The following is a 72089-nucleotide window of genomic DNA, read 5'->3' as shown; positions in this document are numbered from 1 at the left end:
AAAAAATGCCTAGAAACAAATGACAATGAAAACACGATGATGCAAAACCTATGGGATACAGAAAAAGCAGTTCTAAGAAGGAAGTTTATAGCAATACAATCCTACCTCAAGAAACAGGAAACATCTCAAATAAACAACCTAACCTTACACCTAAAGCAATTAGAGAAAGAACAAGAAACCCCAAAGTTAGCAGAAGGAAAGAAATCAAAAAGATCAGATCAGAAATAAATGAAAAGGAAATGAAGGAAATGATAGCAAAGATCAATAAAACTAAAAGCTGGTTCTTTGAGAAGATAAACAAAATTGATAAACCACTAGCCAGACTCATCAAGAAAAAAAAGGGAGAGGACTCAAATCAATAGAATTAGAAATGAAAAAGGAGAAGTAATAACTGACTCTGCAGAAATACAAAGAATCATAGGGATTACTACAAGCAACTCTATGCCAATAAAATGGACAATCTGGAAGAAATGGACAAATTCCTAGAAAAGCACAACCTTCTGAGACTGAACGAGGAAGAAATAGGAAATATAAACAGACCAATCACAAGTGCTGAAATTGAAACTGTGATTAAAAATCTTCCAACAAACAAAAGCTCAGGACCAAATGGCTTCACAGGCGAATTCTATCAAACATTTAGAGAAGAGCTAACACCTATCCTTCTCAAACTCTTCCAAAATATAGCAGAGGCAGGAACACTCCCAAACTCATTCTACAAGGCCACAATCACCCTCATACCAAAACCAGACAAGCATGTCACGAAAAAACAAAACTACAGACCAATATCACTGATGAACATAGATGCAAATATCCTCAACAAAATACTAGCAAACAGAATCCAACAACACATTAAAAGGATCGTACACCATGATCAAATGGGGTTTACCCCAGGAATGCAAGGATACTTCAAAATATGCAAATCAATCAATGTGATACGCCATATTAACAAACTGAAGAAGAAAAACCATATGGTCATCTCAATAGATGCAGAAAAATCTTTTGACAAAATTCAACACCCATTTACGATAAAAACTCTCCAGAAAGTGGGCATAGAGGGAACTTATCTCGACATAATAAAGGCCATATATGAAAAACCTACAGCAGACATCATTCTCAATGGTGAAGAAGTGAAAGCATTTCCTCTAAGATCAGGAAGAAGACAAGGATGTCCACTCTCACCACTATTATTCAACATAGTTTTGGAAGTCCGAACCACGTCAATCAGAGAAGAAAAAGAAATAAAAGAAATACAAATTGGAAAAGAAGAAGTAAAACTGTCACTGTTTGCAGATGACATGATACTATACATAGAGAATCCTAAAGATGCCACCAGAAAACTACTAGAGCTAATCAATGATTTTGGTAAAGTTGCAGGATACAAAATTAATGCACAGAAATCTCCACATTCCTATATATTAATGATGAAAAATCTGAAAGAGAAATAAAGGAAACATTCCAACTTACCATTGCAACAAAAAGAATAGAATACCTAGGAATAAACCTACCTAGGGAGACAAAAGACCTGTGTGTAGAAAACTATAAGACCCTGATGAAAGCAATTAAAGATGATACAAACAGATGGAGAGATATACCATGTTCTTGGATTGAAAGAATCAACATTGTGAAAGTGACTATACTAGCCAAAGCAATCTACAGACTCAATGCAATCCCTATCAAACTACCTATGGCATTTTTCACAGAACTAGAACAAAAAATTTCACAATTTGTATGGAAACAAAAAAGACCCTGAATAGCCAAAGCAATCTTGAGAAAGAAAAACAGAGCTGGAGGAATCAGTCTCCCTGACTTCAGACTATATACTACAAAGCTACAGTAATCAAGACAGTATGGTATTGGCACAAAAACAGAAATACAGATCAATGGAACAGGATAGAAAGCCCAGAGATAAACCCATGCACATATAGTCACCTTATCTTTGATAAAGGAGGCAAGAATATACAATGGAGGAAAGAGAGCCTCTTCAATAAGTGGTGCTGGGAAAACAGGACAGCTACATGTAAAAGAATGAAATTAGAACACTTCTTAACACCATACACAAAAATAAAGTCAAAATAAATTAAAGACCTAAAAGTAAGGCCAGACACTATAAAACTCGTAGAGGGAAATGTAGGAAGAACACTCTTTGACATAAATCACAGCAAGATCCTTTTTGATCCACCTCCTAGAGAAATGGAAATAAAAGCAAAAATAAACAAATTGGACCTAATGAAACTTAAAAGCTTTTGCACAGCAAAGGAAAATATAAACAAGATGAAAAGCAACCCTCAATGGAAGAAAATATTTGCAAATGAAGCAACTGACAAAGGATTAATCTCCAAAATATACAAGCAGCTCATACAGCTCAATATCAAAAAAAGAAACAACCCAATCCAAAAGTGGGCAGAAGATCTAAATAGACATTTCTCCAAAGAAGATATACAGATTGCCAACAAACACATGAAAGGATGCTCAACATCACTAATCATTAGAGAAATGCAAATCGAAACTACAATGAGGTATCACCTCACACTAGTCAGAATGGCCATCATAAAAAAATCTACAAACAGTAATTGCTGGAGAGGGTGTGGAGAAAAGGGAACCCTCTTGCACTGTTGATGGGAATGTAAATTGATACAGCCACTATGGAGAACAGTATGGAGGTTCCTTAAAAAAATAAAAATAGGACTACCATACGACCCAGCAATCCCACTACTGGGCATATACCCTGAGAAAAACATAATTCAAAAAGAGTCATGTACCAAAATGTTCATTGCAGCTCTACTTACAATAACCAGGACATGGAAGCAAGCTAAGTGTCCATCAACAGATGAATGGATAAAGAAGATGTGGCACACATACAATGGAATATTACTCAGTCATAAAAAGAAATGAAATTGAGTTATTTGTAGTGAGGTGTATGGACCTAGAGTCTGTCATACAGAGTGAAGTAAGTCAGAAAGAGAAAAACAAATACCATATACTAACACATATATATGGAATCTAAAAAAAAAAAAAAAGGTTTGAAGAACCTGGGGCAGGACAGGAATAAAGATGCAGACATAGAGAATGGACTTGAGGACACGGGGAGGGGGAAGGGTACGCTGGGAAGAAGTGAGAGAGTGGCATGGACATATATACACTACCAAATGTAAAATAGATAGCTAGTGGGAAGCAGCCACATAGCCCAGGGAGATCAGCTTGGTGCTTTGTGACCACCTAGAGAGGTGGGATAGGGAGGGTGGGAGGGAGACACAAGAGGGAGGGGATATGGGGATATATGTATACATATAGCCGATTCACTTTGTTATACAGCAGAAAATAACACAAGAATGTAAAGCAAGTATACTCCAATAAAGATGTTTAAAAAAATAAAATAAAGTAAAATAGGTTTTGTGATGATTAAATGAATACACATATGCAGAATGTTTGGAACAGTGTCTGACTCATAGTAAGCAATATGTAAATATTGGCTATTATTTTTAGGATTTTATGTTGTGAAGATGTCAGTCTCCTATGGGACACGTGTTTTTTTTTTTAATTTCATTTCCCTTTCCTTTCATATTCCACTAAATCTCAAAGGACAGGTCACTATGGCAACTCAGGTCCATGTCAAGTCCTTTTCCATGTTTTAATGAAGATATTTTAGGGATATCATTGTGTCCCAGGGTGTTATCACTCCTAGAGTGTCACCAATTCAATAAACTCATACTGTCCATTCCTGGTACATTCTCCATGTATCTGAGGACTGTATCTATCATGGTAGGTAGGACAGAGTCCAGCTGTGGGGACAAGGCAAAGATGCAAGTGATTCAACCATCGAACTCAAGAGAGGTACAAACCATGGGTAACAGGGAGTCAGAGAGGGTAAGGATCCCACCCGGTGGCAGGGCCATGTGAAGGTGGTGATGTTCAAGGTAGCCCTTTGAAGGATGATGGATAAGATTTCATCAGGCAGGGCTAGAGACATGGGGAAAAAAGCTTTCTAGAACTTTTAGGTAGAGGGAATAACGTGAGCAGAAAAATGAAAATGGAAATGTACCAGGAGTGATCTAATTTGATTGATGTGTAAGGTACAGTAGGGAAGAGTTGGGGGTTAAGGTAGATCAGGGCTTTGCCATAAAAGACTTTAGAAGCAAGGGTGAGCAATCTGTACTTAGTCTGTAAGTGGGGAGCCATTGAGGGTTTGGTAAAAGGACATCTAATCACGGCTGTGCTTGAGGAAGAGTAATTATTCTCATAAGATGACTCAGAAAGGAGAGAGATGGGTAGGGAGACTGGAGAGGAAGTTGCCAGACTATTCTAGATGAGGATTAATGTGGGTTTAAACAAGGGTGGATATGGGGGGACAGGGTAATGGCAGAATCTAGGGAACATGATAATTGATTGATTGTTGTGGGAAAAGGAGCAAAGATGAAGCCGAGGTCACCAGCCTGGGGAACTAGAAGACTGATGGAGCAATTAACCAAAATAGTAAACCAAGTGCAGGAAGAGTTTGGGGAGGCTGAATCAGGGTTGAGGTGCTAGATAGAGATGCAGGTAATATGGAGCTGGAGGACAGGAAATTAAGACTATTTCACTAGTCCTATAGCTGTGTTATTTTCTTCTGTATCTGTAATATCTAACTCTATACTTAACACACAGGAGGTTCTCAATAAATGAATGATCTCAATTGGAGAGTGATCTCCATGATTGTGATAGCTGAAACCTAAGGGGAGGCTTCTCACAAAAAGAACAGAGCTTGCGGGCAGAACTACAAGGAACCTGAATGCACATTTAGGGATGAGACATCTAGGGACATGAGCCAGCGAGAAGAAAAGAACAGAGCAATAGAGAAGGAAGGCAATGCTGGGTGAACAAGGTCAAGACGAAGGAGAGTTTTGAGATAGAGGAGTGGTAAATAGAACAGGTTGAAGATGCAAGAGGAGGATTGTAGCAGCTGCCATAGCAAAGTACCACGAGCTGGGTGGCCTAAAAAAGAAATTTACTCTCTCACAGTTCTGAAATTAGAAGTCTGAGATCAAAATGTGGGCAGAGCCATGCTCCCTCTGAAGCCTCTAGGAGAGGATCGATCCTTCCTTGTCTCTTCCAGCTCCTGGTGGCCCAGGTATTCCTTGGATATCTCTGTCTCTGCCCCCATCATCACACGAGAGATGGGAGTCTTCTCCCTGTATGTCTCTGTGTCTTCATGTTGTTCTCTTATAAGGACACCAGTCATATTGGATTAAGGGCCACCCTACTCCAGTATGACCTCATCTTAACTAATTATATCTGCAGATTAGGTCACATGCTGAGGTATTAGAGATTAGGGCTTCAACGTATATTTTGGGTGGACATAATTCAACCCCAAACAAGGATCAAACACAGACTGTTGGGTTTAGCAGTTAGGAGGTGGCTGGTAAGGTTTGAGAGAAGGTTATTTGGCTCAAAAAGTGAGGATGGAGTCCTCCAGATGTCAGGAGGATAATGAGTGAAGGGTAGAGAGAAAACAAAACGTGTGGCAATGAGTAGAAAGTGAGGGGGAGTTGTGAGGGGCATCTGTTCAGATGTCTCTTCTATGTGTGACTTTTTCCTTTTCTGCAGGTACAGGGGATGGCCGTGTGTTCTGAGAAAGGTTTTGGTTTCACGCCACCAACTTTCATTCCGTGACTCAGTGGTCCTTCCCCAGCAATGTGTGCTGCCTGGCAGGGCTGCAAGTCTTGACATCAGAGCCTCTTTACTCAGGATCTTAGTGGCCAAAAATTGGTTCCCATTTTGCTTCAAACAACTTTTCTTGTCAAACCAGATCACCTGGGTGTTTACACAAGTATTTGTAGTTGGGATTCCTTTATCTCTGGAGCCAGCCCCTGAAATGGGGACAAGACCACCTGTCTGACTTGGTCCCACTTTCAGGTGGAAAAAGAACTGGGTGATAAGAAGGCATTGGAGAAGAACATACTGATAACCAGAATGCACTACTGCATGAGTTAAACCAAATGATTAACAAATATGAGACTGAAGATTTCTTAATTAATTCAAGATCAGCACTGGAAAATTATGACCCACTCAAGACGACAATGAGGCCATACTGATAACTCAGACTTCCCCCAAATTTCAGGAACCCAGCTCCCCGCTTATCCACAGGCACAGTCTGAGTTTTGTCCATGTTCCTGAGTGTGTGTGGCAGCAGCCAGACTCCTGGTGGTCTCCGGGACTAAAGTCCTCAGGAAACTCCATAAATTGCTCATTTTAGTTCAAAAATATCCACCTTTGACTTTTGGACAATTTTTAATTGCATTCATGGTATGTTATTAAGAATTAGCTCATATTCATATACAAAAATGCACCTGGTATAGTGACTGACACATAACTTGGTCATCAAATGGTTCCTAACCATATTATCAGACTGATGTGAGTTCAAGAGGGCTGGTTGGGAAATAAAATCATGCAGTCAGCTCTAAGATGAAGCCAGAGCCTCAGCCACTAAGGTTTTCCTACAGGATTAAGCTAGTTGTTCCTGTCTCTTGTGTTCCCTAGAATGGATGATCTCCTAGGACACTTCTTAATAGACTTAATAAGCCTACTCCATGAGTTAGACATGACTTAACCTCAGGCTTTGGACCCAGCTGAGTCTTCCCACCCCAGCTATGCTTTTAATGGATTGGGGAACCTTCTGAACAATGGAGATAGGGATAGGGCAGGGGGATGTGGGGAAAGGAGAGCACAGGAGTCTCTTGCCTCAGTGAATGCCATTCAATGGACCAGCATCTGAGAATTTCTCCCCTGCTTTATTAAAGTGGCTTCCCCAAGAGCAGCTACACATGGAGTCATCTAGATTAGTTGAGTGTTGCCTAGTGAGACAGCTATTTTTTTAGATAGACATTTAGTAAAGCAAAGGGAAGGCTACCCTTTGAAAACATTCCCCAGTGGATCTTTTGGAAGTTGCAGAGATGGCTGAACTCTCAGCCTAAAGAAAACCAGAACTGCTACCTGTAAGACCACTCCATTTTTCTTCCTTTCCTCTCCATATCTCCTGGGTCCTTTAATGCCTTGTGGAGCCAAATTTGTTCAGATTAAAAAGGCAGCAAACAGCAAGATTTATTCTGGGACTTGGAGGGAGGACTCCTTTGTAATCTATGACCCAGCTGCGGTAGCCCCAGACTGCAGGTGAATCTGCTCCAACCCTCTTTTTCTTCTCCTGCAAACTGGACTCGTTCTGCAAGGAGGGGGGGCAAAGAAATTCACCAGGGTTGCACAGTGCACCCAGGATCTGTGGAAGATATCTGAGAAGCTTGGATTCTGAAGTTATCTCAATAGCTCTCTGTTCTCACTAGCCAGCTATCCAGTCCTGATATGGGTTTGTGAGTGTGAGTGTGTGTGTGTGTGTGTGTTTGTAGAGTTACTGTTTACCTAAAATCCTAATGTGTGGTAGCAAAAGTCAAATTCTGGATGAAATCTGAGGGGGAATACCAGCTCAAGTCACACTACCATATCCAAAACAAGTAATCAAATCATGAGCACATAAAATAAAAATTGGAGGCAGAGAGAGAACCAGATGGAGACTGAAAACTCAGAGAGGACAAAGAGGGTCAGAACACATAAGATAAATGTAGGTTTGGAGTTGTCCTAGAACCATAGCAATGCAACCAGCTCATGTTTTGTGTGCTTGTAGGATGTGATTTTGTAGACAGCTCAGATTTGTGGAAGTGGCCCAGCTGTCAGACTCTGTTGAACAAGCTGAAATTAAAAATACTCAAACCCACTGCATCTCTATCCCCTGTAAGCTATATCAACCTCTGGCCTTGCCCTTCTCCGTGTCAACTTGGACCAGCTTTTCTGAAGTTGGTTTTTTTGGGGGTTTTTTGGTAATAATTTTACCTGACTATATCAGTATCGGATATCACCATGGATGATGAGAGTACATTATTTCCTAGATCTATTCTTCTCTGGTTACCTGCAGAAGCATATGGACGACCACCCAAAATTTGGTCAGATGTGGAGACTGACAATGGCCTCACATACCAAGAGGAATGAGAAGGTTTGGATTACACAACTGAGGTCTCTGAGGGGAGCAGGGCAGGCCACCCAGGAAGGTCTGAAATAGCTGACAGCAAGGAAAGGAGATGGCTCAGGGTTTTTGCTGTGGTCGGGAGGTAGGGCTAGGATGAGTGTTCCCGGGCAGGCACAGCTGGCTGGGCTTGAATCTCCACCCTCGCCAAAGGAGGGAGTACCCAGGTTTTCTTATCAGCTGCTGTGGGCATGAGGGGAAGAGGGATGGGTAAGGCTTAAAAGCTATCAGCAGCCAAACATCAAAAATTGGGGTCAGACTCCTCATTACACATTCCTTTGCCATGACAATGGCCTCTCCACTGGTATGAGATGGCAGTCCAGCTTTCTGCCTTTAAAGTGTTGACTCATGTTTCTTGACTTCCCACCCTAGTGCCCCACTGCTCCCCAGCAAGTCATTCCCCCATGTGTGGTCTTCTCCCCAAGTTCAGCTCCACCCTTATGCTTCCCTTCCTCCCAGCCTGGATCCTGCCCCATCCCTCCTCCTAATGCACGACCAGCATGGTGCCCATCCTGACTCCACTTTAGAGACAATAGTTAACTTGGGGAGAGCCCTTCCCACTGATCACAAAGGGTCCATGATTAGGAGGAAGTAAAAGGATTTTATTTTTTGAGGATTAAAAAAAAAAGGAAACAGAAAATTAGAAAAGGAGTGAGGAGTGCCCAGGGGAAAGTAGATGCCTCTATGAATGGAGACAGAACTAGACTGTGTCCTCTGTTCTCACTGCCCTGAATGATCAAAGGTCTCTGCTGCCCCAGGAGAGTTCTGCTTCCCGTGGGCCATTCTACCCGACGCCCCCATGATGAAGCCTGGAGGAACAGGGTGGAGGACAAGCCAGGGCTGTTAAATTCCAACCCCTGACTCTTCAGGTCTCTTATGCCTAGCACTCTGATTTGGTTCTTTGTCTAAAGGAAGCTGGTCGATGGCCAGGTTTTGTTTTTTTTTTTTCTCCCTGACAGAAACAAGCTTAGAAAACTCTCCCCCTACTGAGAGCTTTAATTGGCATTCTGTTTTGTGTACATGTGTGAAGACATTCTTCTGCCTTCTTTGTAAATACTTTCCTTTTCTCTAGAGTAGAGAGATGGCCTCAAGCTTTAGAATAGATTTTACATGCAGAGAAGGGAATGAAAATGATTTTGCCAGACTCTTCTCTGTTGGATTGCAACACAAAGACATGGTCTCCTCAGCCTGAGCATCTCACCAGCTAATATTGGCTGCTTCATCAAATGAGGTGAAAGAAGTAGGGGGAGACGCTAAAGTCATCAAGTCCCTAGCTGATTTTCTCATTTTAAGACTTTCTCTTTTCTTTGTACTTGTCCTTTTCCTGTCACCATTTATACTTCTGTGGGGTTTAACTTTTTCCTTCATGTCTTTTTCAGTTTCCCTATTTTTATGTCCAGAATAGCTGAGCTGAGTTCACCTGTTTTCAGATCTTATGTTCCCCAGTGGATTCTGATAAACTGGTGAGGAAGGTTTAGGAAATAAGCCCTCTGTTGGCATAATTACAACATGTCATGGTGCTCTTAAAAGACATACCACACACACACACACACACACACACACACAATTATCTAAAACTTGACTCTGGCTAAAAATATCTCTCTGGCATCAGGTGATAGTCACAAGGACAGCAGGCATGAGTGAGATAGGTAATCTTAGAGGTCAGAGAGAGGTTTGGTATTAAAGTGGTGCTGAAGATGGAGTTTTGGCCAGAGGACCCAGGAATACTTGAAGCCTGCCCACGTTAATTACTCCTCCCTGCGGGTGAGGTCTGCAAGGGAAATATACGAACAGGACAATGGCTGGCCAAGCAGATACTTCATGACAGCTCGGGCTGTTATTCTAGGACCGCAGACTGAACTTAAGGGAGCTGGATTAGGTCCTGGGGTACCTCCTTTGTCCCAGGTTAGAGAATTAAATGACCTCATTATCCTCCAAACCATACCCAACAGCAACAGAGAATATGAAACCAGAGAAAGAGCAAGAAACAGCCAAATCAATGCCCTGGACTCTGGCCAACTAGACCCATGTGCTTCTCGGCAGGGAGTAAAGAGGAGGAGTTGAAAGTGGTCCTATATACCTTCCAGCCGAAGACCATAAGAAGCGTCTTGAAAGCTTAGTGTCCCTTTCTTTTTTTAATTTTTAAAATTTATTTTTGGCTGTGTTGGGTCTTCATTGCCGCATGCGGGCTTTTCTCTAGTTGCGGCCAGCGGGGGCTGCTCTTCGTTGTAGTGCGGTGGCTTCTCTTGTTGCAGAGCATGGGCTTTAGGCACACGGGTTTCAGTAGTTGTGGCACGCGGGCTCAACAGTTGTGGCTCTCGGGCTCTAGAGCACAGGCTCAGTAGTTGTGGCACACGGGCTTAGTTGCTCTGCGGCATGTGCGATCTTCCTGGACCAATGCTTGAACCCTGCATTGGCAGGCGGACTCTCAACCACTGCGCCACAAGAGAAGTCCCAAGGCTTGGTGCCCCTTAAGGGAAAAAACTTGTCACTCTTTTCATCAGAGCCCTCAGCCACTTCTTGTCCCCCTCTGTCCCATCTCTCAATCTAACTCTAAATTTGGGCTTCAAATCTAACATTTAACCCAAGCCCTCTCACTATAATAATTGCTTCTGGACCTACCGCTATGCTCCCCTGTCCTGCTATGTCTTCCCTTCATTTCAGAGAGAGTGTTTTCTCTAAGAAACCTCCCCAGATCTACCAGGAGGTATCTGTCCTCTCCTTGTCCTGACAATTATATATCCCATCAGGATCTACATATGTTGAGCCACATTCACTCCTGGGCACACTCACATTCTGTTTTGTACTATAACCCCCCACCCCCCATGTGGGGAAGAGTGGCATCTTTTCTGTGTTCTGCAGCCCTCTCTCCATTGCTCATATATTAGTCAGTTGTCACCAGGTTATGCTGTGGTAACAAATATCCCCAATATCTCAATGTCATATAACAACCAATGCTTATTTTTCACTCTTGTACATGCAAGCTGCAAGTTTATGTTTTTCTGCATTCTGGGAGCCAGGATGAAGGAGCATCCCCTAATAGAGTCTTATGGCAGATGGAAAGGAACTATGTGATGGTTCTTGAAACTTCTGCTTGGAAGTGGCGTGTGGCACGTTGCAAATGCTCACACTCTATTGGCCAAAAACTCATTTGGCCAATCATTATGTCAGTGGAGTGAGAAACTATATCCTTGTATAGGGAGAGGAGAGTGAATAATTGGGAACAATCATAGTCTATATCAGTTCACAACTAGGGTTGAGCAGTCAGGTGCCTTTTGAGTGACAACCCACTGGTAAGCCCAGTAATTGACATCAATAAGACATTCGTTATTTCTCATTGGAAGATTTGTCTAAAGTTCACCTCTAACAATTGAAGACATATTTTTCTTCCCAGGTTCTCCAAAATACATGAATCATTTCCTGGTCCTCCTAAAGGAATGCTCCTATACACAATGTAACTTTTTCTCAGAGATTTGGGGTCATAGTTATGACCATCAATTTGGGCTTTGTTACAATGTAATAATACTCCTAGGAACTACTAGTAAATATAAGTATAGGGACTACTAATAAGTAATATAATAATACTCATAGGGACTACTAATAGGTTGTGTGCCTCTGTTTTAAGCAGTCCCAGGCCACTCTGCATTTGGAGCCCAAGACTCTGTCTTGTCTTTTCCCATCAAATTAGGCTCTCAGCTTGATAATGAGAGCAAATCTTCTAGCCCTTGTTACTCAGTAGCATCAGCATCACCTGGGAACTACTAGTGATTCAGAATCAGGCCCCACCCCAGGCCTTCTCCATTGGGTTCTGCATTTTAGTAAGTTCCCCAGGTGCTAAACCTGCACATTAACATTGGAGAAGCAGCCCAGCGATTCTTAACTTTAGCTTGCACGTTGGTGTTATCTGGGGAGCATTAAAATATTGATGCTGGGCCCCCAGCCCCAGCTCTTTGACGTGATTGGTCTGGGGTGTGGTGAGGCCACTGGGGATTTAAGAACTCCCCAGGTGATTCTCATATGCAGCCAGGGCTGAGAATGTTGCCATCTGGCTACTTTTCCTAGTTGCTTGAACGTGCTGGTTGGGTGGTCAGGGATGCAAACTTATTCACAGTTGTGCAGCTGTGTTACTGACCATTAGAATGAACAAGGGCTGGAGGAGGCCAACCTTACTGAAATAGTAATAGTCCTGGTTATAAGGAGCTTCAATGGGTTGGGAACATTATCTCTAATCCTTACCACATCCTTTTACCAAGATTTAAATTTAAGAAATTGAGCCTCAAAGAAGGTGAGCAACTTTTCCAAGATCACACAGCTACCTGGTAGAAATCGGATTTAAATTCACCTCTGCCTTCAAAGCAGGGACTTTTTCTTCCAAACGCTGGGAACTTTTGCTCCCAACCTGTGTGAGCTGTGATGATTGGACCTTGGAACACTACTAGAGCTGCTAATAGGCCCTTGTCACTGTCTTCTAGAGCAGCTGGGTTTGGGGTCTTGTTGGGCAAGGTTATCAGGTAAGAAATCACACCCCCACATAAGTGATTGTATATGATGCCTGACAGCTCCTCAAAGTGTGCCATTTCACAGAGGGGTCAATTGGATCAGCAGGAGGACAGTTACATGGTGCAAACAAATAACATGGTAGAAACCGATCAGTACAGAGAAACTGCATGACTCCCCAGGAGAGGAAAGGACCATGCCTGGACCAAAGAATGCTTCCCCCGTGTCAACTTCTTAATTGTGAGGACATTACAGGGCCACGCACACTGGGAGCATTCTCTCCTGTGATCTTCACCACATCCTATTGAATCTGATATTAATTTTGCCCATTTTATACATGTAGAAATGGAGGCTGGGAAATAAATTTGCCTAATACTAGACTGTTAATTAAAAGTCGAGCTAGCATGGCAATCTCTGGTCAAAGCCTGTGCAATATCATCCACATTTTATGACTTCTTAATTTCTTAAGTGCACCATCCTGCCAATTGGGTGCCATCTGGTTCACTACCTGTTGTGCAACAAGTTTGGAACAAATTACTCAGCATCTTGACATGGGGTAAGGGATAGCTTTTGTTTGTTTGTTTTTGCAGTACGCAGGCCTCTCACTGTTGTGGCCTCTCCCGTTGCGGAGCACAGGCTCCGGACGCGCAGGCTCAGGGGCCATGGCTCACGGGCCCGGCCGCTCCGTGGCATATGGGATCTTCCCAGACCGGGGTACGAACCCGTGTCCCCTGCATCGGCAGGTGGACTCTCAACCACTGCGCCACCAGGGAAGCCCAAGGGATAGCTTTTTTGTAGAAAAGGAAAGAGCTTCAGGCAAACAGGAGAAGAGAAAAAAAACAAGCCTCCATCAACCATTAATCCACCTGAGATCTGCTGTTACCAGGGGACCCTGCTCCTCTGCTGTTTCTGCCTTTTCATATATCACAGATGAGAAATGACCTTGTTAATTGGAGAACAAACAGGCAGTGCAGCACCAGGGAGTCTGGGTTTGGATTTGTTTACAGAAGTTGTCTAGGAATCCAACTGCCCAAAACCTGAAAACCTGGGGCTCTTGGGATGTCACAGACCCCCTTCTGGTGCAAGGAAGCCCCTTGGTGTCCTGGGAAGCTGCACTTAGGGTCAGGTGCTCCACTGGGGAGAAGCAACACCCATCCCAGCATGGTTAGTTCATTTTCGGAGAGGACACTCATGGGAATAATGAAATTTGAGTCATAAATAGCAATGTGGGCAGGCAGCACTGGATAAGCCCTGCAATCCGCAGAGATAACTGACTGTGAGGAAAGAAGGGGAGGGAAAGGGCACAGCTCGGAGGTGCGGAGAGCTCTGTCTCCTTCTTACTTTGGGCCTCCTGCTTCAATCATCTATTCTGCCTGGGTGGTGGGGTTGGCAAGAGGCAAGGCAGGCAAAAAATAAGCTGATCTCAGACAGGAGAAGAGCAGGGCCCACCCCCGGGGTAGAGGTGGTTCTGCACATCTGTCTGCCCATTTGCAGCCAAACCTAAATATGAACCACGCTGCCAAGGAGGAGGCTGGAAACCATTCAAGTGGAATCAGATCCAGAGACAACAGAATAGAGACAGAAGAAAGAGACATCAGTTTCAGACCCGGAGTCCCCAAGGAGACCTTGTGTGGAGGCTGTTCCTAACATTTTCCACACAGGTGGAGAAGAGAAGGCCATTATAGGGAGGAGTTGTGAGGTCACTGCAGGATATGACCAGAGATGGGCCAGGGGGCGTCGTCGGGGGCAGGGGCAGAGGGAACACACAGTGGCCAGATTCCACCCCAAGCACAGAAGATGTAGTGCAGGGGACAGGCAAGAGATGTTTCGGGTTGGGTTGGATTGAATGGCTGGGGAGCAGGTTGTAATTATTAATGATGTCAGGACTCTGCTTTTCAGCAGTTGTTACTCTGGGTTGCTGAGGTAACTTCAAATGAACCCAAGTTTTAGGAGGAATCTTGTGGACTCTTAGGTGGGATCTGAGAAGGGAATGGTGCCTGTCATACCAAAGGAAGGAGGATATGGGAGTTTCCCATCTCACTCCAGAGAGGACATTCTGTGAACGAGGTTTATGGAAGAAGAGGCGAAGTTCCTCCAGTTCAGCTGCTTCCAGATACATTCCCCATGTGGTGTGGCAGGGAAGGGGGACCTTACCAGGAAAGATGGAGTGAGTCAGCCTGCTGTTGAGACCCTCATTCTGTTCTCAGAGATGTCTGCTAACAAGGTCCCCTGGTGAGTTTATGGCCATCTTCAAACAAACTTGGAAGAATCTGGGCTTTTCCAGATAACATGGTTTGTGGGTTCTTCTCCAACATCCAGTACTGTTGGGTCAGCTCATTAGTACCTCGGTTTCTGAAGACTCTGAATATCACCTAGGGGAAAGATAAATGTTCTACCACAAGTAATGTGCAGCTTATCCCTGGTAATTAAGAGATACTCTAATTCAAGAGATGAAGTAATTCAAGGTGTCAAGGGTCACATTGTTTAATTCCCCCGAATGCTTAGGTGGAGAGTCCAGAATCCCCTCCTCTCAGCATAATGCCTTTGAGATCATCCATGTTGTTGATGAATCAGTAGTTTCTCTATTATTACAGAATATATTATTGTATGAATAATCTACAGTTTGTTTATCCATTCTCCTGTTGATGGACATTTGGGTTGCCAATTTGGAGCTGTTGTGAATAAAGTTGTATGGACATTCTTATACAAATCTTTTTGTAGACATATGTTTTAATTTCTCTTGGGTAAATACATAGTAGAATTTCTGTGTCATAGGATAGGTGTATAATTGGAAACTATGAAACAGTTTTCCAAGTGACTGAACCATTTTGAACTCCCATCAATGATGTCTGAGAGTTCAGTTGCTGCAAATCTTCACCATCATTTTGAGTGGTCAGTCTTTTTAATTTTAGCCATTCTGGTGGAAATCTCATTGGGTTTTTCATTTGTATTGCCTTGATGACTAAGAATGTTGAACACTTTTTCATGTTGCTGTTGGATACTTTTCTTTGTGACGTGTCCATTTATGTCTTTTGTTCATTTTTTTTTAACTGGGCAGTTCTTCTGTTAGAATTGCCTGGCAACTCCATAAGTCTAAATCCCCCCTTATTCACACATCTGGGTTATTGGCCAAACCTTGTTCTCCCTATGGTCATTTACCACTTAATAGTCCAGTCTGGGTTTTGTACATGGTGGCAGAAGTGTTCCAAGAAGATGAAGGTGGAAGCCATTGGACCTCTTGAGGCTGAGCCTTTACAAATATGGAGTTGGCCAAAATGTGCATTCGGTTTTCTCCATATGGTGACTCGCGTAGCGCTTAGTTGTCTTTAATTTCATTCAAAACAATTTTGTTAGACTGTATTGTGACAGCTGTCATATCAGCATGCATTTAAAAAACATTAAAATGGGTGAATTTTTGTGTAGTCATTTTAATATTGAAGACGGAAGAAAAAAGCAACATTTTTGACATATTATACTCTATTATTTCAAGAAAGGTAAAAATGCAACTGAAACACAAAAAAGAGATTTGTGCAGTGTATGGAGAAGGTGCTGTGACTGATTGAAGGTGTCAAAAGTGGTTTGCAAAGTTTCATGCTGGAGATTTCTCACTGGACGATGCTCCATGGTCAGGTAGACCAGTTGAAGTTGATAGCGATCAGATCAAGACATTAATTGAGAACAGTCAACATTATACCATGTGGGAGATAGATGACATACTCAAAATATCCAAATCAAGCATTGAAAATCATTTGCACCAGTTTGGTTATGTGAATCACTTTGATGTTTGTGTTCCACATAAGTTAAGCAAAAAAAACCTCCTTGACGATATTTCTGCATGCGATTCTCTACTGAAACGTGAAAGCATTCCGTTTTTAAAACAAACTGTCATGGATGATGAAAAGTGGATACTGTCGTGGGGCAAGTGAAATGAACCATCACCAACCACATCAAAGCCAGTCTTCATCCAAAGAAGGTGATGTTGTGTACATGGTGGGATTGGAAGGGAGTCCTCTATTATGAGCTCCTTCCAAAAACCAAATGATTAATTCCAACAAGTACTGCTCTCAATTAGACCAACTGAAAGCAGCACTCAATGAAAAGTGTCCAGAATTAGTCAACAGAAAACACATGACCTTCCATCAGGATAATGCAAGACCACATGTTTCTTTGATGACCAGGCAAAAACTGTTACAGCTTGGCTGGGAAGTTCTGATTCATCAGTCGTATTCATCAGACATTGCACCTTCAGTTTTCCATTGATTTTGGTCTTTACAAAATTCTCTTAAAGGAAAAAATTTCAGTTCCCTGGAAGACTGTAAAAGGCACCTGGAACAGTTCTTTTCTCAAAATGATAAAAAGTTTTGGGAAGATGGAATTATGAAATTGCCTGAAAAATGGCAGAAGGTAGTGGAACAAAACAGTGAATACGTTGTTCAATAAAGTTCTTGGTGAAAATGAAAAACGTGTCTTTTATTTTTACTTAAAAATTGAAGGAACTTTTTGGCCAACCCAATACCACATCACTTCTGCTACACCCTGGGGTCAAAGTGAGTCACAAGGCCAGTCCAGGTTTCAAAGAGGGGAAAAGATACTCCAACTCTTGAAGAGAAGATCAGCAAAACTTGTCCTCTTATTTTTCAATTTCTCACAACTTCCTATTGCACTTTGCATAACATTCAAATTACCTGTTTATGGCCTTGCATAATCTAGGTCTTGCCTCTCTCTCTGAAATAACCTATCGCCAATTTCTCTTTGGCTCACTACAAACAGTTGCTCTCACTTTAGGGCTTATTTGCTGTTCCCTGTTTCGGGAACACTCTTGGGTCAGATCTTTGCAAGACTGAATTCCATTTTATCTTTATGCTCAAATGTCAGCTCCTCAAAGAGGCATTCCCTGAGCACTTCTCCCAGTCACTCCTGACCACATTCTTCTGTTTTATTTTCATATGGTACTTAGCAATGTCAAAACTTATCTTATTCATTCACTATCTTCTCACCAGAATTTAAAGACCATGAGAGCATAGCCATTAGTTCTCTATTTCACCTCTGTATCCCCAGTGCCTAGAATGGTGCTAATACCAAGTAGATGTTCAATAATGATTTGTTGGAGCAATTAAACTTTATAGCTTTGAAAATGCATATCACCTTAGAAGACAGGGCAAAAGTGGGTGGAAAAGTGAATCTCAAAGTTAAAATTAAAAAAAAAAATCTGTAGGCTCTTTTCCTATAATTAGGGTACATTGTCACCAAGTGGCAGTAAGTGCTTTGATCATTTTGTCAATCTACTGGGCAAGTGCTTTTCCTTAGATTCAAATTGTGCTTGCCCAAGTCCAAAGTAACAGATTTATAGTCACTTATTTTCTGCTTTATGATTATTCATTATTTAGAATACTTTTTAAAAGTTGCTGACTTGAAACAATAATAAACAGTAGAGCTGTTCATTCTCAGAGAAACACTTTTTTCTCTGTGTATATATTAGTTGTCATTAAATCTATTCTTTTCCCATAGTTATATTCTGATTTAAATTTTTTTTTTTCAACTTCGACGTGAATTCCACCATAGTCATTGTGCCTCAAGGCTGACCTGTGGAGCTGGGCCTTCAGGCTAGATTTACATTGCAAAGCTTTGTGGCTTCTCTCAGCTGCTAGCTCTACCCTCATTTAAAGCCTGCTGTTGACTTAGTTCCCTATGTGTTTCAACTCCCCTTTTCTCAACAATAGCTCTTTTATTTCTCTTCCCTGTATCAGAATTAGGAAGAGAGAGAAAAGAATACTTATTCCTTTATCTTGGACACATGATTCTGCCCCAGATTCTTTCCAATACAAAGAAAGTAATTGTCCTTAAACAAGAGTCAAATATCTCCCTTCATTCAGTTTTCTCATTGGGAGTTCTTTAAACTAGTGATTATGTGCAATAGGACGTATCTTAGCGAAGCCAGAGCAGTGATCCTACAAGGGGCAGTTTATATAAACTGTTTTTGTGATAAGAGTTCTTTAGAAACTCTTTTTCTAAAGAAAGACATAGAGCTCTTAAGCAGAAAAATGAAGCAACATTTTGACAAAGTTCCTGACTGGGCATTTAAGATTTTCTGCACAGATCCTCTGAAGGGTGCCAGACCCAAAGGCTGGACCTCGTGAGTCAGCTGCAGGGATCCCACTGTGAGTCACATCTTATAAGATCTCTAGGACCACATCCTCTTCTTGGTTCACATTTCTTCACCAGGCATGCTAGGGATGTAATAAATGCTTACTGAATATTCTTCAGGGATGATCCAGATTCAGGACATCCACATTACAGATGCTTAATCCAATGTAAAGGGTAACATTTTTCTTCTTTCTATTCATATTTTTGCATATTGTGAACAAAATCTGATCACTCTAAGGTTAAATGTCTTTTAGAATATATATAAAATCAGAACTCATTAAGACAATGTTTATGTGTAAGGAATGTTCATTGAATGAATGAAGGAAAATGAACATTCTGAGTTCATAGTCTATAAATATGTTAATTTACATCAGTGTTCTTTGATACGTATGGATTTCATATCCCATTAGTTAAAAAAAATAAACAACTCTCAAAATGTATATTATTTAAAGTTATTCAAATGTACTACTGTAGCAATGCTTTATGTACATGAAAATATACACAAAATTATAAACTCTTAAAAGGGTAAGATAAAAAAGAAACAAAGCTTTTAAGTAATTATTTTATTTATTATTGGTAAAAATTTCATTCTCACCAAAATATTTTACACATTATTAATATTCTTAGTGAGAACAATGCAATTGAATATGTTCTATGTTTTAAAATTTTGGTTTAGGACTTTGTGATGTAATCATTCAATGGTCTAGTTCTAAGTTTGATTTGTTTTCTTACTTGGTTTTAATTGCTGTCAGAGGATAAAAAAGCTACTTCATTGATCCAAATAGAAGGTTTGTAACATTGGCCTCTCTTACTGAATCACAGTATTCATTATTCAATCATATTCACCAAATATGTAAAGGTTTTTATGGAAATTCAGCTAATAACTTTTTGTATTCTCTGATATCAACCTCATTTTCTTACAAATGAATCAGAAGAGGCATTGGTGGAATATGGCTATGTTCTTATATTTTTATAAAATATGTTCAAAACTGACTATGTGAATGATTTTTAAATGCTAGAAAATTCAGTTTCTTAGTGTGAAAAGATGGAAGTTTTTATAGGTGGTACAATGCCATTTTCAACAACAAAATCACATAATGATGAAAACAGTGCTCTCTCCATAGCACAAGTTTCTTTTGAGGAGCGGTTACTCTCTCACTCATTGGTAAATTGACACTTTCACCCTAAGGGGCAGATTAGGTGTATGCATGTATGTGTGTATGTATGTATTTAATACCTGTTAGGTAGAATTCCGTTAATAGCTATTTTCATTGTTTGCTTATTTATTTATTTATTTATTTAATTGAAGTATAGTTGCTTTACAATGTTGTGTTAGTTTCTGGTGTACGGCAAAGTGATTCAGTTATATGTATGTACATATATCATTTTCATATTCTTTTCCATTATCGTTTATTAGAAGATACTGAATATAGTTCCCTGTGCTATAGAGTAGGACCTTGTTGTTTATTTTATATGTAGTAGTTTGTATCTGCTAACCCTAAACTCCTAATTTATCCCTCCTCACCTGCCTTTCCTCTTTGGTAACCACGATTTTGTTTCCTATGTCTGTGAGGCTGTTTCTGTCTTGTAAATAAGTTCATTTGTATAATTTTTTAGATTCCACATATAAGTGATATCATATATTTGTCTTTGTCTGACTTACTTCACTTAGTATGATATTCTCTAGGTCCATTCATGTTGCTGCAAATGGCACTATTTTTTTATAGCTGGGTAATATTCCATTGCATATATACTACCACATCTTCTTTATCCATTCATCTGTCAATGGACATTTGGGTTGCTTCCATGTCTTGGTTATTGTAAACAGTGCTGCAATGAACATTGGGGTGCATGTACCTTTCTGAATTAGAGTTTTTTCTGGATATATACCCAGGAGTGGGACTGCTGGATCACATGGTAACTCTGTTTTTAGTTTTTTTAAGGAACCTCCATACCGTTTTCCATAATGGCTGCACTAATTTACATTCCCACAAACAGTGTAGGAGGGTTCCCTTTTCTCCAGACCCTCTCCATTATTTATCATTTGTAGACTTTTTGATGATGGCCATTCTGACTAGTTGAGGTGATACCTCATTGCAGTTTTGATTTGCATTTCTCGAATAATTAGCGATGTTGAGTATCTTTACATGTACCTATTGGCCATTTGTATGTATTCTTCGGAGAAATGTCCGTTGAGGTCTTCTGCCCATTTTCTGATTGGGTTGTTTGTTTTCTTGTTATTGAGTTGTATGAGTTCTTTGTATATTTTGGAAATTAAGCCCTTGTTGGTCACATCGTTTGCAAATATCTTCTCCCAGTCTGTAGGTTGCCTTTTGTCTTGTTTATGGTTTCCTTTGTTGTGCAAAAGCTTATAAGTTTGATTAGGTCCCATTTGTTTATTTTTGCTTTTATTTCTATTGCCTTGGGAGACTAACCTAAGAAAAAAATTGCTACGATTTATGTCAGAGAATGTTTTTGTTTTTTTTTTCTTTTTGCGGTATGCGGGCCTCTCACTGTCGTGGCCTCTCCCGCTGCGGAGCACAGGCTCCGGACGCGCAGGCCCGGCGGCCATGGCTCACGGGCCCAGCCGCTCCGCGGCATATGGGATCCTCCCAGATCGGGGCACGAACCCGTATCCCCCGCATCGGCAGGCGGACTCTCAACCACTGCGCCACCAGGGAGGCCCTCAGAGAATGTTTTGCCTATGTTCTCTTCTAGGAGTTTTATGGTGTCATGTCTTATATTTATGTCTTTAAGCCATTTTGAGCTTAGTTTCGTGTATGGTAAGAGGGAGTGTTCTAACTTCATTGATTTACATGTGGCTGTCCAATTTTCCCTAACGCTACTTGCTGAAGGGATTGTCTTTTCTCCATTGTATATTCTTTCCTCCTTTGTCAAAGATTAATTGACTCTACGTGTGTGGGTATTTGGCATTATTTAAAAGGTCAGAAATTTGCAGTTTTGCAAACGCACAATCAGCAGCACATCCTCATGTATGACAACTCTTAAGGACTTTGCCACAAGATAACCAGCAAACCTCGCCGTGGTACAAATGATTTGCATGATCACTCCACATGTCATCACAACGTAATCTAAAGCTTTCCCTATATTGTAAATGATCCTATTTTTATAAATTAATACCACCTCTAACATTTTCTGTTTCTTTATGGTCTCACAACTCAAAGAGTGGTTCACTGACCAGCAGCACCAGCATCGGCTGGGAGCTTTTAGAAATGAAGACTCTCGGGACAGGACAGACCTACTGAATCAGAATCTGCATTTTAACAAGACCCCAGGTGACTCTCGCGCACACTTTCAGCCTTGAGAGCACTGCCCTGTGAAATTCTGGCTTCTACTTTTTTGCTTCAGTAGCTTGTTTAGGAAAAATGAATCGAATGAATTTCACACATGGGGAAAGTCTGTGACCTGACTTCCAAATTCTTTTTTTTCCCCAATCAAACCACCTGCTCCTTTGGTGGTGGCATTCACTCAGTTTTCAAGAAGTCATTTCTGGGCTTCCCTGGTGGCGCAGTGGTTGAGAGTCCGCCTGCCGATGCAGGGGACACGGGTTCGTGCCCTGGTCCGGGAAGATCCTACATGCCGCGGAGCGGCTGGGCCCGTGAGCTATGGCTGCTAAGCCTGCGCGTCCGGAGCCTGTGCTCCACAACGGGAGAGGCCACAATAGTGAGAGGCCCGCGTACTGCAAAAAAAAAAAAAAAAAAAAAGAAGACATTTCTGTGGGGAATGCATTTTCTTTAGTGTCTCTTCCCCTTAGTGACTCACAAAAAAAATACTGTAGTTCTCTACATAATTATTTAAAAAAGGACCTTAGTCGTACCATTAACTTAGACAACATCTGTATTTTCACCCCGAAGCATAATAGACCTCCTGATTGGTGTGATTTGTTCCATACTCATTTCTTATAACCTTCAACAATGTCTTCTACGCATCTTTTATTTGCTGATAAAGGAATCCATTTCAGTTCGCTCCATGTTCTTTTCCACGTCTGTTTCAACCATTTTTACCACAGAAGGAAGAACATAGAAAGAAGATGTGTGGTCTTTTGCTTCTTCTAAGAAACCCTTAAAGATGCTTCTTTATTGCATGTAACATTTTAAAAAGTATTGGATTGGGTATCACCTGACCTAAAATATATATAAGGCTATTGGAGAGGCTGTATTATGTTCTGAATGCTTAACTTTTGGATATCCTACTACTCACGATGCCTTCCTACTCACATTCCGTATAACGTCAGGTAAAAAACACACCAGGGGCAAATTAATGATAGTTAATGATAGTGGATGTAAATATGTATTATAAATAATCTTCATCATTTCCATTTTTAAAATTTGACTGGCTTTTCACCAGAAGAAATCAGGTCACCACTTTTCACCTCGCAGTGTGACTGACTCAGAGCTCATCTTTGTGATGGGCTAATGGTCAGCTTGGCCATTTCTGCATTCTCTAAATGTGCAAATCTTTCTACTGCTATTTCTTTGCAGGAAACGTTTAAAGCCCTGTGTCTGTTTTCTGAGAATTAGTTCAGTTAAAATTAGATACTCTATTTCCTCGATGCACCTACCAGAGAATACTTCACACTACACTGAAATGAAAGAAGAGGGGGTGCCACATGTAGACCCCTGGTTTATGGAAGTGCGAGCTCCATGGGTGATAACCGTGTATGCCTCGGCCAGCTGTTCATAAAACTCACAGCAGCATGCTTCAGTCCTACTTCTGAAGCAGAGGGAGGTGTTTGTAGAATGGTTCTGACTGCAAGTAGAGAGGAGGAGGAGGACAGGTGATGATTACCTTGGGGACATTTCAAGCAGATCGCAAGCGCGCCCCCTATCGCAGACTCACTTTCCTGCTCCCTGGACACCCCCTGTCAGTGTGGCCCTGGGAAGCCAGACTTCGTCCATCCAGGCGCTCCTGTCTTGCCTGTCTAGGTGTAATATGGACGTATCCCACAGCTGTCCTGCCCTCCCTTTCGCAAACATTCCTGTCTCCCCATACACACTCTGAAATTAAACTCCTTCACAGCCCAATATGCTTCTCTTATAAACAAGATTTAGAGAGAATATTTTTTCTTTCACCCAGGAGCAGATTCTACCTGCTCTGTTGATCTCGTGAAGGGCGTTTCCCTCTACCAAAGCAACAAAGCTGACTTTGCTGTCATTAAGTTTTATAAGGTGATGCTGACCCTGTCATGAAGTGTTCTCCTCCAGACTGCTTAACTCATTAACCACAGTCGAGTGTTAACCTTTCCAGACATAAATAATACAGCAGCACCTTGGCCTGAATGGAAGAGAGGAAATGGCCAGGGCTTTACTTTGTTCTTCTCCCTTGGATACTTGCAAACTTCTTTTTCTTCTTGTGTTTGACAAAATGCCAAAACCGTATTTCTCTTTATCTGTGCTGAGAAATTCTTCACCCTGCCCTGAACCCACGCCCTCTGCCATTCAACTTTGCCACATGGGTGGGGTGACTTGACACTGGGCTCAGACACGGGGCACGCTTTGGCCAGAGGAATATTAGCAGACCTGACAGATAGAGGCTGCAAAGGGGTGTGGGCATCAGAGCTTGCATCTCTGCTTTCACCAGGAGAAAGGCAAGCTGAGGCTAGCCCACAGGTCCCAGGAGGAGGCCGAGTGTCACATGGAGCAGACCCCAGTCACCTCAGTCACCACAGACTCATCCAGATAATCTGATAGCCCTGGAGTCTCAGATAGGTGAGTCCAACCAAGGTCGGGGGAGCCACTTAGCTGACCCCCAGTTGATTCCCAAAGTGGGAGCATAAACAGTGGTATATGTGCCTGGGTTTTCATGGTTGTTTGTTAACCAGCACTAGGTCCGTCCTCTCTAAGGCCTGTCCCTCCCTCTGCGCTCTGGACCCAGGCATGCCCCCTTGTCAGGGACCTCTCTAATGATCACCTCCTCTGACACCTATTTCTTGAATGTTTTCTTCCTCATTGGTTGTTTCTCGTCAGCATTTGAATCCTCTCAAGTCCCTCCTATCACTGGGTTCCTAAATAATTGCATTTTGTCCTATTACTCTCTCATCCACTTATCACCTCATTTCTCCTTTCCCTTCACAGGTAGCATCTTGAAAGAGAAGGGTTATGCCTATTCCTGGTTTCCACTTTTCCACCCCCCATTTCACTCTCAACCCACTCTCCCATCACAACACTGAAACTGCTCTTACCCAGGCCACCAATGACCTGCTGGTTATTGAATCTAATGTATACTTTCCCTCCTCCTCTTCACCTACATCCTTAACCACATCCTCATCCTTCTGCTCTCACAGTCCCTCTAGCACCATGCTCTCCTAGGTCTCCTACTTCACTGCTCACCCTCACACTGCTTCTGGGCTTTTCATGCTCATTCCTTCCCTTTGACATTGGTTGGTTCCCTTGGGCTCTAGTCTAGGATATCTTCACCCTTCACCTGGGATCATTTCATCCATATCTCATTGTCTCTATTGCCAACAATAGTCTGATAACTCCCAGATTTCTAAGTCTTCCAAGCTCCTTGTACTGAGCTCCAGATACATACATCTAAGAGTCTATTGGATAGCCCATAGGCAAACATGAAATGTCTAAAATTTAACTCAGTGCTGTCCTCTCTAAACTCCCTCTTTCCCCAGTATTCACTGTCTTGGTGAATAGCACCGTCTTTCCCACCTGGTAACAAATGCCAGATTCCTCGGCACTGTCCTTAGTTTCTCTCTTTCTTCCTTCTTCCACATTCAACTCATTCTCAAGTCTGGTTAATCCTATCTTCCTAATATACCTTCAGTCTGTTTACTTGTCTCTATCCCACGTCAGCTACCTTAGTTAAGGTCACGGTTATCCTTTGACTGATTACTTTACCAGGCTCTTAACTTACCTCCTCTCCTCACCTTTCCCAGCTCTGAGCCATTTTCCATACTGCTACCAACACCATCTTTCTAAAATGGAAATTTGGTAGCATCATTCCCCTTCTTATAAACTTTTAATGGTTCCCATTGCCAGAAATCACAGAAGGCTCTTTCTGATCTGGATCCCAGCTTACCTCTCCAGCTTTACCTCTTAACATACCCTTTCTTGAACAAGTGGAAGCCATAAAGAGCTACCTGCGGTTGCTCAAAGACATCCTATTTTCTCTCTCTTTGCTGCTTTTGTTCCTCTAGCTTCCCTTGCCTAGAACAGCTGACACCCCAGCCTTGCCCTGGCAGGTGGGGTAGGAAGCAAGCCCGTGTCCCCCACGCACTGGCAGTCACCCCTGTCTCTACCACTCAGCCCATCTCCTTGCACGCCGAGGCCTCTTTCCTAGGCTACCATCCATATGTAAGGGCCTTGTGGCAGGGATTGTGTCTTGTTCAACACGCCATCCCTCCCCAGAACCCAACACATTTGGGAACCCAGGAGATGTTCAATTAATGTTGGTTGACTGTGCAACTGAGAAAATAAACTAATATGCACATGAATCATAGACGTCTTACCTGAAAGCTTCTCCACCTTGTGGAGTGAAGACCTTTTAGTTCCTCAAAGATTTCCTCCTCTCGTCCTACCATCCACAAATGCCTTTTGTCCTTATTTTATTGTCCACTATTTTTAAAATAAATTTATTTAATTAATTAATTTATTTTTGGCTGTGTTGGGTCTTCATTGCTGTGCACGGGCTTTCTCTAGTTGCGCATGGGCTTTCTCTAGTTGCGGCGAGTGGGGGCCATTCTTTCTTGCAGTGCGCGGGCTTCTCATTGAGGTGGCTTCTCTTGTTGCGGCGCATGGGCTCTAGCCGCGTGGACTTCAGTAGTTGTGGCTCACGGGCTCCAGAGTGCAGGCTCAGTAGTTGTGGCATGTGGGTTCAGTAGTTGTGGCTCACAGGCTCTAGAGTGCAGGCTCAGTAGTTGTGGCACATGGGCTTAGTTGCTCCGCAGCCTGTGGGATCTTCCTGGACCAGGGCTCGAACCCGTGTCCCCTGCATTGGCAGGCGGATTTTTAACCACTGCACCACCAGGGAAGCCCTATTGGCACTATCTTTAGGTCCCATAAAAATGTCTTCAATTTCTTTTACTAGCTGTCTCAGAGCAATAATCTTCTCCAGTTTCCCCTGTCTCTAATGACTGCCATATGGGGACATGATACACTAATGCTTGCTTCAATAAGCTGGAGTTGTTAAAACAAACTGAACTTCCTGCAGCTCACCTCTCATTTTAAAGGGCCCACTAAAATTGATTCTGTGAAATAGGCTTTTAAAAAATATCTTTCTCAAGGAGAAAATATAAACCAGGGAGGGTTGTTAGTTTGGAAAACACAGGCTTATTTGGAGACCCAGTTTGTTTCACTTGACCACACAGGAGGTAATAATGCCCCTTGGCACAGAGCAGTCTAAACCTGTTTCCATCCACACTAATGGAACCAGAGTTCTCAAAGATTCTGAGAAACAATGACACCAGCTTCAGCTTTGAATGACTTGGGGAGTGACCCAGTTATGACATGTGCACAATTTGTGTGTCTGTGTGATGGCGGTGATGGTGTGTTACACAGCATTATAACACAAACGTTCTTGTTCGTTTGTGCCATGGTTCCTCCAAATTAGTAAACCAGAGTATCACAATTCTGTGTCTAAAAACTTTCCTATGACTGTATGAAATCTGTGGATTATACCAATTTACATACACACATTTTATAATATTTATCATCTAAGCCTTCTATATCTTCTATGACTGTAAACAGTAAATAGCCCCAGACTGAGCACTTTCCTGTGACAGGACTCATGTGGGGTCATGTTGTGAATTGAGGGTCCTGGAATCATCATCAGAAAAGTACTTCAAGGCTGGAACCCAGTTTCAAAATGGGAAAGAAAGGTCTGACTCTCTAACTCCTGTTTGTAGCCTACAAATGACCTTGCTTGTGTCCTTGTGAAACAGAATTTTTTCCTCCTCTCTCCTTTCACTGAGGGGGTTGCATGTAGGGGGTCATTCAGCCAGGTGGTTTCCTTGAACCCTGATCACTTGTGTCCACTGCCAGGACGAAATGTGTTCTCAGAGGCCTGAGAACATAACACAGACAAGGAAAGCAGACAGACAGGCAGAGGAACACGCAGCATGGGGAGCTGGAAGCGCAGTGGGAGCTCAGTGCAGACACAGCCCCTGGCAAGGTACTTGGAGGAGAGCTCACAGTGGTGATCTGGGGCTATAAAATGTCAATTGGTTTTTTAGGTGGTGAGATATATATATATATATATTTTTTATGTCAGTTCTATTTCTTTTCTTTAAACAGAGAAACTAAACTTTTGTGGTGTCCATAGGGTGATTCAAAAACTGTGGAAAATCATGTTATGCAGTAGAGAGAACTGCTGAAATGAGAAAATATGGACTATAGCAGAAGAGCAGAAATGAGACTTAGTAATGGGTCCATTCGACAGTCAGCCACAGGCTTCCAGCCGTGGGCCTAGCAAGCACATTACCTCCCCCAGTGCCCTGGGATACCCGGTCTGTTTTCCTAACCTCTGCCAGACCTTTTGGTTTTGGTCTGAAGAAGTAGAGTTCAAATGTGTGCAAAGCTCTGGATGTTTTCTCTCCAGCTATAAAAGTCCTAAGAATGCAGACAGTGGCTTCCCATGGCTTTAAAAATGTAGTGGAGTCTCCAAACTCTCATGATTACACACCCCTCTCAGTTTAAAAATGTGTATATATTTATTAATACATTGTAAGCATGTGCTCATCTACTAATATAATGTGCACATGGTAAAGCATATACAAAACATGGAAGCTAAGCAATGTATGAGATAAATGTACAAGCAGAAGTTCTAACATAGTATTTTCTTCCCACACTATAGGAGATTGCCTCTCTGCCTCCTGTGTGGTGAGCGTGTGTCCCAGCCAAGAGGAAAGATCACTTCAACTACTCACACGCAGGCCTACAGACAACAGAAGGAGGATCAAGAGACGGAGAAGCTGGTAAGTTCTTCAGAGATGGGATTTATGAATACGGAGATGTGGACTTCCATTTCTGGAGATACACTGGACTAGAAATCCTGAAATCCTCTCCACTCCCAAATAAACAAACACATAGCAACAAAGTAAAAGGCTGAATAAAATGTTTCAAAAATTCAGAACCCTTAGGGCAGTGGTGAAAGACTCACAATGTAAAAATAAAGTGGCCATGGAAGATAGCAGCTGCCCTCAAGGGTTTTGACCCCCATCATCCATTCTAGTGCCTCGAGTTTCCTGGCCATATTGGGGAGGTGGAGAGTCAGAAGGGCAGGGACCCCCTACATGCTACACCCTCAGCAAAAGGATACAGGGAAAAAATTCTGCTTCACAAGGGCACAAACTTGTCTTGTCTCTGCCTTGGCCCTTGGAAAAAGAAAAATCTCTCCCAAATATGTGCATCCACTGGCCTGTTCCCATGCAGGTTTGCAGCTGGAATTCACACTATCCGTAAATACCGAAAAGTGCTGAGATTGATTAATGAGAAATTAGTTCAAAGCGGTCCAGTGTTGAAAGCACCGCTGGCAGATGGCAGAAGCAAGTACAAATGTTCTCTAGAGGAACATACGTCAACCCCAGGCTCCTAGGATTTTCATAGATAAGGGCCTGAGAACAGGAGGGTGTGGAGGAGAGAGAAGGCCAAATACAGATTTAAGAGGGGCTCCTGGGCCTCCCTGGTGGCGCAGTGGTTGAGAGTCTGCCTGCCAATGCAGGGGACACGGGTTTGTGCCCCGGTCCGGGAAGATCCCACATGCCGCGGAGCGGATAGGCCTGTGAGCCATGGCCGCTGAGCCTGCGCGTCCAGAGCCTGTGCTCCGCAACGGGAGAGGCCACAGCAGTGAGAGGCCCGCGTACCGCAAAAAAAAAAAAAAAAAAAAAAAAAGAAAGAAAAAAAGAGGAGCTCCTGAGAGAGATAACACAGAAAATGGGATGAGGCAATATTTGAAGAATAAAGGCTGAGGATTTTCCAGATTTGGAATTGCAACAAACCCCAAGCAGGATAATAAAAAGAAATCCACATATTGACACACCGCTGTAGTGAAACTGCTTTTAAACCAAAGGCAAAGAGCAGGTATTAAAAACAGCCAGAGAGAAAACTCAGATCATAGGAACAACAGCTGATGGACATTTTAGCCCCTCAGTAGCAACAACAGGAGCCAGAAAGGGGAGGGATGCTAGCTCCAAAAGGCTGAGAATCGAGAACAGTCCACCCTGTGAAAACATCTTTTGAGAATACAGGAAAAGAAAAAACACTTTCAGACAAATGTCAGGAGAGATCACCACCAACAGAACCTTCTTAAAGAATCTTCTCTTGTCTCTGAGACATCCCTCCTCATTCTCAGAGAACATTTCTACGTTACAACACTGGTCCTGAGAAGCATCAGGAGTGATTTCTACAGAAGATGGTCTCCTCCCCTCACCCAACCCCTCTCCTGCTGGTTCCCATGTGCTCAGAGCTACCTGGACCGGTTGGGTGCATTTCTTCTCTCCCTTCTCTTCTCACATTGTTGAACTCACACTGGGAGCTTCTGACAAGTTGTTCTTTGCCTTTAACGAATGGGCTCTCTGCACCAGATGTTAGAAATTAGGTTTCGCCCAGACATCAGCAAATCTCAGATCCGAGGCACTGCCTGAGCTCCCAACAAGGCAAGGGCAGAAAGTCCTGCTCAGCTGACACAAGAAACACTAATGACCTTTGTTTTCCAACCAGCCCGATATTCATCCCCATTCACAGTAGTTAAATTTACTCATCACCATTTGGTATTTGGGCTACCCTAATAGCACTGACAGGTAAAGAGAAAGGGAAGCAGTAGGGGAAACGCTAGGAGGTGTAATGAAAACGGAGTGCTAATATCTCTGCCCATCAAAGCCCCATTCACTGTGGCTCTGAGTGCAGCTCATGAAGCAGAGCTGCCAGCTGGAAAGGAGCAGGCAGAACACGTGCCAGGGCGGGCTTGTGCTCGTCCTCGAGGCCGTGAGCACAGATGCCACTCCCTGCCCTCCTCACGGCCCAGCTGCCTGGGCAGCCCATGGACCAGCCATGCCAGTGGGTTAAGTGCCTCATGAAGCCAGAACTCTGGCTGGTCCTCGGCACATCCCCCCCGAGAGGAGTGGTGGTGCTGAAGGGACCTCACTCCTGGATGGAATCCCTCGGGCTGTGCAGAGAGGACTGGCTTTTCTCAGGGGCTTTGACCATCCATGAAGGCAACGCTGACCTCAGGAGATGGAACAAGGGTGCTGACGGAGGCTCATGCAGAAGCCAATAAGGCAAGCAAACCTGAAGCATCTGAGTGATTTTATGATTTCCCCATAATACCACCATTCCATTGTCCTACGCAGAGAATAGAAGCTCAGGCGTGATGCCCAGCTCATTTTATTCTTAGAACTAACTTGGTGAGGCAGAGATTATCAGCATCCTTACTTTATAAATGGAGGATGCTGAGGGGAGAAGTCAAGGGACCAAGGCCCTGTGGCTGGTAAGCTCAGGGCTCTAGTCCTTTGTATGCAAAGTCAGAGCTTTATCCGACAAAGATGGTGCTCTTAGCCTGAGATGTTATGCCAGTGCCTATACAGTAGCATTAGTCAGTGTTACCTGAGCTCTTCCTGTGTGCAAGGAACAGCTCTAAGGGTTTACACGTGTTAACCCATCTAATCCTCACAGTTGCCCCAGGGAGTAGGTACTATTTTTATTCCTATTCTACAAAATTAGAACACTATAGGCCCAGAGAGGTTTTTTCTTGCCCAAGGTCATAGGGCTGGTAGAGTCGCTGGGATCAAACCCTCCAGAGCCTTTGTTCCTAATCCCCTTTATACAGACCATATTTTTTCACTCCCCCTTCCTTTCTCCTCCATCCCTCTGCTCTCTCTTTCCTTCTGTCTCTAAATAAGGGCCCAGTAAGTCCTGAAATGATAAATCAATACAAAGAAAACGTTAATGGCTTTTCCTTTAATACCTACTGCTGTTTCTTCATCTAGAAGGGGTCTTTGGCTGGTTTTTCTGAGGAGGGAAGGATCAGCATTAAGGCATCTGCATCTTGAAACCAACAGCACGAGGCATTGCAGGCTGGCCGGGACTTAACCCAGGGCTTGGCAGTGTCAGCCAGGGACGGAGCTAATGAACCACAGCTCCATCTCTGTGACCCAACCCAGGGCACAGTGTCCTGGGCTGGCATCCACAAATATGCCCAGGTGCAAAGCCCCTGCTGTCTTCTCTGCAGCCTGAACCAGGTTATGTTCTGGAAAGGCTAGCAGAGCAGGCCTGCCCTTGCTCTCCTCACCACACCTCCCCAGAAAGCAGGTGGGCAAGTTGGCCAGCAGAAGAGGTGACTGCCCTGCAGCTGTCACACATGAGGTGTATTAAACTGCAGAGCACCAGAGCTTTGCTTGTGACTGGTCGGTCCCCAGCAGCCTGCCTTTGTCATCCGTGTCACTGTGTCGCTGCCACAGCTTTATTAGGATGCAGTGACACCTTGTAATTGCTCCTTTGTGGAGGCCCATTGACTGGACCATATGTCTTAGGAGTCTCTGTCAGTAGATCTATTGTATATTAATTACCTCTGCTTTGGATTCTGCAAACACTGCCAGGCCAGTCATGGGTAGAAAAGGTATCTTCAGTGACAAAGATACAGAGGAAGGGACAGGTCCAGGCTTGTGGGCCTTAAAGTTTATACAATTATGAGGGCCCTCTTCAAGAAAAAGAACACAACATTATGAATATGAAATGTCTAGGCCCTCATGGGGGACCTATGTGTGTTGGAAGGTGGGTACTGATGATTAAATTTTATTAGTTTCATGGTAAGAGTATATCTTATATCAGGTGACTGACAGATGTATGGAAGCAAGGGTTGCCTTTTGAGTAGTCTTCTGCCATGGCTTGTTTGGGGGCCTATTCATGGAAGTTGGTCTTCCTCTTTACCACTCAGCAAAGGAGAAGAATGTCGGAGAAAGAAGGAGAGGCAACTCTCAATTCCACTTCACTAAAGAGAAAAGTCAAGTCATCCATAGATTTTTCCAGCCAACAGGGCACAAGGCACAGGTGCAGAGAGAGTGAAGAAAACAGAAATGTCCTGAGAGTGACACATAGGATCTTGCTCCTAAAACTCATCAAGAAAGGAATCAACACTATTTTGGAGACAGCAGTGGGAGGGCTAAAGTAATGAACTAAAATACCTTTCACTCACCCCACTAACCAGTCTCACTGCTGTCAATAGGTAGGGTCATTCCTATGTTGGCTATTTTCTATTTGTTCCCACCCAGCCCCCCAACATTGCCCGCTCTCTGTCCATCTCTACCCTGCTGTTTGCCCAAAGGCTACCCCTCAGGCTGCATCACCCAGGTTCCCTTGCCCTCTGGCCTACAGTTGGTCTTGGTCAATGGGAAGCACCAGCAGGAGATCAGAAGGTGAGAGGAGAGAGAGAGACTGGAGTATTTCTTCCCTGTTCTCTCCCTGCATCAGTACCATAGTTCTGGCAGGGGCCAAGCAGTCATGCCTCCATGACCACAGGTCTCTGGGCTCTGGTCACAGGCCTAGAGCTGGCAATGGCTTCCCACTGTTAGTGGTTTCTGGGAGCCTCAACACGCAAGGACTGTCCCACAAGGCCTCTTATGAAAAGAAGGCATGAAGAAAGGAGGAAAGAGAAAGGGACACAGAAACAGGGAAACAGGCAGAGAGCAAGACAGAGAAAGAGAGAAACATACTTGAAATGATTAAATGAGAAACTCTGTTCCTTTGCTAAACCCAGGCTGCCCTTTCCAGTCAGGATTTCTGAAAGATCTTTGAAACAGAACCTAATGTAAAAGGTTGACGATTTGTAAAAGCAGCAGCGATTTCCATGGGGAGATAAAGGGGAAGGAGAGCACCACATGGTCTTGAAAGGAAGCCTGTTATTTTGAAGTTGGAAGTGATGCTAAGGATGGCCCTTAGACAGGAACATTTCTCTCAAGTCTTTAGAAACTGATGAAGAGTGAATCATAAAGCAAAGGATCCACTTCCCTTTGGCTGCTGGAGGGTCAGAACAATCTGGGCCAGAAGAGAGTGCTGGAGGCCTGAGATCTTGACCACCCTAACCCCAGTTAGTCATGGACCTTGAAGAAATTCCTGAACTCCCAGCGACTCCATTTCCTTTCCTGTGAGATGGGATAGATGATGTCTACACCACCCAGGGATGCAGCATGCATGAAAGATTCAACAAACGTCACATCAAGTAAGTGCAAAGCACCATACCAGAGCTAGGTTTGTTAGTTTGTTTGTTTAAATAAGTTGGTATATGGTATACCATGTATGGTATATGGTCCAAGAATAGCTGTTATTATAATTTTACCAGCATGTTGGAGAGTATAGCAACGACAGTCTCAGCAAGAAACAGAATTCAATGAGGACATGCTGATAAAGAGCCTTCTTAAAGGTACGGACAGGGTCAAGGGAAACAGCAGGCACGCTGAGGAACCCAGAAGCCGTTACTACCTCTAGGCTTGCCATGGACAAAGGGTCACTTGGGGTCACTCTGAACAAGGAACTCAGCTCTACTTCAAAAAAACCCAAGGGGGTAGGAGGTGGAAAATGCCACTGCACATACCTTTTGGTTGTTTTCCCTTAAACCCTCTTTTGGAAGTAGGTGAATGTAACTCTTATAAATCAACTAACCTAACAGATAAAGATACTTACCAACAAAACAAAATTTGGTAAATTTTATCCCAGAATAATTTGTCCAGGCTTCTGTAAATAACAAACATTTTGGCTTATTAAAGAATATAAACTCAATTAAAGAGGGTTGTGTCTTTTTTTGTTTGTTTTTGAAACTTAAATCAATGGTTAGATAAATATATCTTAAGAGGAGCCCTGCTTCCCTGGTGGCGCAGTGGTTGAGAGTCCGCCTGCCGATGCAGGGGCCACAGGTTCGTGCTCCGGTCTGGGAAGATCCCACATGCCACGGAGCGGCTGGGCCCGTGAGCCATGGCTGCTGAGCCTGCGCGTCCGGAGCCTGTACTCTTCAACAGGAGAGGCCAGAACAGTGAGAGGCCCATGTACCGCAAAAAAAAAAAAATTCCATATGACAATCAAAAAAAAAGAGAAGCCCTGGCCTGCAGCTCTCCCACTGACCAATAGCTCTTGCCTTTAGTGATGGGTCCATTTGCCCACTGACCACTACCCCATTATCTGTTCCCCATCCTAGCTCTTATTCAGCCTTTAAGAAAGGAGGCCCAGTGATCCAACTGGAGTTTCAGGTTGCTGATTGAGTTAAAGGTGGGATAGAAGCTCTGACTCACTTTTTTATAAACTTTCTTTTATCCACTTCATAATCTTTCTCTCACTACACATGCCCTTGCCACTGCCTAGAGAAAGACTCAACAACTGTATTTCGTCTAGGAATTTTATGCAGAACAAAGCCCTTCTCGTTGGCCCGTTTGTGCATCAAGCTTTTTCCATAATATGAAATTGATTCCCAAGAACTGCACCTAAAACATAACTTGCTATTGATTATCTTCCTGCATTAGAGAAGAGCCAAAAGATGTCAAAATCTTATGACCAAGAGAAGTAAAATGAGCAGATGCCCCTTGCTCTGGATCATTACTTTCTTTACCCTGCTTGGGGATTCTGTAAACCACCAAAAATAAGCAGTGTAAAAACAAAGTAACGGTGGGGCAGCAAAGCTAACCATAAAAGGGCCACTCAACTCTGCATACCCCAATCTGTCAGTCTCTTCACAATTCCATGCCTTGAGCAGAACACCTGACCAAAAATCTTTCTCCAGGCTAAAATTCTATACCTGCTGGGAAGTCAGATGATGAAAACAAAAGGGAAGATAATTGGGTGAGAGCTCTATTTGAGTTACAAAATATCGGAGATGGGTTGTCTCAGCCTAACTCAGTATAAAGAATACAACTTTATTATGCAGCATCTTTCACTCTTTATCCAAAATGCCTTTCAGGGCAAAATTATTTGTGATTTGGACAACTGAAGAATTTCATCCAGAGAAGACACTAAAGTCTTTAGTTGAGACTTGAAATGAACTAGAGGTTCAATGAGGCACAGATATAATCCTCTTGAAGAGGATCTAAACAAATCCTGCTGCCCCAGCCTCAGGACATCGTGCATGGGAACCCACCTTGACTATCCAGTTGGTTTCCCATCTTCTGCTATGGATCAGCCTATCTTCCCTCTAGCTCTTGCTACACTCATCTGAACTGCCCTCTGGTCTCACAGTTCAGGTCATTCAGACTCCAGGAAACTTTAGGATAGTTTAGGAACTGCCCTACTGATGTTCTTCTCAGGAAACAGAAAGCCAAGACATCTGCTACAAATGAGGGGATGGAAACTAGGAATAGTGATGGGGTAGAGCGACTGAAGAGAGTGGAGATATTTAAATGAGTCATTATGGAACCAGACCAAAAAGTTTCAGGTATAAGGGGTTGGTGTTTTTAACTCATAAGGATGACACCATGTTCGGCTTTCATGGGCACCACTAAGCAGCAGGACTTGAAGAAGTGGGTGGTTGGATTTACCCAGAGTTGGGATTGTCAGGGTGCTGATTCTCAGTGGAGGGGTGACAGCTCAGGAGGCACGGAGGGTATTGGGAAGAGCCTTAGTGAAGTGACTACCGGTGAAAAACATATTGGTAGCAAAGGAGGGAAAGCCAGAAAGCACTGATGGACTGGGATGCCCAGAAGAGTCAGGAACTGGAGATCTTGAAGGATGGAAGAGCATGTCTGGTGGGACTGGTGATATGTGGGAGAAGTAGAGAAATGGCCAAGAGTGGAAATTCCAAGTTTAAGGCAGGATGAAGGGAAAGGGAGGGGTGTGGCCTGGTTCAGGGTGTGGCCATGGCAGTTATTGGACAAGATAGAGGGGAAGAGAGGAGTGAGGGGTCTGGACTGAGCTGTTAGATGACCTGTCCTTGTGGACTTTGAGGTCAATTAGCCTAATGTCAGGAAACAGATTTTGCCAGAGAACATGGAGCTGCTAAAGCAGTGCTGTAATCAGAGCCCAGGCCTGTGGACTACCATTTTTTTGTGTGTATTCTCCAAGCACTGCCCACCCCTCCTGGTAACCACCATGCTGGAAACATCTCACAACGAAGAAAGCTTCACGAAGCCTCACTTAGATCTCTAATTCCAGGTGTCAGGATGACAGCCCCTTCCCTGCTAAGGAAAACCCTGGGATTGAGAATCCTGGCTCCCAATCAACCTCCTCATACTGGCATAAGTCCTTAAAAGTACCTACCTAGAGGTTAGATGGAAAAAAAAGATGAAATGGACAAAAATACAAAAAAAGGTGAGGGTCTCGATTATTTTCTCCTGATTTAGGTCTTGGCTCCTCTACAACGTTGTGTCTGAGCTGGAGATGTAGTAAGTGCCAGCCCTCAGGTAGATCAACTCTTCTCTCTTTTCACCTCCCGGTCTTCTCTGTCTAGGGAGGGTTCTGGGAAGGGAAGAGCTATTACTTGATGAATCAAAACTAATATTCTTATGTAACTGTTTCTCTTGTTCTTGCCTGGCCTCTGAACGATTCTATGTCAAAATGTGCTTTTTGCATCCTTGCCATACTATCCCCAAGCAACATGGGATCAGAAACTAAGCACCCAATTTAGTTCCAAGTTAGAACTTTTGGTGTCCAATCATGGTGAAAGGTTTTGGTACATATTCAAAAGTCAATTACCACCATCACACACACACACACACACACACACACACACAATGGAAAGAATTGGAAAAGTGTTTCTTTTAAAAATGAAAATTTCCTAAATATCCTCTTAAAATGAAAATTTAGCTACCAAGACACACCTAAAAGCCAAAACGAAGGGACACTGTGAGTCACACTACCTCCCTGGGCTTTCATTTTCTCATCTGTTTAAATAACTAACTAGCTTTTATGGACCCCAAAGAACTTTGTTCACAGGGAAATAGAAAAGGTCTGGTTTAGCTTGATTTTTTTCCTTAGAGACACTGATAGAAATCCTGCACCAGTGTTGTTCCTCTTCACCTCATCTTTTTTTTTTTTCTTTCCTTGCATCTCACATCTTAGCAGAGAGCTTATCTTTACTATTTCTCAAATCTTCCATATTATCCTCATGATGGTTTTGTAACTCTATTCACTGCATTGAAGTTTGGAATACGTTTTCTTGAAAGATAACACCCAAAGCCAAATTCTTATAAAAGACTGTCGCTTCGGTTTGAAGAGTAGAAATGAGTTGGCAGCAAAGATAAGGCCTTCCCTTCACGTTAAAACCGAAGAGCTCTGAAATCTTTAAGAAGCCCAGTTATTAACTGCATACTTCACTGACAATGCCAAAATATATATGTTATACTTTACAGTAAAGAAATATCACCTTTAGCAAAAGACAGGGACAAAAATTCCATTTAATCATCATTTATACGAGAACTTGGAGTCCCAGCATGACTTATCCCTTATTGCTTCAAACATTGTCATTTATTCCCAGCTTGGTTCAATTCCCTTGTTCTGAATGCCTTCCTTTACTGAAATTGATCTTTGTTAATACCAGGCATAATGTGTTCTCCATCTCTTAAAGGAAACCAATGGATTCCTACCATGACAGGAGATAACTGGGAATCTATATACTCCGGACACCAATTCCCCATCAATATACTGAAATGTCTTTCCTTTAAAAATAACAGCCCTGCATGAATTTGATCACTTTCCCAAATTAGTGTAATTGATGCACCCTGAGGCCTTAATGATTCAGAAAGTGCATGCTCAAGGGATATTTAAATAGCCATTTTGTAGGGAGATAAAATGTGGGCCAATTCACTGAATACACATTCCCTGAGTTAGGTAATGCTCAGAGCTTGGCGGAGGGCTGGCCAATGTGTCAGGAAGGCTGCTTTTAAATAACACAGAGGGCAAATGTCTTCGTACACACATGATCTTGTCCTTTTTTGGGCCTTCAGTGAAAGATGCAAAAGACTGTATATTTGAGGACATAACCATTATTACAGTAGAAATTATTAAACTAGTTGCCTCCAAAACTGAGATGAACCTCAGTTGTCTAGGCTGCAAAATTGGGATGATAATAATAATTTCTACTTTCCAGGGGTTATTTGCTGATGTTGAATCTAAATGAGGAGCCAAGGCATTCTTGAGCTTGCAAAATAGCTCTGAGAGTCTCTGGAACTTCTTCCTACACATATCCTCACTTTCTCCAGTGCGGGAGTGCTGCTCATGGTGGCTATTATGGGAATGCTGAATAAATGAATACATGAAGGAGTAAAATCCTCCACCAACATCTCATAGGCATGCTCCAGCTGCATATTAGCTAGGAGGAATTGGCTGCATTACTGTCAGCTAAAAGGTAGCAAGTATACTTCTACTCATCATTTCTAAGCCCTTGGCAGACATAATCAATCATAGCATTCTTCCCAAATATGACCTTCGAAATATTTCTCAAGACGATGTTCCAGGCAGCCACTACCAATTGTTCAGGGTTAACGCCAGAGATAAAATCCATTTGAAATCTCCAAAGCTATCCACATAATTGCCAGGGCATAAAGGCTCCCCCTGAACTGACGTTTGAATCATTGATTCATCACAGCTGCCATCATGGATAGTCAGGACTGCCCTCAGCACTACCAGTTTACACTGTGGGTGGAAAAGGCTGGGAAAGCAAAGTCTACTTAAGGGCAGACCATGCTTTCTGCCAAAGGGCCCTGCAGAGGGACTTCTTATTTGGTTTGCCTCTGCCTGGCAGTCCTTGACCCCGCCCACCCCACTTTCCTTCTCAAGCAAAGAAGCCCTGCAGTCTCTAGCCTTCCTGGTCTTGGTCCAGAACCCACCCCCACTCCTCCAGAAGTTAAGCAGGTTAATAACAACCCCCACTCTTGTTCTTCACTTGTGTGTCAATAACTCATTCTCTGTGTAGCTTCTGACTTCATTTGGCCTCTGAGACCTTGCTCCTTGCTGCTCAGAATCTTGCCTGAATCCCTAACCCTCTGATGCCTACTTGTCTGTTCCCAGTCACCTGGATATTTTGCCTGTAGTCCTGATGACCTCTGGAAGCATCAGGCACATCATGCTGGATGCTTCTCAAGGTTGTCAGCCTTTACTGGGGAAAGAGCCAACATTTATTGCCTGCTTTTTTGGTGCCAGTTTCTTCAAATCCATTACCTAATTTAATTTTCAAAACAAAGCCAGGAGGTTGATATAGCATCCTTGTAACCTGTATGGGGGTGGGTGGGAGGGGACTGGAGATTTAGAAACATTAAATAACGTGCCTGAGGTCACAGAGCTGGTAGATGGCAGAGCTGGGGTTCAAGATTTGACCCTAGAATCTGGACACTGCCCATTCACAACACTGCCTCCTGAATTGATGTGTACACGGCTGGGCTTTTGGGGGCTGCACATTATAGGGAAGGTAACTCTTTCCTACTCTCCCTTCCCCATCACCTCTAGCCCCAGCTCTACTCGTCAATACAGGCTCATGTGACTCATGTGAGGAGAGGGAGAAATAGCAGACTTCTTTGGATACAGGAAACCCAACGCAGTGATTTGTGGCATGGGGACTGATAATTAACTAAATAGGATCCTTTTCAATGAGACAATCTCACTTGTTTTTATTGCCACATTAAAATGTGAATCTTAATCAAAATGAGAACATAATTCTTACTGGAGGATTCTGAAGTTTAAAACAATATATTTAAAGAGAAGTCTTTATTGAAGGCCATAAACATTTTTGCATGCCAGAGGGGAAATATTACCATTAAGCTAGCTCTAGTTTAGTGATTTGGTAAATGAATAGATGGGTCCCAGCAGGATTCTTGGGGGGCAGTCATTAAGACCCCCATATCCATGAGCAACATCCTATATGTTTCTCCCTCAGGGTGCTCCTGACATTTGGGGCAAGATATCTTCATTTTAGAGGACTGTTTTGTGCATTGCAGGACATTTATATCTCTGGGAACAGATCTCTTCTCTTTGCCCAAAATACTTCAATGCATTTTCTAAAGAACTCATAGAGGAGGTACTCCTTCCTACATGGAGCACCAGAACAGGAGTCGGGAAACCAAAGGTAAGTCTTCTTTTCTCCAAGCTCCAGTTGTTCCCTCTGTACACAGAGGGGAGTGCCAGCTACTTCTGTCTTACCTGTGATTTTTCAGAACAAGAGAACAAGAGAGAGTTGTCAGAGGAAGAAGAATACAGGGATGAAGTTTTCCAAAGGATATCTTTTTTATAAAATGACCCTTATACAAATATAAAATGAACATATGTTATTATTAATGATGAAACTAGTAAGATGTTACAACTGTTCAGAGGAGGACTCCAAAAAGCACATTTATAGACCATCAAGAATGCTGAAATATAACTGAATCACTTTACTGTACACTTGAAACTAACATAACATTGTAAATCAACTATATTTCAATAAAAAGAAAAAAGGAATGCTGACATAAATACAGAAAGATACAAACTGGTCAATATCTACAGGGCAGCAATCAACTGCCTCTCTGCTAGACAGAGTTTGCATTTCTGTAGGCAAGAATCACTTGCATTACTTACTACCAGTATTCCACATCTTGACAGAGTTGTAAAATAGCTTTAGACAAAGAAAGATGAATCAGAAGGGTGGTATAAACAGGACACCCAGCAATCAATTTTGTCTATTTCCAAAGTCTTCCACAGTTTTTCCTGACAAGATGGTTAGATGTGATGGATGTCCCTAAGTGGGAACTCTGTGTCCTGCCCCTACTCCCAACTAAGCAAAGGGTGGGGCAACATAAACACCAGAAGATTTGGGGACCTGGGGGGTCAACAGCATATGTGCCAGGATTCCCTCTGGTTCTCTGGAAGGAGACAAGGTCCACCAACATTTTCTCATAGGCCATAGCTGGAGATATGCAGAGATGGTATAGAAATGGCTTCACAGGATCTCTTTACACTTAGAAAAAAATGTCAACTCCTTATCATAGCCTATCTGATCTGGTCACGCCCACCTCTCTCCTGTGACTCTCTCCAATCTCTCTTCCTTCAGCCTCTTTCAGTCCACCACAAAGGCCAAACTCATCCCTATTTTGGAGACTTTGTGCTTTTGTTTCTTCCTATCGAAAATCCATTCCTCCAAAATTTTGCATGGCTGCTTCCTTCTCATCATTCTGTTCCAACTCAAATTCCATGCCTTAGAAAGATCTTCCCCACCTCTGGCTCCCTCCACAGCACCCCACATCGTCCCTTTTCATTTATTTTGTTTTCATGTCTATGACCTGGCTCCCCTTTCTAGAATATAATCTCTCAAGGCAGGACTCTCAGACTTGGGCACTGCCCTCTCAGTACCTGGGTTATGTTGATGCTCCATGGATATTTTCACATCACCAAGGTGCTCAGGCAGCCGAGCTGAGGCAGCCTATTGTTCTCTCTTGTGGCTAAGAGTAGCACAGGTGTGATACTTGGATCTGGCCTCTTAACAGGGACAAGATGTCCTTGATAGATTTAGTATGAATTGTAATTGCTGAGAACCAAGAAAGAAGGTGGGCATTTTAGGAAATAACAGCTTGGCTAGGCACCTCCACAGTGCAGCTCCTGATGCCTCAAAATTATGTTAGCCCCCTAGGCATACAGCCCATGCCAAGGAAAGTGGGGGAAGGAAATAACCCTGAAGTAACTGAGTTGATCCTGAATTGGTGAGATTGTGTTTTCTGATGCCATGTAGAATGGAACTCAAGAGAGTTAAAGAGAAATTTTAAAATTATGCTTTGGACATCTGAGATGTATGGCCTAAAACTATTTTACCTGCTGCATAAACAATTCCCTAGGCTAATCAAAACGTTGTTAGGTCATGAGTGTTGCATATTAATGTGAATAAAAGGCCACAAGTGTCAGAGGAGAAAGTTGACATTTTGCTTTCACTAACCTAGCCAGTTGTTCTCTGCCCTCTTGAGCTGGATATTCTGTGTCTTACCACATTTATTTGCTTTGCCAGTATAGAGAAGGCCATGGAGGGAAAGAGGTGGGTGATGGGGAGAAAAAAGGGTGTCCCTGAGGATTACCAAAGGAACTCTGAGGACATCCACTCATGCTTTCAACACATATTGTTTAAATGCTTGCCTGTGTCAAGCACTATTCCAGATGCTTGAGACATAGCAGAGAACAAAATAGGCAATCAGCTCTGCCCTTGTGAATCTTAGATTCTAGCAGAGGAAGAGGATAATAAGTGATAAGTAAATAATAAACAAGTAAATTACATTACAGGTTAGAAAGACATGAGTGCTTAGAAAAAGAAGAAAGCCGATCAGGATACAGAGGATCAGGAGTGGGAGGTGAAGGGCAGAGCAGGTAGAGGTATTAAATGATGTGGTCTGGAGAGACCTCACCTGAGTAAAGACTGAAGGAAGTGAGGAAGGTTCCCAAGCATCAGGTTGAGGGAATAACTAGATGGATGGCCTTGGGTGCTGGGGTGGTGCTGTGTTTGTTTAAACACAAGGACAGGGAGAAGGCCAATGTGTCCAGAGCTGGTAAGGGTGGGGACAGTGGGGGGAGTGGAGTCAGGCAGTTAATAGGGGCTGGATTGTGAAGGATTTTATAGGCTTTCATTCTGAAAGAGATGGGGGATGTCTTCATCTCCTGTGGCTGCAGTATAGCAAATTACCAGAAACTTGATAACTGAAAACACCAGAAATTTATTTGCTCACGGTTCCGGGGATCAGAAGTAAAAATTCAGTTTGCCAGGCTGAAGTCAAGGCGTCAGCATAGCTGTGCTCCACAGAGCTCTAGGGGATCATGTGTTCCTTGCCTCTTCCAGCTGCAGGTGCTGCATCACTCCAATCTCTGCCTTGTGGCCACATTGCCTTCCCTTTCGTTTGTTGGCAAATCTCCTTCTGCCTCCCCTGAATCACACATGTGATTGTATTTAGGGCCCACCCAAATAACCCAGGATGTTCTCTCCACCTCAAGATCCTTAATTATATCAACAAAGGCCCACCTTTTTTGGCCATATAAGGCGACTCTCACAGGTTCCAGAGATTAGAACATGGATATTCTTTGGGGGACCACAGGGACCATTGTGGGGTTTTGAGCAAACCTAATCTGATTTACCTTTTACAAAGACGAAAGGATCCCTTTGGTAGTGGGGGACAGTATAGAAGCAGGAAGAATATAACAGCAGGGAGGTTATTAGAGTCCAGGTGGGGTGATAGTGGCTTAATTCAGGGTGTTAGCAGTGAAGATGGTAAGAAATGATCAGTTTGTGACTCTATTTTGAAAGTAGAACCAAGAGAACCCACTAAAAAGTTAGATATGGGGTGTAAAAGAAAGACAGGAGTCAAAGGTGACTTCAAAGTTTGGGGCCTGCGTAACTAGAAAAATGGAGTTGCCATTGACTGAGAAAGTTAGGGCTGTCAGAGGAGCAGGTTCAAAGGAGAAGAATGGTAGTACATTTTGGACAAGTTAAGTTTGAGGTAGAGATGCCAAGTAGGCAGTTGCATATGCTAGTCTGGAGTTCAGGAGTGAGGTCTGGGTTGGAGATCTATAGATGGTATTTAAAGCCAAAAGACATGATGAGATCATCAAGGAAATGAAGTCAGAGAGAAAAGAGAAGAGGCTGGAGCCCCAGGGCATTCTAGCCCTGAAAAGGTAGGGAGAAGAGGGTGAATCAGAAGAGACTGAGAAGGGTTCATTGAGACAGGAAGAAAATCAAGAGAGCATGAGGTCCTGGAAGCTTAGTGAAGAGAGCATATCAAGAAGAGAAAGGGTTCACTCACGTCAAATGATGATCATAGGTCAAGTAAAGTGAGGACTCTGGTTTTTCTTTGGATTTAGCCAGTTGGAGGTCGTTTGTGATCTTGACAAGAAGAGTGTGATGGAGTGAGTTTAGGAGAGATGGGAGGAGAGGAATTGAAGACAGCTAGTACCTACTTCTCTCCAAGGAATTTTGCAGCAGAGAAATGGGATGGTAGCTGGTGGGGGAAAGAAGAGTCAAGAAAAAGGTGAGGTTTTGTTTGTGTTTGTTTTTTACTTTTTAATTTTTATATGGGAGCAATAACTGCATGGCTATCTACTCATGGGAATGACTCAGTAGAGAGGGAACATTGATGATGTAGGAGAGAGAAAGATAGATTGCTAGAAGGGTGTCCTTGGAAAGACAAAAGGAGATAGATGGATATTCATCTGAGCTAATGTACATAGAGGCAGAGTATGTGTGAGATGCTGGTGGGGGCAGATGCAGTAATGGGGATCTGTGGAAATCCTCTTCTGATTACTTCACTTTCTCAGAGACATCATCTGTTGAGAGCAAGGATGGGGAAGGAGGTGTAGGGAGTTTGAGAGTCACTTAGGAGAATAAGGAGTGTATGGGGTGGGGGTGGCCTCACTCCTAGTGGGTGTGTCCTGTATGGATCTTTGTTAATGGATTTGGGGTCTGGAGAACCCTAATATTACCAAATCCTGCAGCCACATCTTCGTTGAGGATGATGGAACATGAGGCCTTAGGGAAGGCACAGTTTTAAGCCATTAATTAGACTTGGTGTGGCCTATTTTACAAGTCTTCTTTTTTTTTTTTTGACGTTTTTGTTTGTTTGTTTGTTTTAATATTTATTATTTATTTATTTATTTGGCTGCACCGGGTCTTAGTTGTGGCATGTGGGATCTTCGTTGCCATGTGTGGGATCTTCATTGCAGCATGCAGTATCTTTTTTTTTTTTTTTGCGGTACACAGGCCTCTCACTGTTGTGGCCTCCTATTGCGGAGCACAGGCTCTGGACGCGCAGGCTCAGCGGCCATGGCTCACGAGCCCAGCCGCTCCGCGGCATGTGGGATCCTCCTGGACCTGGGCACGAACCCGTGTCCCCTGCATTGGCAGGCAGACTCTCAACCACTGCGCCACCAGGGAAGCCCTCTGCAGTATCTTTTAGTTGTGGCATGCGGGATCTAGTTCCCTGACCAAGGATCAAACCTGGGCCCGCTGCATTGGGAGTGCGGAGACTTAACCACTGGACCATCAGGGAAGTCCCTACAAATCCTTTTTTGCATGAAGCTTTAAAGTCTGGTGGGAAATACTGTGAAGAGAGCTTGGGGCTAGAATGGCATCTGGAGCCTTTAAACAAAGGGCTGCTCTGATCTCAGAAGTTGGGGGTGTTGGCAGAAAAGGAGCAGCCCTAAAAAGAAATAAGGCCACAGACTCACCCAAGGTCAAAGAGAGCACATGCTGTGGCCTTCCTGGGCAGATGACTTACTGTATAGACCAGGATGGCTGCTTAGCCTCAAATGCCCTCTGACCCAGCACTGGGGGCTTCCTTCTAAATCACCTGACAGAAAGGACCATGAACCGAAAGGGCCAAGCCAACATCTGGGAGCTCGAAAGGGCTGTGACCATTTAGGGGCTGGGATGAATATTCAGAGCCGTAGTCTCCTCCGTGGAGGACAGCAAGAGCAGTGAGCAGTGCAGTGGAACAGAGACAGTGAGTCACATGACTCGCCTGGGTTGCGGCTGCCCCACAGCTGGGTAACTAGCCTTCTGACCAGAAGGGAATTAGCCCAGCTCCCAGACCTCATCTCGTAACTTGTTCTTCAGAGAACAGACACTCTGCCAAGTGGTCTAGCCTTGTGCAAGTTGGCCAGCCCTACTGGGGGTTTGTCTAACCCTTCCCAGAACCAAGAGGAAATGAGGGAGACTGAAGAATGTGGATTAATCACCTCCAGCTGCTGACATGCTGCTGACAGTGGCAGATAAGAACGGATGAGTGGCATATGCTGAATGCAAGCTCCGATAGCGCTCTACTCGACTGCATTCAGATGGCTGGTGTTCAGGGTAATTGAAATTATTTATTTAGATCCATCAGCCCTGTTCGGGAAGGCTGACTAGTGTCAGCAGACACATGTGAGGAGCCACAGGGCAGATGTGTCAGGGCTCACACTTGCCCAGCCTATGCACTGCCTCCCCGCCCCATGCAGTTCTGAATGTACTTCCTCCTCCCCTTCTTAATTGTGGAAGAGTGAAAGGGGCCTGGGTCTTAGTGATTCAGGCAACTCTTGGACTATCCAAAGTTTGTGTGTTATTAATTCCTGTACCTCCCAAGTGAGGAGAATATATAATTCTTTATGAGTATCTAAAATGGAGCAAAGGACTGTAGCAACCTCATGTAACAGGGCCTCACTGAGTAGGGGAAGTAGTCATGACGTGGGGAGTGGGCCACTAGCCCTAGGATCTTGGGCAGGACCTGTTACCTCTCTGAGCCTCATGTTCTCATGTGTAAAGTAAGAGAATTAGATCAGACTAAATCAGTGCCTTTTCTTTTTCCTTTTCCTTTCCTTTATTTTCTTCTCTCTTCTCTTCTATTCCCCTTCCTTCCTTTTTCCTTCCTTCCTTTCAATATGGAACTATTTTCTCAAAAAAAGAAAATAATTTCACTGGCCTTACACTTTTCCTTGGTTCTTGCTCCTGGCTTTTTAGGGTGAAATTATCATTCACATGGTAATTTATGGATAATCTGTGGTATAGTCCAGGGTTCGGTGAACTTTTCCTGTAAAGGGCCAGATAATTTAGACTTTGTGGGCCATTTGGTCAAGTGAAAAAGCAGCAGTAGACAATAGGTAAACCAATGGGCATGACTGAGCTCCAATAAAACTTTATTTACAAGAACAGGTAGCAGGCCAGATTTGGCCCATGGGCTGTAGTTTGCCCACCCCTGGGATAGCTCTGTCAGTAATCTCTTCCACTCTTGAGCCCTGTATGAGAACTCCAAAGTTAAACTGAGTGAGGGAAAAACTGAGACAAGGACCTGGATTACTTCATTTCCCTACCCCTAACCCCCAAAGCATTCACCTCACATCCCAGCCTAATAACAGAAGTTCACAAATATATGCTCTATAGAGAATATTTTCTATTTAGAAATAAATTACTGTACATTCATGAAGGGAAAAGAGGAGAAAAACCAAACACCAAATTGTTGTTGACTCACCTGGCGAACAAATTGGCAACCGTTCACCTCTGTCCCATAGGGCCAATGGTGAGTCCAGAGCTGGGTCGTGGAATCTAAAGGGTCCTGCCATCCTCTCCTACCACCGCAGAAGCCCACACAATGCCCCTGTCTGCTTGCAAAGTACTTATTGTATAATAGCTTCCCAAAAGTCCCCATGTCAGGTTGTTAATTATATAATGAATCTGCCTATGTAAGGGTAGAAATTCTAATAAAAACCCTCGTGTACAATATTTTACAGTAACAGGGAACATGCACAGGGCTATTTGGTCAGTCCTCTTCTTCTAAGTACTATTCCTCCCCACTTCTAGGAATCACTTCCTGTGTGATAGAAGCTCAAGGAGGGCCCAAAGCCACCCCTTTCCTGCCTCAGGACATTTGCACACGGGCCCCAAACATTTGCTGTTTCCTGGACCTAGATCACTCTTCCTCCAGCTCTTTCCCTTATTCATTCTTATTTATCTCTCAGATCTCAGTTTACATATCATTTCCTAAGAGGTACCTTCCTGCACCCTCCAGTGTAAATTAGTCCCCTCTCTTATCCTCCCTTAGTAGTCTATCCTTCTCCTTCATCATATTTATCATAAGTGTTGTTATATTTTTATTTGTTGTCTTTTGGTTTAATGTATGTCTTCCCCAGAAGAATTTAGGGGAAGAACATGAAGACCATATCTATTTTGTACAACACTGTATCCCCAACATCACAAACTGTGCAGTGAGTTGGCACTTAGTTAACATTCGTTGAATGAATGGCCGTCATTTGTTGCTACTTGTAAAAGAAAAGCCTGACATCTTTGCAGTGGGTCAGAGTCCAAGCGCACTCTCCACTCTGCAACTTGGACTGAGGTTCTGTTATGGACTGAATGTTTGTGTTCCTTCAAAATTCATTTGTTGAAATCCTAACCCCAAAGGCAATAGTATGAGGAGGTGGGCCTTTGGGAAATAATTAGGTCATGACAGTGGAGCCCTCATGAATGGGATTTGTGCCCTCATAAAGGAAACTCCAGAGATCCCCCTCACTCCTTATTGCCTGGTGAGGACACAGTGAGAAGACGCCAGTCTGCAACCCAGAAGAGGGCCCTCACCAGAATCCAACCTAGCAGGCACTCTGATCCCCAACTTCCAGCCTCCAGAACTGTAAGAAATGAACTTTGTTGTTATATAAGCTACCTTGTTTGTGATATTTTGTTATAGCAGCCTGAGCTGACTAAGACAAGTTTTTAGTAACTACACAAAGGACTACTCACAGGATATAAGTGATAATACTCTGGGCACTGCACTGACAAGGAAAAAAAAAGAGGTGGGAAGGGGGAAGCAGGATGAAAAGTCCACAGAGTACAACGTCTTGATTTCCAAAGTGTTAAAGGAAGCTTTAGAACTCCAGCCAATGTGGGCTTGGGCTGTGTCTTTCATCTCATGAAGGTTTTCTTCTCCCTTAAGGAGAACTACCTACTCCTTGACACTTCCTAAATTTATGGTAACCCTACTGCTGTCTCCACTCCACACCCACACCCCAACACACCCAGTTACTTGGTCCACACTTGACTGTGACCAAATAAAGTCCCTTCCCTGAGACACCCAATGCAAACCGAGAGATTCAGTCTCTCCATGATCTGTGGATCAGAAAAGCAGAAAAGATTTGTCTGCAGATAAAGAAGAATCAAAAAGATGTGATGGGAGGGTCTGAGGGGAGGTGGAGAGAGAGCGTTAATTGTTCCAGTCCTTGATTATAGCCCTTTTATGAAGTCCAGCTGCAAACTCACCCTCAGGTGATTTGAGAAATCTACCTTTTTGATTAGGCAAGTTACCTACTGAAAAATGAACTCTAGGTAAATATAATGATTTCACATAGTCCATTCTGTTTAACCCTCATAACAGTACAGTGGGGGAAGTACTGTTATCCCCATTTTACAGATTTTTTTGGCTATAAGAAATTATCCTTCATTGAATGCTAGTGAGACTTGAATTCTAGGCTTAATTCTACCATGACTGCATCGTCTGAAGCAAATGAACTTCTTTCAGCCTTTCTCAAGAAGCAATTTTAGACTGATGGAAAGGGTCAAGAATCCTGCTTGTAATTTATGAAACCAATGATCGTGACCTAGAAGATTTTGAATGGACAGGAAGCTGTCAATAAGCTTGGCCTCAGTCTCCTCATTTCAAAGTGCATGAATTGGATTATATGGTATCCAAGATGCTTTCTAGGTCTAACACTCAACAGATTATTTTCTGGCTTCAATTACCAAGAGGTTTACTCTCAATTATGAAAGAGCTGGAAATGGCTAATAAATTTGGTGAGATATTTGGACAACACAGTTATAGACCCACTTGTATCTGCAATAATTCTTTCTGGCTCTGAAAAACCTTTGAAAATTTTCCCTTTTATTATGACTACATGGATCATTACTTGGCAAAGAAATTCCCCCTAATACTGATCTATGAACACAAAGAATGATGTGCCAGGATAAAAGGATATAAAAATAAAATCTTTTAAATTACTGACAATAAAAGTCAGGGCTGAATTTTCCTGAAAATGAACCAACAAAAGCTACCAGCAAAACTGGATGAGCTGAGAAAATACAAGCTTAATTGACTTACCCTGAGTAAGTGGTTTTCAAATGAATGTTTCCCTGTTCTGGGCATCCAAGACTTTCTTGAAATTGTTTAATAGGGAAAATTGATCCCCAAACTTCCATGATTTGGGAGAGCTCACTGAGAGCTTTGACCTTGATTGCCATCTTCACCATGCTGTTCAGACACCCCATCTTCACACATTAACATTCCTCGAATGAATGAAATTCCAGAAAACCAAGATCATATAACCTCACTGTGTTAATGGGGAAACACATAAACAGAGCCTACTAGCCTGGATCTCACTGAGTTTCTAAACTGAAAACCCATTAAAGGATGGGTTGATAGTCTACCAATGTCATTGGCAAGCACTTTCCAAAACTGTCACAAAATTTGTAGTCAAGTGAAATTAGGAAACTACTTACATTTTTCAAACATTCAAGATGGAGAAAAACCAGATCTATTCATAGAATAATTCCTGGCAAATATCAGGTGTCCAATAAGTGATTCTTAATGAGTAAACTAGCTTTACATTTTTATACAGCTATCAAAGTTTTTAAGTGCATACACATAATATGTTTACATTTCATTACACATAAAAAGACAAAATATTTTCTTATTTTGTATTATTTGTCTGTTAATTCTTCACCTCAGTTTGAATGTACACACCTGCTCAGCCGTTCCAAAGTATATTCTTCCATATTGCTTTTTGAGTCTCATCTTCTGACCTTTAATGACCTCATCACCTGAAGCTTGAATGAGAATGGGGGAAACTCCATTCCCGGACCACTTAAGAAGAATCCTTTTCCTGTCAAGGCAACTAAATATTATTTTGCTCCCCTTGCCACACGGATATATATAGATAGATACAGATACAGATATAGAGACATAGAGATATAGATGTAGCTATAGGTAAATAGATATAAGCAGAAATGGAGATATATATTTCATTTTTAGCTGACTTTGTCCTGAGCAGTAAAAATCCTGAATTTACCTCTTCCTGCTCCAAGCAGGTGATGCGGTGGTGTCCTTAACCTGTAAAAGAACCCTTCATCTTCATTAGGTCTCCAGGTCACTGGCCTTCATTAGCCTGCTGCAGCCTCTCGTTTGATTTGCATTGCAGGTTCCCTATTTAGGTAATGATTCTAATTTTGAAAATCTCCAGAGGTTACGGCAAAGAAGCTGGGCCAGAAAGAAAGATGGACGGAAAGGACAGAAGCGGTGCTGCCTCCCCTCACCCCTGCCCCGCCCTGCAACCTCTAGAGAGAGACAGGTTGCAGGCTGGTTGGCATCATGGGGCTTGGGGGTCTGAGACTTGTTCTATACTGTCTTTTCTTCGGTAAATGAGCATTCATAGTTAATGCCTCAGAAAGCTTGACAAAAGGAAACCAAAACTTTAGTCTGAAACCATTAAAGGCATTTAAAAGGCACCAGCTCCTCTTGTGCCCCGCTCTCTTTTATATACTACACAACTGCCACAGCAGCTTGCCCCCTGCCTTCTTGCCTCAGGGCCTTTGCACATGGTGCTCTTTGAGCCTGGATCTCTCTTCCCTGATAAATTCCTACTTATCTCTTGGGTCTCGGTTTATATATCATTTCCTAAGAAATACCTCTCGTGGCCCCCTGATCTAAATCAGTTGCCTCTTTTATTCTCTTTTTTAGTATCCTAGTAGCCTCCTTTACCACACTTATCATAAGTGACACTATATATTTATTTGTTGTCTTTTGGTTTAATACCTATCTTCCCCAGAGGAATTTAGGGGGATATTGTGGACTGAATGTTTGTGTCCCCCCTCAAATTCTTATGTTGAAGCCTGAATCCCCAATGTGATGGCATTTGGAAGTGGGATCTTTGGGAGGTAATTAGTTTTGGGTGAGGTCATGGGGATGGAGCCCTATATTCATGATGGAATAGGGACACCATGGTGGAATTGGTGTCCCTATAAGGAATGAAGAGACCAGGGCTTTCCCTCTGCTGCATAAGGACACAGAGAAAAGGTAGTTGTATACAAGTCAGGAACAGGGTCCTCACCAGAACCTGACCATGCCAGCACCCTGATCTTGGACTTCCAGCCTCCAGAACTGTGAGAAATAAATGTTTGCCATTAGTCTATGGGGCCGTATCTATTTTGTACAGCACGGTATCCCCAGCATCTCACATCATGCAGTGAATTGGCACTTAATTCATGTTTGCTGAATGAATGACCAATTTTTTGCTGCTGTTGATAAAAGGAAAGGCTACGTCTTTCCAGCGGGCCAGAGCCTGATCACACGCTCCGCCCTGCAACCTGGGCTGAGGGTCTTACTAACAGCAGGACTGCTCACAGGATGTAAGTGATACACTCTGCTCTTTGCCACAAGCATTAGCAAGAAAAAAAGAGTTGGGAGAGGGAAGCTCAATGAAAAGTCAACAGAATACAAAGTCCTTGTTCCCAAAGTGTTAAACAAGAAGTTAGAACTCCAAGCCAGTGTGGGCTTGTGCTGCGTCTTTCATCTCATGGGGGTTTTCTTCTCCCCTGAGGAGAACTACGTACTCGTGACACTCCCCAAACTAGGACTGCTCCAAAGCCCCCCTGGCTTTGGCGAGTTCATGATTTATAGTTTGCTCCTTCAAGCAGGCAGCACCCAGACACTTGTCTGAACTAGGGGTGCTTTTGCAGTCAATAAGGTCAACTAGTTGTTTTCATTTCCTATGGATACTGTAACAAAGTACCCCAAATTAAATAGAAATTTATTACCTTACACCTCTGGAGGTCAGACATCTAAAATGAGTCTCACTGAGCTAAAAGCAAAGTGTTGGCAGAGCTGTATTTCTTTCCGGAAGCTCTAGGGGCGAATCCCTTTCCTTGCCTTTTCCCCTTTTTAGAGGCTGTCTGCATCCCTGGGTTCATGCCTCCTTCCTTCATCTTCAAAGCCAGCAACATTGCATCTCTTGGCCAATTCTTCCACGATCACCTATCCCTCTCATGTTCTTCTTCTGTTTCCCCCTTTTACTTTTAAGGACCCTTGTGATCATATTGGACCCACCCATATAACCCAGGATAATCTCCCTATTGCAGGTCCTTAAATTAATCACATCTGTAAAGTCACTTTTACCATGTAAAGAAAAATCATCATAAGTTCTGAGGATTAGAACGTGGACAGCTTAGGAAAGATTCTCCCTACTATACTGGTAAATTATTCCCAGTCTCAAGAAACAGATAAAGAGTTTGTAGCTCCACTCTGCCAGTTCCTTTGAAGAGGCAGGGAATATAATAAGAAAGAACTGAGGCTTGGAACACTGATTAAAAAACAAAAGGAGTGGGCTTCCCTGGTGGTGCAGTGGTTGAGAGTCCGCCTGCCAATGCAAGGGACACGGGTTTGAGCCCCGGACCGGGAGGATCTCACATGCCGCAGAGCGGCTGGGCCCATGAGCCATGGCTGCTGAGCCTGCGCATCCGGAGCCTGTCCTCCACAACGGGAGAGGCCACAACAGTGATAGGCCCGTGTACCACAAAAACAAACAAACAAAAACAAAAGGAGTGGCAGAATCCTAATGGCAATGAATCCCATTCTTCAACATGTCAGCCACCACAGTCAATAAAAGCCACCTGTGAAGACACTTCAGGCCCTGAGAAAGCTATGTTAAATACCAGATTGGAGTAATGTGAAGTCTCTGATATTTGCTAACAACAAATTTGGGGTACTTAGAGGTACAGTTCAAAGCCATTTGTGTCAGGAATTGTTTCAGCTGCAAATAACAGAATAACCACATACCAGTGGCTTAAGCAATAAAGACATTTAATTATTTCATGTAACAGAAAGCTTAGAGGTAGGTGGGTCCAACATGGGGCCAGCAACTGAGGGTCAGCAAGGACCTAGGGTCTGTCCATCTTTCTGCTCTGCCTTTCTTAATAGATTAGTAATGTCTCCCCTCATGGTGGTAAGATGGCTGCCACATTCCAATAATCGTGTCTTCCCAAAATGTCATCCCAAGCACAAAGGGCAAGCATGTGGAGGAAGACTGTTTCTCCTCTTGCTACTCTCTCTTTTATCAGACAGGAAACCTTTCCCAGGACTTTATTGGCCATTCAGGTCACTGGGATTCCCTGGCAAAGGGGAATGGGATTCTATGATTAGCATAGGTCAATCAGAAGTTGTCCTCTGTGTGTGTGTGTGTGGCGGGGAACATTGACACTCCAAGTAGAGTTGGGGCTCTGCTAAAAGAGAAGAAGGGGAACGGCTATCGGGTAGGCAATCAACAGTGTCTGCCATATAAACATTAAGTGTTGTTATCTATTTTTTAAAATAGATGTTTAGGGCCTCCCTGGTGGCGCAAGTGGTTGAGAGTCCGCCTGCCGATGCGGGGGATACGGGTTCGTGCCCCGGTCTGGGAGGATCCCATATGCCGCGGAGCGGCTGGGCCCGTGAGCCATGGCCGCTGAGCCTGCGCGTCCGGAGCCTGCGCGTCCGGAGCCTGTGCTCCGCAACGGGGGAGGCCACAACAGTGAGAGGCCCGCATACCGCAAAAAAAAAAAAAAATAAAAATAAAAATAAAAAATAAAATAGATGTTTACTGGAGTATAACTGCTTCACAATACTGTGTTAGTTTCTGTTGTACCACAAAGTGAATCAGCCATATGCATACATATGTCCCCATATCCCCTCCCTCTTGAGCCTCCCTCCCATACTCCTTATCCCACCCCTCTAGTTCATCTCAAAGCACTGAGCTGATCTCCCTGTGCTATGCTGCTGCTTCCCACTAGCTATTTTACATTCAGTAGTGTACATATGTCGATGTTACTCTCACTTCGCCCCAGCTTCCCCCTCCCACCCCGTGTCCTCAAGTCCATTCTCTATGTCTACATCTTTATTCCTGCCCTGCAGGAATGGTTCATCAGTACAATTTCTTTTCAGATTCCATATATATGTGTTAGCATACGGTATTTGTTTTTCTCTTTCTGACTTACTTCACTCTGTATGACAGACTCTAGGTTCATCCACCTCAGTACAAATAACTCAATTTCATTTCTTTTTATGGCTGAGTAATATTCCATTGTATATATGTGCCACATCTTCTTTATCCATTCATCTGTCGATGGACATTTAGGTTGGTTCCATGTCCGGGCCATCATAAATAGTGCTGCAGTGAACATTGTGGTACATGTCTCTTATTGAATTATGGTTTTCTCAGGGTATATGCCCAGTAGTGGGATTGCTGAGTCATATGGTAGTTCTATTTTTATTTTTTTAAGGAACCTCCATATTGTTTTCCACAGTGGTTGTATTTTTAACATGTTAATGTATAAATAGATCGATCTCCATTCAAAATATGGCAAGCTTTATGCTCAGATCTGAGATATTTATCAGACTAATCCTCTCATCAACTGGATCAGAACAATTTTGGTTCAAATATACAGAGTTACTCTAAATTTATCTGATTTTATGTTAAAAGGGGGGCATTAAACTTTGTATTCATGGACAAATTCCCATGGAGTAATCATCCATTAAAAAGTTATTAGTTGAGTACCTACCATATCCCTGGCACAGTGGATAAGCGCCCAAGACTAAGATATAGTTCCTCTTCTCGGGTGATTATAATTAGGATGGTTAAGTGTTATTACAGGTACAAGTACATGAGACCAGGGAATGTGTCTAGGGAGAGCCCTATCTTGGCGTTAGGGAGAGTTTTGGAAGATGTGACATTTAAAGAGATCTGAAGGACAAATGGAGTAGCCAGGTGATGCATGGGATGGGGACTAGGCTATGGGGTGATAAGAGGATGAGGGAGTGCTCCAGGCAAAGGAACCAGCTGTGCAAAGACTTGGAGGTAAGGGCACTCAGGAAAATTCTGAAAAAAAATATAATTCACTGTGGCAGGAGCAGAGTGTGATTGGTGGTGTGAGAAGAGAGATAGGCTGGGGTCACATCATGAATTTAGACTCTATCTCAAGAACAATGGGGAGTAACGTAATCAGATTTGCATGTTAGAAATCCAGGTACCAGGTGGAAAATGGATTAGAGAGGATCAGTGGTAGTTTGCATTATTGGCCCCAGTGCTCACTTCCTCCTGCATCCACACCCTTGCCATGGCCTCCCAGTGAACTGAGTGTGCTTCTCCACCTCTTGACTTTGGGCCAGGCCATATGATCTGTTTTGACCAGTAGCAGGTGGTAGAAGTAACCATGTGCCATTTCTAAGCCTAGGCATTAAGAAGCCTTGGGTGTTTCCACTTGCCCTCTTTTACCTCTGTCTTTGCCCAGGTCCATGGGGCCCAGGAGGAAGATGGGAGACAAATGAGCACAGCCAGCCCAGCTGCCCCACAAACTCATGAGAGAAATAACTGTCTTTGTTTTTACAAGATGTTGAAGTTTTCAGTATGCAGTATTATTGTGACTATTGCTGAGAGAGTCACACTAGAAGCAGAGTAATGTATTAGGAGACTATTGTAGCTGTCAGGTGAAGGCTTATGGTCACCTGAGCCAAGATGATGAGGGAGGAGATGGAGAAGGACAGAGAAATTCAAAAGAGACTTAGAAAACAGAATGCCATGACACAGTAGCTTATAGAGAGGAATTAGTTTAGAATGTCTCCTGTGGTTCTTCCTTGGGTAACTATTCACTGAGATGGGAATATAGGGGGAAGATGATGTGCTTAGTTACACTGAATTTGAGGCACCTGTGAGATGTCCAAGGGCAGTGGTCCAGTAAACATGGGGTCTAGAACTTGAGCGAGGTCTCAGCTGGGCCATAATGCACACATACGTGGGTCTGGATAGGGACCCTCGGGGGAGGGTATAGAGCAAGAAGAATGTGAAGGGTAGAACTTCGAAGGGGCCAGCATTCGAGGACAAATGAACAAAAGTCCTCAGAGAAGAGCAGCCAAGAGAAGGAGAAACGTCCAGGGAGGGTAGTGTCCTGCGAGCAAAGAATGAGAGGGCTCTACAAAGGAGGGTGTGGTCAATTGTGCAGAAAACTGGTGAGGAAAGAGGCAAAGAGTTTATAAGGATCCATAAAGATTTGCCTAATTTACAAAGAAAGGAAAGAGACTTTTGCCCAAGAAATTTCAGACAGTCCCACAGTAGATGAGTCAATAAAGCCCTAACCACAAGAACAGATGTTGAGATTCACTGAGATGTTCAGAAAATGAGCAAAAGCACGATCCAGGGCCTTTTGAGTCATTTTTTTTCCCGGTCCCTCTGGGTGAGTGGGTGCCTTTGAGCAGAACCTTGCCTTACCTGCAGCAGATTACTGTGTCATCCAGGCCACTCCACCCACAGGCCCTGGCAACCCTGACAAGTCCATGAGAAGCAGCGTCTGGCAGTGCCAGGGCTGGCCAAGTCCCTCTGACTCATTTCCCATTGACCCAGGTGAACTTTCTGAGTTCCCTGGAGGCCTCTGATGGACCCAGCCTGGCTTCTGCTGGGATCCAGGATGGCTCCTGCTTTCAACAGCAGAGCCGGCTCTCTTCCCTTGTGTTTTGAGTTCCGTAGACCAGCTGCTGGCTGAAATATCGATATCCCTTCCACAGTGTTCCAGGAGAGGCGCTGGAGAGGGGGTGAGACGTGAGCCTGTAGAGGAATGGGATGCTAGCACAAATGCACGCGGCCACCCAGCCCAGCACAGGACTTGCAAGCTCTAGAGGAGCAATTACCACGTGTACGGCCTCGGCAATTGCTCACATTGGGGAATGCCAGCTACTTGTTGTTTTCCTGTTCAATTGAAACTGACATTTCCCCAAGACTGGATTACTTTGAAACCCAGAAATTGCAGCTCAGATAGTCCATAAATTTATTTCTGTTCCACCTTGTAGCAGTTATTACAAAGACCGATCAGCCGAAGAACACGGGCTTTCTGCTTTTTATTTCCTGTTTTATCGCAGTCACCGTTTAAGAGAGGGTGGTGTGGCCAGCAGGGTGCAGGTGGCTCACAGGCAGCGAGAAAGGGTGGAACTGAGTAGAGAGAGGCGTCCTCTCACTCTCATGGACTCCATCTGCCTCCTACTCTACCCAGCCCCCTGGAGGAAGGGTCTGGAGAGAGATACCAAGGGTCCTGGGAGGAAGGTGCAGAAGGGGATGAGTTAGGAGGTACCAGAAACCCCCCACCATGCTGGAGGTAAACCCAGAAGAATTCCAGTGGGGCAGCTATTCTCTCCACCTCTGCCCCCTGCAGCCACCTTTTTTTAAAAAAAATAAATTTATTTATTTATTTTTGGCTGTGTTGGGTCTTCGTTTCTGTGCGAGGGCTTTCTCTAGTTGCGGTGAGCGGGGGCCACTCTTCATTGCGGTGCGCGGGCCTCTCACTGTCTCGGCCTCTCTTGTTGCGGAGCACAGGCTCCAGACGCGCAGGCTCAGCAGTTGTGGCTCATGGGCCCAGTTGCTCTGCAGCATGTGGGATCCTCCCAGACCAGGACTCGAACCCACGTCCCCTGCACTGGCAGGCACACTCTCAACCACTGTGCCACCAGGGAAGTCCCCGCCTGCAGCCACCTTTGGGGCAGGTATAGAGAGGGTCTTTGGCCAGAGGGAAGAGATTATAACCCCAGACTTCTGGAGAGGTCTTCTGGGATTTCAGGTGACTGATAGTCATCAGTCATCAGGATGATAGTCATCATCCTTGTGTGAGTGCGTTGGGTGTGTGGATGAGACAGAAAGAGAGATTTGTTATATAAACATTTTCCTACTAGTGGTATACCCTAGGTAGGGGCCTAGGAGCTCACCAATAAATTGTCCCTGTCCTCCAGAAGCTCCTAGTCCTGTGGGGTCACTGAGCTGAGAGACAGGATGGGTGGGCCCAGGTGTGGGGGAGTGCTATGGAGAGCTTCCTGGAGGAAGCGGAGGCTTCTGCTTGGAAGGCCCTTTGATGCGAGATAATTGCCTTCTAAGTGGTTAGACCGGGGCTCCTGAAACAAGAAAGGAGGCAGGTTGCGGGGCAGAAGCCCACTCCAAGAGTGACAACTGTGCTTTTGACCGTTTAGCAGGGCGTGAAGAGTCCTCCCACTTGATATCCTGGCTCTGTCATTTGCCAGCTCTCTGGCCTTGACCTTTTTGTGTCTCTGTTTCTTTATTTGTAAAAAGGGGGCAAAAATGGCTTCCCTCATAAGCTTGCTGAGAGGATACAATGAGAAAATCCATTGATCATTTGAAGATGGTGCCTGCACATGGGAGCTTAGTGCAGCTCTGTTAATGGGGCAGGCCCTGACTTTGTGAATTTCAGAGGGGACAAGGAGGGTGAGGAACAGCCAGGGCCTGTACCTTTGTTCCTCGGGCCCTGTTCATGCAGAATAGAGGGCTGACCCAGTCATAATCAGCCTGAGAGTTAACTGACAACTTATTTTAAATGAGCAAAGGAGAGCAAAGTTTTTCTTCATCTATCACATGTCTTATTATCATCCTCACTTTTTCCCTTGTGAAATAAATGGCTAGGAGTACAGTCTACCTTTCCTAACTGGGAGGATGAAATCTCAATGTGCTTAAATAACTTGTCTGAAATCCCACATTGAGATTATTAAAGAGTAGGGGTCTGAACTCTGATCTTCTAACTACAGGTGCAGGCCTCCTAATCAGTCACATTGCTCCCTGTCATCTGGTACCCAGCAAAACCTGCTCACACAGGTGGAATGATTTCATCAAGTAAGCCATGCATAGAAACAGAAAATGTCACTTTAGGTGTTTTCTTGGATGCATGATTTTAATATCAAAGCTAGTTCTGACCATAACGAGCAAATACCAAGTGATTGATTCTCTTAGGTTTCTCTGACAGCAAAGAATGGAGACTGAGAAGCAAGGAAGGGTCAGCAGAAGGGGACAGGGAGCACCAAGTGACTATTACTGGTTTGAGTAGGGACCTGACTTTGCACTGTAACTCTGCTTGGCTATTCATCCAAAGGAAAATTGTGGCTTATAATTACAGAAAACCAGTACCTGGAAATATTAATAATAGCAAAAAAGTTGTTTGCACAGCAAGTAATGTGTGATAATGTTTGGTAATTGATAGTCATTTCTATTATTTAAGCACTAATTAATTCTTGTACTAAGCAATGTATTGACTTTACTTAGGGTGTTATGGCAGCCCTCCTAGCTTAAAATAATCCCTTACTGTTTTCTTTAGATAATTAAAATGTACTGCTTATTTGTTCTATTTGTGGCTATTGATAGGACTGAACCTTCTGGGAGGGCTTTATGGGCAGTTTAGGCAAAAGTGACCACATATAAGATCTGGTCCTTCTAAGGAGCCAGCCTGAAACTTTTCTTACCAGGAGAATTCCCAGAACATCCCTTAGTAATCTGTCCGCACAGTCCCCCTGTTTTTGGCTTTACTTGACCCATCTGTGAAAGAAGAGTCAAACCTGTGAACGCAGCTGCCATTCTGCAGCAATGACCCAGCAGGTCTGGCTCTGACAAGTTGCAGGGGAAAGTCCCTCCATCTCTCCAGGCCTGTGGGCTTCCTCTCTAGGCCTGTAAAACGAGGGAGAGGGAAGTAGTCATCCTTACAAGTTCTCAGGGCTCTAAATTGAATGAGTTAACAGAATCAGTGAATATGCTTTCTTGCAGGTGCAATGAAGGTTCTGATTGCTGGAAAGTGAAAAAAACACAAAAAGATTAATGGACCAGTGTCACTCAAGGATTCACAGCCAACAAACATGAGCTGTCTGTTCCTGTTTAATATCTCTGCATCTTCCTGAAGGCTGAGTTTTACTATTTGACTCCTTCTATCCCTTTAAACAGCAGGCTGCACATAAAATAAAATCTACTGAACCTTAGCTGAGGCTCTAGGCTGATGTCTTATATGAGATATTCCAGAGTATTTTTCCAAGTATATTTATAAGATGGGAGTCTTTATATTCCATTTATTGGGCATATTAATTTTGTTTTTGTTTTCTTCTTAGCAAGAGAGACAAAAGCTCTCTTATAAGCTGTCAGTTCTCACCTCACAAGGTCAGAGCTGAAAGCCCCATGTAGGAAAAAATCAACTCCAGAATGCAAATATGTTGTATTGCTACTGCCAGCTTGTGGTTGTGCAGGTCAGCTGGTTTCAGCAACCTTGAGAGATCAAGATCATGGATTAGCATTTCTTATAATTCCATGAACTTTGTTCAGTTCCATGGCTTCATATCACAGTCTTGGCTCTACCCAGCTATATGCAAATATTTCTTGCTGGTTGTAAGAAGCGTTTGCTCTGAACTGAAGCTTAGTGCTGGATTCTTGTTACCTGTGGCTGCCCCCTCTTCTCCATCTTGGACCAACCAATGCTGAGCCCTTTCCTGAATCACGGCTGGAAAGGTTAAGTTTCTTGGCACAGGATGTCTTGTCTGCTTGGTTGAATTTTGACTTTCAGATGGTATTCTCCAGCTCAATGGCTGCCCCATCATCCTACTGAACAGGTCTAATGCCAGGCCTATGCCTTCCCCCAAATTCATTTGACCCGCCTTGAATAAGGTGTCATGAGCCTTGTTAACCTGTCCTGAGATACAATCACAGACAACACCTCTTGGGATATTACACAACATTTGGAAGAGGTCAAACAAGGAAACATGGCTACTTTTTAATAAGAAACTTATCAGAGAACCAAAGGGCTACCCCCAACATTGACTTTGGACTTTCCCTCCGCTGGAATTCATTAAGTAAAAATATGGATGAAAACAGCTAAACTATTTTTTTAATAAAAAAATAGTGAGGAGGGACATGCCCTAGACCTTAAAATATAATATTAATCTGAAATAAATAAGCATTTGGTATGATCACAGAAATAACATATCAAGAAGAAATAACTTAGATATAGAGCTTGATATTTACAATTGAGCTCTAATAAAGGAATAATTACAAATTCAACAAATGGATTTGGAGGAGAAAAATAATTAACTTAGATATTCCTCCCATAGCATTTTACAAAATAATTTTCAAATAGATGATATGGGTAAGACAGATATATATACAAAATGAAACTTAAAATCTCATAAGAAGGGCTTCCCTGGTGGCACAGTGATTGAGAGTCTGCCTGCCGATGAAGGGGACGCGGGTTCGTGCCCCGGTCTGGGAAGATCCCACATGCCGCGGAGCGGCTTGGCCCGTGAGCCATGGCTGCTGAGCCTGCACATCCGGAGCCTGTGCTCCGCAACGGGAGAGGCCACAACAGTGAGAGGCCCGCGTACCACAAAAAAAAAAAAAAAAAAAAAAAAAAAAAAAATCTCATAAGAAATTGTAAAGATATTTTTATTTAACATCTACATGGTGAAGGACTTTTTAAGCGTTAAAAACAGTGGGTGGAGATCAAACAGATTTGACTAAATAAAAATTGAAAACATCTGTATATTTAAAGTGTTCATATTCAAAGACAAATTATGGGAAAATGTTTACCAGGGAGGGATTCTGGGAAGATAACAGTGACAGCAGCATGGTTTTAAAATCTCCCAGAATTTCCACATAAAAATAGAGTGGCTAGATAGCAAAAAATTAAAAATCCATCGACAACATTTACAACAAGGTTAAGTGAAGAGGTATCCTCCAAATCCCAACATAGAAGCAGGTGGGTCAGACCACCAACAGCTTCAGGATCTTCAAAGTACCAGCATGTGTAGCCGAGGAAGCTGGGGAGGGGGGGCGATCTGACAGAGTGTGGCAGGCTGACTTGAGGACAGCAGATAAACCTAGGAGGGGTTTTGCCCCATCCAATAGTGGCGAATGAGTACAAGAAGCTCTGTGAGGAGGTCTTAAGGGGCCCCAGAGCAGTCTTTATCCTGCCGTCCAGAGTTCCCCTATGGGAGAGTTCTCAGTAATTTTACAGGTTGTAGTAGTTTTTGTACTGTTATTCTGTTTTGTGTATAAGGTGGAATGAAGCAAAGAAGTAATTATGGAATATTCTATCACCTCCTAATTCCTTGAGAACCAGGATTTTTGGCATGAAAGAAAGGAGTATAGATATACTATAGATGAGGTTAAGTGAGTATAAGTGAGTAAAAACCTTATAGTCTTGCAATTGAATTGGAAGTACCAGTATGAATACCTGAGGTGGGTGCATGTATGTGTTCAGTTCTGCTACAGTATGACATATGTGTTCCTAAAAATCACCACAATGGGCAATAAACACCACAGGGCTTATGGTAAAAATGGTGGTAAGGGCATAACACTCAAAAATTTCATGAGTGACAAATTTTTTAAAAGGATAGAAATTTAGCAAAAATGGTAGCTCTGTTCTATACAGGTCAAATGAGTCAGAAATACATAATATAAATATTACTATAAATATGGCACTTTGCCTTGAAAAAGACCTGAAGTTTGCTTGTGGAAGTGGGTGTTGAAAGGCTTGTTAGTTACTGTGAAGTGGTGGAAGGAGGATTACCTGAAATTGGATGGTAGTTGTATCAGACGTGGGTGGCTGGCTCATTGTCCTCTGTTGGGCACTGGTGCTGAACACCTGAGTTACAGCCTTTTGCAGCCTTAAATCCTGGGTCATGTTTTTCTGTCTTTGAGATGGAGGCCCTTTAAGGCACGCATTTATAATACACAGCTATTTCATCACAACTGAAAATATTGGATTGGCCAAAAAGTTCGTTTGGTTTTAAGTAAAAATAAAAGACACAGTTTTCATTTTCACCAAGAACTTTATTGAACAACGTATTCACTAACAGAACAAACTTTCTGGCCAACCCAATATTATCCAATGTACAGCTTTCTTCTCCGGTTAACTTCTGTGTCACTGCTGGAAATTCTTTTGCTTCTTTCTCATCTGCAGTTGCAGCCTTGCTTGACAGCTGAAAACTCTGGAAATTGTAGTGATGTTTGAAACCACCAAACCAGCCTCCCATAGCAATAAAAGGTGCCACTTCTTCAGGATTTAGTGATTTCTGTTTAGTCTCTGTATACAGATTGTGTTTTCTCTTTGATTGTGGAAAAGATTATTCCTGATCTTTTTTTTTCTTTGCTATTTCATGTATTCTTATACAGCTTGGTTCAGCTGGGTGAAGTTTTCTGCCTTCACCTAATATTTCTTCTGTATAAAATCACTCACAGCCAAATGCAAAAATTTGTGTTAGATTCACATTGTTCCTTAATATACCAATCGTATTTGAACAAATCTGCATTTTCAAAATAAGCATTATAGCAGAATTAACTGTATATAAATTTTCCCCCCATTAATTCCTCAACTCTGTCCACTCAAAGGACTAAAACAATGACAATGTTGTAGTAAAGTAGCAATGAGCATCTCTAAAAGATGACACTAAAAGAAGTCAAGGATGCTTGGTGAATGACTGATTTCAGGTCCGGGGCAGGAGATATATAAGGTGAGCCTGGAATATCTTGTCATAGCAGATAGCAGGGAATGGTATCAAGGGTACCACTAGGGTCATGCCAGCGGAACTCAGAACAAATTGAGGAAGCTCCCACTGCCCAAGATGGAACAATTTGTATTTCAATAAGGATAATAATTGTACAAATACATTTAAGTTCGTCAAATATGTTTAAATCTATGGATTTCTAATGCTATTTGGAAAAACTAATTGGTCACTATTAGAGGAGAAAAGGCACCTATTTGTGATCTTGAAGACAAATAAGATAAATAAGACAAAGAATCAAGCATCCGTCCTGCCTTTCCTTCAGGAACTATACCACTGGGTAACCAAATCGTAGACATGAGGAAACATCTCTTTATGGAAGTATCCCAACTAATAAATGAAAAAAGAAATGTTAGAATGAGAACATCACCATTTGCAACCCCCAGTGAATTAACAGAGCCAGGCATTGAACGTCAACAGCTGCTCACATCACAAAAAGGGAGACGTGCAGACATTATGTGCCTCCTGATGAAAAACATGCCACTATCTATAGTCTTGCCAAAGGGATCAAACTTAAGTCTAATCAAGCCTTTGGATCCAGCTATCAATTTGCAGGAAATACAGAGCTCAGAGGAACACACTGAAACGTTCCTTGAATATGCAATCAGCAAGATCCAGACTGTGGGAAACATTACAGGGTAAAAGGCTCAGGTTCTTAAAAAGAAAATTTATAAAATTAAGCGGGAGTCTAGGTGGAATTTATACCTTAAAAATGATTTAAAAGACATCCCAAATTTTTAAAAATTGACAAGGCTAAATTATGATGTTTTAAGGAATGTACTTTTTAGTGATAAAGCTACAAAGAAACACAAGGCAGCGGCTGCTCTGAGTCAGGGTAGCCGGGAATTAAGTTAAACCAGAGAACATAGCCGCAACTGTGTTGCCTGTGCAACTGTGTGTGAGGACTGAGAGTCATCCCCACCACGTGCCTTTATGGCCCTGCTTTTCCTAACCTGCCCTGTCTGGGGTTATACATAGGCTTGCCTCCAGCCAGATTTGTATCCCCTGCGGTAGCAGTAGTGGCCCTGAGGACTCGCACCCCCCAGGGCTTGGATGGTTTTCTCCAGGCTGACTCTTTGCCATCCTCCTGTGGCTGAGGCAGTTCCCTGGGAGAAGCAGAGCCGCTCTTTTACTCCCAGATCTCCTAAGAGTGTAAATTCCCTGTTCGTTTGTTTCCTCCATCCATTCAGGAAAACAAAACCCAAAAAGAAATGCTGGGCCTGTCTGAGTCATTTTCCTCGCCATCCGTACAAGAGCCCAGGAGTCCTATTTGGCTGCTTCGTGACAAGCCAATTAGATAAAGATTGTTAATCGGAGTAATGGAGGGAGAAGGGACCAGAGGAAAGGGAAGGCGGGAAGGAATGTGGCCGAGGCAGTAATGGAAGACAGAGAGTACTGCCCCTCCCTTCCTGCTCGGATGTTTTATTCAGGCTATTTGCAAATGAGCCAGTGGAAACAGCATTAACAATAAATGAGATGCATTAGACTGTGGAGAGCCAGAAAGGGAGATCTGAGTGCTGTTCCTTGCAAGCCAGGCTCACAGGCTCCTTATCAAACAAGGTGAGCCCTTCTCAGTTGGCTTTACCTGCTCTCCCACCTGTACTCAGGCCTTCTGAAGAGGCTCAGATTTCACTTAGCAAGTAATATGAAGAAGTTCAGAGATTTTTTAGCACACAAGAGCCAGCCTAAAAGGCAAAGCCAATAGGTCAAAACCCAAGGGCTAGAAACTTGCACTCTCAGCCTCAGCACTGAAGTTGTCACAACCCAAAGGGTCTGTTAGGCAGTCACTCCACTTTATTAAAGTAGCTAATACTCAATTTATCCTTTACTCTTAACCAAGCACTTTCATATGCATTGTCAAACGTTTCTCATAATAACCCTGTAAAGTAGTGGTAGTGACCAATTTTATAAGCAGAAGAAGATGAACAAAATTACCCAAGACCTGAAAGTCCTCACATTCAAGAATGCAGGTGTTTCCATTATTCTTTTCCTTTGGACAATTTGCATAACCTCAAGTCCTCCCATCTACTAATTTACCTAGACGTGTATAATTACTTCCTTCCGTTCAGCAAATAGGTGCTTCATGGGCCAGGCACTGAACAAGGTGGAGAATAGGAAATCTCAGTGGCCAAACAACCTACTGTTTTATATTATAGGCTATCAAGCTGCCCATCTTCTGCTTGCTATGGATTCTGATTCGACTAGAATTAATACTTCCCATTAAAAAAATAACAATAGCTGTAATTCATTAAGCACTCATTTAATGCCAAGCACTGTGGCAACCAGTTTATGAATGCTATTTTATTTGAAGCTTTGGGTCCACATCTAAGCCCAGAGCTCACGTTTTCACAATAATATGCTATAACACACAGTTCTGTTATAAAGGGGAAAAGCTTTATTTTTCCACATTGACTCCCCACCCTTTTACAGCCTCAGTGAGACCCAACTCCCAGTAGAGATGCACTTTCCACCTGTGTGACCTGGCAGCATAATTCTGTGAGTGTATTTCTTCCACTGTATTTCCTCTTCACACCTATCAGCAAAGGGGGATAAAGCAAGGCCATGTTTCCTTCAAAAGCTGCCTCCAGCATATAGATGTTGGATTCCTGTTGGCCAGGCCAATGACACTGAAAACTTAGCTTAGAGTGATACTCCCTGGCACCTAACTCTTTCTAAGGTCATCCAAAATATCCCCTGATATCCCAGGAAGGCATAAAGGAAGGAGGAGCCTTCTATCAAAGAGGACCAGGGCTCAAGAAGGCAATGGCTTATTTCTGAGCATGTGGTCCTCACTGCAGCAGAATGGGCACCAAGCTCCACTCCAACCTACTCAATCAGAGTCTGTGCTTTAGTAAGATCCCAGATGACTGGAATACATATTAAAGTTTGAGTACATGGGGAAGGAGTACAGTACAGCCCAGTGGTTCTCCAAGTGTGGTTCCCAGAAACCAGCAGCATCAGCATAGTTTGGGAACTTGTTAGTAATGAGAATTCTTGGGCCATACCCTAGACCAACTGAATCAGGAACTCTGGGGGTGGGGCCCAGCCAACTGGGTTTAATAACCCTTCCAAGTGATCCTGATGCATGCTAAGTTTGAGACCCACTGGTACAGATGATTACCTCTCCAGGCCCTGGGTCCCTTACTTCTGATACATCAGTTAGGATGCAATCTTGGCTGACACTTGGGAAAACAGAAGGAAAGTCTCTTGTGCTCAGTTTTCCCCTTTCCATTTTATCACCCTGGGGATGGTTCTGAAAACTCAAGCTTCCGAACAAAACCTCCCTTGCTTGTAAGTTATTCCTTCATTCACATTGTCAATAATAGCAGGAAGAAAGGAGTTCCAGGAGACCTACTGGCTTTTAAGAGCTTTATTGTATCTGCTCAGAAGCATGCCTGGGAATGGAAGGCCCAGATTTCCCAGCATAAGAATAAACAGGGCCACCAGCCACCAGGAAGAGGGACTCTGGTGGTCACAGGCTGGGGGTAGGGATAGGCATGGGGAAAACAACCCTGGTACAAGACAGATGCAGATTGGGAGTGTCTACACAGACAGAATAAGGATATGAATATTCTCCAAATCCAAGAGTCACTGGCTGGCTGTCAGAAAGCAATCTAGCCCATCCCCCAACTCTGGTCAGTATCATACCTACATCTCTCCAGACTCAGGACCTCCATTTATTCAGTATGGGGAGGTGCCAACACCAGTCACTGATATTAAAAGAAAAAGCATGATAGTGTCCATTCATGTCTTCAGTAAGTCTTTTTTGAGATTGTCTTATATGCCAGACACAACGCCATGAGCACAGGGACAGATGCTACTTCCAACCTCACAGGGTGTATATGCTAGTGGAAGAGACAGGCATCAGTCTCTCAACTAAGTGTTTTCTTACAGCCTGTGAACATGGCAGGGGAGACTGTAACAGGGAACCAGGCCTAGTCTCAGGCCAAGGAAGGCTCCCCTGGGGAAGGTGGTTGTTTGAGTCTGGATCTTAAGGAGTTAACTAGGCAAAGGCAGGTATTGATGGTGGTGAGAACACTACAGCAAAGGGAAAGGACCTGAGTCATGAGATAGAGGTTGGTAAGTTTAAGGATCAGAAAGAAGAACCAAGGAAGGGACCCAGACCATGGCAGATGGAGGTGTGGCATCAGATGACACGGGAGTGGAGGGCAGAGACCACGCCATGCAGGTTGATAAAGCTTTTTTGGGTCTTCATCCTAAAAGCAATGGGAAGCCTTCGAAGGGTTTTCAGCCGAAGGGTATCGGGACAGGTTCACATGTTGTAAAGCTCACTCTGGCTGCATTATGGACAGGGGAGTGCAGACGGCAGAAGGATAAGCCAGCTGTGAAGCTAGGTGAGTGGTCCAGGGGATTCTGACCAAGTGCTAGTAGTGGAGGTGGGGAAAAGAACGCAGACTAGAGTGAGAGAGACTTAGATGAAGTCCACAGATCTCAGGTATGGATTGGATATGTCGGCCAAGAGGAGAACAGGCACCAAAGGCATCTCTTAGGTCACTGGACAAGGGCTGAAAAGGGGGCGAGGGCTGGATTGAGAAAAAGAAAGAGTAGATTAGTTACAAGTATAGAAGAGGTGTACTCAGAAAGGACAAGTGATGAAACTAGGACAGTCTTCAGTGAATAAGACTCACTCAGTGTTTAATTAAACTTGGTGTCCAAACAGCTCTCAGTCATTCATGGTGATCTAACATGTTGATTCGAGTCCCGTTGCTCTTGTTGCAGTCTCTGTGCTTTGTTCATTCTTGCCTTTGACAGCAGGTAGAAGAAGGGAAAGTGTCTGGGTTGGGGGTGGGGGACCAGGTCACTTAGTCATGTACATCTGGTGGGGAGATGAAACCCAAATGGCCTCACCTACTTGGAGTGCCAGCTCATTGTGACTATTTAGCTTAGGACAGCAATCCTCTCCCTGAAGGGGAGGGCTGCATATAAATGTAATTTACATCTCCAGCAACATTCTACAACGCTCCCTTAATGAATGAGTCAAACCATCAAGGCAAACAAATTGGTTACTGAGATCCTTTCATCTTCCAGGTTGTTTGCCTTTAAAGTCTGGAATAGAATTGAAGGGTATTAATAGCAATGGGAGTTTTTGTGAGCCTGGGGGGAGGGGTCTGTGATAAATAAACCCTAGAGAACTGCAGAAGATGAACCGGCCAGTGGGCTCTTTTAGGCAGGTTTACAATGACTGGTTGCTCTGTCTCTTGGGAAGTCATGCAGGCAGCAACCACCACTGGGCTTGGAGATTATTTGTATGGAAAAGGGAGTCCAAAACTACAATAAAATTTTAATTGTATACTTTCTCTCTTTCAGGATGAAGAATCCAGATGGATTCAGGTTTCTGTATTAGGATCAGGACAGGGATCAAACAGTACACTCAGAAGAGATAATTGAAGATAAATTAATGAAGAGACTATTTCCAAGGGTGTGAGCAGGGTTAAAGGAAGCTAATATGGGATAGTGAAGTACCCAGGCTACCCAGAAATCTCTAACCTCCCAAGGCATGAAAGGGGAAGAAGAGAGAGTGGTTAGTTATTCCCGTAGCTGTAGCATGACCTGGAATCTGCAGAGGAATGAAGCCACTGCCAACTACAGCCCAGCAGGCACAGAGCCTGGGGAAGAAATACTCAGCCCCTTCTTCTTGCACGTACTTCTCATGTGTCCATCCAAGCCAGAAACCAATGAGCAAGGGAGCACGTGGCCTCAGTTCACACAGGCAGCCTCCCTGGCACAAAGCAGGGTGGAAAAAGTTGGAGGATCAATGAGTAGGGACAAGCCGAGAGAACCCAGCGCAGGAGCTGGGACTGATTCAGATGTGCAAACATATGTGGATCAATATATTTATGTGGCTCTGTGGATTTCACTGCCAGTGCTCTTCTGGTTTCATAATGATATTGTTAATCCCACATGGATGGTATTACACAAAGCAACAATGGAAGACAGACCTGCTAGCCCAGGATGTGTCTGGGGTGAGGTGGGGAGAGAACTGTACCCAACAGCACTGTCATTTCCTCGGTTTCCCCTCTGAAGTCAGCTGTGCCTCTGGCCACTGGATTTCTTTCTTTCTTTCTTTTTTCTTTTTTTTTCCCCAAAAGGAGACAGGTCTTGAATTATTGATGAAATCAAAAGGATAAGTTTGGGGATTGCATGTTTCCATCCTGCCTGTTGTTTGCCCAGTAAATAACATTTCCTTTGTAAAACTTGAGTTTTCATCTCAAGCATGTGGACCATACTTAAGCAGACATCGAAGCTTCCTTTGGAGAAAACCCTCTGTGATCCCGGATAACTTTGATCTGTTCTCTCCTGCTATGCAGTCATAACATACAGAGTCTATCAGGACACTTTCCCCTTGGCCCTGGTTTATTTCCCACTGGGCAGCCCACTCTGCAGCAGACTTTGCTCCTGCTCTTTCCTTTCACTGGACTTATTCTCCCCTCACTGGAATTTGCTAATTTCAGAGCAGTTTAAAGATTCCCTTTGGTGAGGCAGGGAACCCCTGAGGGCCCCAACAGAGGCAGACCCGCTCTGACACTGCCCTCTACTGGAAACTGTTGGTACTGCTCAAGTCTTCAGTGATGGCCGTGCACCAGTGCTGAGCAGTGAGTGCCTCACCCTTACTAGGCTGCAGATACACAGCAATGGAGATAAGGCATTACTTACTTAGAAAACCTCTCATTAACAACCCAGATGTGAAAAAACATTAGAATATGATGCAGGAAGATTTTTTTCATGAGTTTATATAGAAACTTGTTTCTAAACAAGGCACAAAAACCAAAACTTATAAAAGACTGATAAATTTGACTGCCTCAAAAACAACTTCTGTATGAAAGAAGACACCATAAACAAAGTTAAAGGGCAAAAGGAGAAAATACTTGCAACAAAGGATCAATATACAGAATATATAAAGAACTTCTACAATCAAAAATAAAGTGAAAAACAGTTCAATAGAAAAATATTCTAAAGGTATAAAATGCTGATTCACAGAAATATAAAATATAAATGCAAAAAATTTTATAAAGCAAAAAATGTGAGATATAAATAAAAAGAAAATATAAATGGCCCCCAAAATGCATGACAAAAACCTCAGTTTTACTAGTAATCAGGAAAATGGAAATTCAAACATGAGGCAGGTTTTTGTTCCTAATAAATTAGAAAAAATTAAAAAGGATATAGGAGAAAAGGTATTTCCATACACTACAGATAAGATTGTAAACTGGTATGATCACACTTTGCAGAATAATTTGGCAATATCTATTACAGTGTAAAATGTTCATACACTATGATCCAATGATTCTATTTATCCATATCTCCCCCAGAGGAACATTTACTCATGTGCTCAGAAGGCAGGTCCAAGGATGTTTGCGGCAGCTTTGTTTGCAATAGCAACAAGTCAGAAATAATTTAAATGACCATCAAAGTGGGATTGGCTATGTTCATTGCAGCTCTATTTACAGTAGTCAGGACATGGAAGCAACCTAAATGTCCATCGACAGATGAATGGATAAAGAAGATGTGGCACATATATACAATGAAATATTACTCAGCCATAAAAAGAAACGAAATTGAGTTATTTGTGGTGAGGTGGATGGACCTAGAGTCTGTCATACAGAGTGAAGT

The 72089-nt window shown here is 43.2% G+C and overlaps 1 long non-coding RNA gene across 2 annotated transcripts; it reads left to right on the top strand.

The window, feature by feature from the left end:
• Positions 1 to 18771: 18771 nt before the first annotated feature.
• LOC132489097 (uncharacterized) lies at positions 18772 to 60852 on the top strand. 2 transcript variants are annotated; one of them, XR_009531840.1, is made up of 5 exons: positions 18772 to 18859; positions 28508 to 28628; positions 36778 to 36933; positions 40554 to 40681; positions 60679 to 60852. It is a non-coding gene; the product is annotated as an uncharacterized LOC132489097 (long non-coding RNA). The 2 variants fall into 2 exon arrangements; XR_009531841.1 differs by lacking the exon at positions 60679 to 60852 and adding an exon at positions 40770 to 40813.
• Positions 60853 to 72089: the final 11237 nt, after the last annotated feature.

This window comes from Mesoplodon densirostris, chromosome 4, assembly GCF_025265405.1.
Source record: "Mesoplodon densirostris isolate mMesDen1 chromosome 4, mMesDen1 primary haplotype, whole genome shotgun sequence".
NCBI classification, from domain to species: Eukaryota; Metazoa; Chordata; class Mammalia; order Artiodactyla; family Ziphiidae; genus Mesoplodon; species Mesoplodon densirostris.
Note: the sequence above shows the minus strand (reverse complement) of the source record. Positions and strands in the feature narration are given on the sequence as shown.